Genomic DNA, 72,089 nt, shown 5'->3' on the forward strand with positions numbered 1-72,089 from the left:
TCAGGGCCTCTGTTGATCACTGACATCCTACACAATCAGGCTGTTATTATATGCGACTGTTCCTTTTCTGGGGACCATCTATTCTCTTGCGATATACTAAATCTATAAAGCTATTTTTTGCAATGGCATTCTGAATAATTAACTGAAGCTGGCCTTTTAATTAAATTCAACTACTGTGGTGAGCAGGACAAATAAAATGGTTTTGGTCTGGTCAAGATAGGATAGAGTATATAAAACAAAATGGCATCACTCATGTCAACTAAGGTGGCTGCCAGTCAGCCATGACACTTTGGTTCAGGATGGAAACTATTACCTAATTCATGTCTGGCAGAGTGGAGTGTTCAAGATTTCTGCATGTGTGACCTGAACAGACACATCTGTAGAGTTGGAGCACGGCAGGATAAGCCCAACAGGAATTCTCCAACAACTTATCAAGGGTCTCAAAATATTTATTGAGAGGCCCAGAGGGGTGGAGTACATGACCCTCAAGGGTATAACAGAGGCAAGCTTCAGACTGCTGCTAACGCAGCTGAGCTGCACACACCAAGGTGCTGCTCCATGCTGTGCTAATCTTCTGACTGCTGTGCTGTCGGAGGCTCTGCCACTGGACCAAGAACTTTGTTTGCCTCACTGTTGACATGGCTCCAGAGATTCTGTCTTGTAGGACGTTGACGGCTCCCCTGCCTACCATGCTGTGTCCTGGACCCACAGACTGAGACTCTGGGACTTGGGTTCGTTATCCCCCAATTTTCTTGTGTGATGTTATTACTGATTGCATCTAAATAATTATTACTGTTACTAGGTTAGTATGTGAATAGCATAGTCACCTGTGTTGGCTCCCTGTTATTTCTTGGTACTGGTGTCACCTGCAGGACTGGTGGTCATACAGGGGCCTCAGCACTTTTGTTTCTTAAGGCCCGGGTCAGACAACCCAAGCAGAGACCAAAGGCTGACTTACTGGAAAGACTGTATCACAAAACATAGGCTCGCAACAACTACATTTATACTTAAGTACTCACTATGTGTGCTCTGATTAGAGACCAGAGGAGCAGAACAGTTCTTGACCTCAAGGGGCTTGTCACAATTGCACTAGGAGATACCAAGCTCAACCAACAATCCCTCTCCCAATGCTACAGTTCTCCCCACACATGCCCATCTTTCCCCATGCCCACCTCATCCCAACTCCTGGTCTTGAGGCAGATCTGCTGAAGAAGCTTCAGGGGGCCTCAAGCTCATTCTGGTTGCTGGTCTCCTTCCTCTCTGAGCTCAGCTCTGGTAACCAGATGCTACCACTGTCTCCTCCACGCCTCGGTACTGCCTTGGATTCTGCTTACCATCTGCGTGACAAACCTCTGATTTTTCCTCATTAGGAGGAGTGCCATCATCTCTTTATAATGCTCTGGTGTGAACTGTGCCCAATACTCATTACATCCTATGGTGCCAATGTGGACCTGGCCCACCCTGTTTGTCACACCCTGCTCTGCCTGCAGACTGAACTTCTGGAATCTGTAGCTGGGTCTAGACCCCTAGTATATGTACCCACCCTCCTGTCCCGTCTTCTAGTGAACAGAACTAATTCTTGAATTTTCTTCCTTAGTAGTCAGTGCTACTCTATTTTATCTGTGGTAAAAAGGTGTGCAGTTGCTTCTTGACATATGTCAGGAGAAAGGGAGTAAGAAAAAAGAAAACAAATTCGAGACAATGTGCATACAGATGTGCAGTGGTGGACACATGGAAGTGAGTGATTCAAAATGAGAATACAACAGGTATTCCACTGGACCAGACCTTTGTATTCCAGCAGAAGAGTTCATCATTCAATCATGAGTGCATATTGTTTCTCAGGCTGCAGGAATAAGGTAAGAAAAAACAGAAGAGGAACAGCAAAAAGCTGAGGGATTCAGTGAAAGAACAAAAACACACAGTGTCTGGCAAGTTGTGTGCTAAATTCAAAACAAGTAAAAAGAATAATTTCACCCATATATTGAAAGAATTTCGGTCCCACAGACACTTGAAACACAGGTCAGAATTGGAATTTGTTAGCCTTTCTGCAAGTTTCCTTACATGGTGTCTATACCATCCAGCCACCTAGACTAGAAATCTGGAAAAGCAAAAATAAACACAAATCTGGAAAAGCAAAAACAAAAGCCCTAAAACAGTGTGGAGTGGAAGGCATTGCTGTCATTTACTTCATGCCATTCATCATTCATATATGTGAATAGATGGGGGGTGTGTTTTAAACTAAGATTTTCCCCAAACCGGTGATCTCGTATATATAACTCAGCCCATCAATGATCTTGGATGGTGATGGTGGGAATATTTTGTTATAGAGTGAATAAAGATTTTTTTCCTCCTTAGTCCTATTTCAGCTTGTTCTCTTTATCAAATACTGGGGAATTCAATTTTTGTAACTCATGAGTTCCTGTATATTCATCTTCTGAGAAAATTCACAGAAGATATTTGCAAATGGAAAATAATTTGCTGGTATTTTTCCCCTTTTCGGCACATAAACAACCCGAATGTTCTGACATATTCAGTATCTCTTGCTTTGCTGACTGTTTTGCCTAATATTTGTCTTCAGCAATTTCACTTCAGTTATTTTTTTTTCCTCAAACGTGAAGAAGTACGCTTCTCAAATTGTTGCTCCCATTTTTCAAAGGAGATGTGGTGTTTCCAGATTTAGAAAGACACGTCCAGCTGCCAAGCTCTGTCAGACCCGGCCTTGGCTTAACAAGGAATGTTTCTATTTTTCTTAAGCAAAGAAAAAAAAAAAGTAAAGCCTTCAAATTATTTAAGTATCGTTCAGTTTATTTTAGGGGACAAGAGAAGGAAGGCAGTTACATGAAAATCTGGAGTAAGGAGCTTATGTTGAGGACCTGGACTCAACTACCAAATGCTGTGCCTGGGCTTTGCACAGATTGGTTAAGCCTCTGAGCCTGTTGCCTTCATTGTGGTGTAATGGAAATGTTGAACTATATAGTCTTTGGAGTCTATTCTAGTTAGAAATTTCTGCAATTCAATGTATTATTCTCCTCTATTGTTACCTAGGTCTTTGTGTATGTATACCCTCTCCAAGGGAGGAAGACTATGTTTTATTATAATGAAGTGACCAGGGACAATGGGAAAATATTGTTAAACAATTTTCCTCTCTGTTGAAGCTATGGGGGATGAAAGTGGTTAATACCAGGACAGGAAATTAAGCAGTCTTGAGCAGAGGTGGGAGGGACTTCCTCTCCTCTCTGGGAATTTGATCTGACTGCTCATGGAAGAAGTTTGGTTTGGGGTATATCTGTTGGCTACTTTGAAACCTCTACTGACCTGGTCACCCAGGTTCCTCAGCATTTCTTAGGAGAGGATTTGGGATATGAGATGTTTCCCTAAAGATCTGTAACGCTGGTGTCTGAAGCATCTGAAGTTGATGAGGCATTGGGAAGAAGGAGTATTCTCATCCTACTGCATTCTCAGAAACCACTGCCAAATTGGCAGTGAACTTCCAATTAGATGGTGATTCCTCATGGAACAGGGCTAGTGCTGGGCTGCCGGCTTTGGTGGGGAGTTGGCCACACTAACCTTGATTCTTACTGCCATGGACCTTGGCCACCATAGCACTTCTTTTGGCTAAAGGCTTTGATGGATTCCTTGTTTTCAGCATTTCTACAGTGAAGCCACGACTGCAGCAACAATGGTGGAGGATGGTTTCTTTTGCCAGACAATGGATTTTCTTTGAAGTGATTTGAGTAAGCACCCATGGGCTCCTTGAATATGTCACAGGCAGGAAACCCCAGGAGAGGAGAATGGATTTCCTGCCCTTGGAATGGGAGTGCAGGATTTTATTGATTTGATTATAAAAAAAGATATTACCTTATTTTGAGTTACAATGGATGAAGTAAAGCATTTTAATTATACCCAATTTTTCGTTTTTCCCACAGATAACAATTATTCAATAAGTACTTATGGACTGAATGAACTGATGTCAAATAAAAACTGAGGATATAGGGATTCTGTTGGCCATTAGATGGTTGCCTTCATTCATCCTGTAAGGTGGGGTCGTATTGAACAACGCTTGGAGTTTCCAAAGGAAGGGTGAAACTGGCTCATTTCTCCCCTTGGGTGTTTTGATTTTAGTCTTTCATTTCTGAGCAGATGCTAACAATAGGAAACCTCCCCTTCTTTTCTTTCTACTTTCTCTTTTCTATACTCTATTCTTTCTCCATCTCTATAATCTTAGTCTTCCACATTTTAAAATAATGGTCAAGAGGACAGAAGGTTAGGGTTAAGGTTATCTTCCTGAAGATAGGAAGGATTTTAAAAGTGTATCCCTAGTATAAAGCTGTTGGATGATTTTCATTTTGATTTTGAACTGTTTTCTCATGTTGGCAGTGACAGAGAGAAATATTGGATCCTTAGACTGAATTATTCTTCAGCATGACCTTGACTCCTTCATTTCATTTTATACTGCTGAATTAAATCCCAATTTTTTGATAAAACTAAAAGACATAAGCACTCCCAATTATAGAGTGCCTGACACTCTATACTTTATCTCCAATCCCCCCCAGTGATTGTGCATGTTCTATGTGCTAGCCCATTCTGCAGACGAGGGAAGAGCAGCTTAAAAAATTTACAGAACCAGTTTAAGGTCATTCAGAAAGTGGCACACTTGCATCTAAACTAAGGTCTGCTTGGCTCCAAAGCCTCTTTCTACTACCCCATGTGATTTTTGAAAAATCAGAGAACCTTAGAAAATATCCATTGTGTACTACTTGAGAAAGCTCAGAGCCCACGAGGCTGCACTGAGCAATCAGCAGGAGGTATTGTGCTCAGCAGACACCAAAGTGTTTTCATTCCAGCCACACCCCTCTTTGAGTAATCTTGATATAGGCATAAAGGTGCAGGGTAATTTGTTCTTTTTCAGAAATGTTCAAATTCCTTTGAACAGATAGCCCTACTAGGGTATTTAAGGATAATTCAATATGTAAAGAACTGTAAAAAAGTATCACCTTGATATTATTCCCTCTTCATAATACTTCTCTAGGTTTTGATCTGTGTCCTTGGAAAAGCTGGTTTGAAAGAAACTGGGGAGGTTCCTGGTAAGGCTGGGAGAGGCATCAGGCTCCAATTACATTGGAGCCCAGTGAAGGGGAGTGAATGGAGGATGGGTAAGTGTCCTAGATAGCTGTGTAGTTTCAGGAAGATTCTTTGAACCAAAATTTGTCATCAAAGGAGTCCATATTTTCTAGAAATGGGCCTCTCTCAGAATCCCTGTATTGCTCAGTCATTGGCTGAGAGCAGCCTGTGGGTTTCAGAGAGTGTGGCAGCTGGGCCCTTGGTCAATCAAGTTGGGGTATGGTCTCATGGCTCCTACCCTGTGTTCTGAACATACATAAGTGCTCAATGATTGTGTGTAGAAATGTGCATTCCCTACTTCTGAGCTTTTGCTCAAACTTTCCTCTGCTTTGTTTGCTCTTCTCTTTTGTAACTGCATTCAGGAACCAGCTCATATCTCAAGAAGCCTTCTCCAATCCCCAGTGCCAGAATTAATCTTACAAATTCTTCTTTTCTATACTTAATCATTGGATCTAATATAGACTAATGTACACTAGAATTACTCATTAGTATATATGAGTTCCTGGGTATCAAAGGTCTTATTCACCCTCAACCCCCACAAATCAAGGATCTGCACATAGTAGCATAGTAGGTGCTTAATAATTAGTTGTTGAATTTGCTGAAATTCTCACAATAAGATGTACCAGAAAATATCTTTGGGAAGAAATGATAGTACAGTTCTGTCCAGAATCACTTAAAAGAATGTCAAATTATGTGTCCCAGAGTGAACCCTTTATCTGCTCCCTAAACCTACTTCATGTTTGCTATGTTAGTGCTTACCATCCATGCTTAGTCTTTAAGCCAGACAACCTCGTGTTCTGCTAGGCTCACACCCAGTCTTACAGGTGCTGCTCCAGCAGGGTCTCCCTAATCTTGTTTCCATCTTCTCTCCCCTGGATTGTTATATGGGCTTCCTTGTGGTCTGTTCTGATATATGCCGTCCCCATCTCCAAGCCTCTCCATTGTCCCCATATAAAAGCTGGGACTAGAATGCAATGAATGAGGTGCCAAAGGCATAAAATTTAAAGAGACACTACTCCCAGGACCATGCAAATGCTGAGAGTGAAGCCTTCCTTACATTTTGCTCCATAGGTACCTCATTCACTTCACTTTAGTTCTGGGCCTGCCCTGAGACCAATGGTGATAATGATTTTCCTTTACTGAAAGTCCTTCTAGCAATCTTCATTGCAGTGGTCCCAACCATGGCTGTGCATTGCCTGCAGTCCTTGGTGAAAACATAGACTTTGACCCCACCCAGACTGACTCAGGCTGGTAGTGTGCAGGGCTCAGAAATCTGCATGGCCAGGTTTGGGAATCACTGGCTCATAGGACCAAATTCAGACTCTGGAATAACATTCACTGTTTCTCCCAATCTGGCACCTGCCTGTGTCTGGCTTCATTTTTAGTGAGTTTCCTCTTGGCAGGCACCCCATGGGCCAATCACACCAAAGTACTCATTGGACCCTGCATTTTTGTGCCTGCCTTTCTGCCCTGAGTCTTTGTGTCTGTATCTTTGCTCGGGTTGCTCCCTCTGCCCAGAATGCTCCTCTTACCCTTGCCTGAGCCCCTAGGCAAAATTCTACTCATTCTTCAGGATCCATTTCAAATGCCATCTCATCTCTGAAACCTTTTTTGGATTTTTTTTCCCTGCCCTTTAATAGAATTATTTCTCCAACTCAGATCTTGTGTATTTTATTCATAACATCAGCAGCACCTTTCATACTGTGTCACATTTCTTCTGTAAGGGCTGCCCTCCCTGCCCAGGGCCTGGGGGGTCAGGTACTGCTTATTTTTTTATAAATTACATAGGTTTTATTTTTATTTATTTACTTTTAAATATAATCTTTATTATATTTTTTCCATTACCATTTAGTCCCCATATACCTCCCTCCCCCCACAATCACCACACTGTTGTCTATGTCCATGAGTCCTTTTTCCTTTTTGCTCAATCCCTCCACCCCCTAACCTCCCCCTACCCCACTAGCTGTCATCTGTTCTCCATCTATGAGTATGTCTCTGTTTTGTGTGTTAAGGAACTGCTAATTTATGATGGATCTCAGCACCTTGCACCTTGCCTGGAGTGGAGTGAGCATCTATTAGTTGTTTGTTGAATTGAATAGGAACATATACTAAGTAGTTAAATTTAACTTTTCATAGCACCTAACATAATGCCTTAAATACATATTTAAAAATATTTGTTGAACAAATAAAAGAACAAAGGAATGAATATGGACCACAGCTTATTATCACTATTTATCCACTTCCAGGGAACTTGTATTTTTTGATATCATGTAGGAGAGCTCAAATGTCAGTGTGCATAAATAAGAATCATCTGGGATGTTATCTAATATGCACACTCCTGGCCACGCTCCCACAGATGCTGATTCAGTAGGTCTGGGTGGAGCCTAAGAATTTATATTTGTTACAAGCATCTTGGGTAATTCAGAGACAGGTGATCCACAGACCACATTTTGAGAAACAGTGAAGGAGACAGTTGGTGTTTATCAGGTGGTGTTCATTCTATGGAGGGATTCTCAGATGAGCTATCCTGAAGTTCAACCCTTTACATCAAAGATATTGTGGATGTGGCTAAATCAGCAGGGCTGATGTGATATCTGATAAGCCTTTATACTGTGGGAAGGCCATTCTTGGGACAGCCATTGGATCCTGTAATAGCAGGAAGAATGGCAGGTCCTGCAAGCTTCCCCTTGGTTGCAGAGACCCTGGTTTCTGGCTCATGGCTGCCTGCTCTGACACATGGCTCTGTTTGGAAACCCTGATTCCCAGTACTGGCTGGGTCTGGGTGACTCCATGGCTTGCTCCTATTCTCTAGGCACAGCTTCTACAGTGGCTCCCACAGGGCTATTGCCTTCATCACTGTCATAATTACTTTTGCTTCACCTCCAAAGGGTGAATAAGGTGGGTTTGGTGGAAGGAGGCTGGGAAGACAGCCTACAGCTCTAAGTCCTGGTCTGAATTCTGCCATTATCCATCCACCAGACTTACCACAAGCCACTTAACCAAAGACAGCAGGCACTTACTGAGCACCTACTACCTGAAAGCATTCCTTAGGTATGAAGTCCCTTGAAGTTCTAACTGACCCAAATCAAAAACAAAGTTAACCAAATAAAACCTATTTCATTTTAACCTCCCCTTGAGGACCAGGGACCGAAATGTCCTCTTAAAATAAAGAAAGTAATTAGAATGTCATTGGAAATGGGAAGCCCATTTTTCCTCTGAAAGATCCCTTGAAAGAGTTAAGGGTTAGTCCTCATATTTCCATCTGTCCCCAGTGTTCTAGGTTTTATATAGAGATGGGAGAAGCAGCAGATTGGGCCAGAGAAAAACACTTCTGGGTATATGGAGCTTACGAGCAGAGCTTTCTGTGTTCTGGGAAAACCTCAGCCAAGGAAGCAGTCGTAAAGATGTAATGTACAGCATGACTGTACTTAATAATACTGTATTGTGTATTTACAAGTTGCTAAGAGCATAAATCTTCAAAATTCTCATCCCAAGAAAAAAAGATTTGTAACTGTGTGTGGTGATCAATATCAACTAAACTCATTGTGGTAATTACTTTGCAATATATACAGATATCAAATCATACATTGTACACCTAAAACTAATACAAATATTTATCAGTTATATCTCAATAAAAATAATAAATTGTGCAAAGACAAGCAAAGGACAAATTGGAGGGAAAGTACAAATATGTAATAAGCAAGGAGTTTATATATCCCTCTAATAAACAGAAGGCACATACAAATCAGTAAGAAAAAGATGAACAATGAAATAGAAAAATGAGCAAAGAATAAGAGGCAAATCACAAAAAAATGTGAGTAATCAGTAGAGGAAGTAAAAAATTGCTTAATTCACTATAATTAAAGAAATGAAAAATAAAATGAGTTAGAAATTTTTACTTAGATCACAAAATAATAAAAAATATCGAGTGTTGGTGAAAGGTGAGAAACTGACACTCATAAATTATTGGTGAGAATCTAAATTGGCGTAATATTTTTGGAAGAAAATTTGGCATCTATTAAAAATTTTAAAGACCTCAGGATGTTATGGGTTACATTGTGTCCCCCTCACACACAAAAATTGTTATTGTAAAGTCCTAACCCCCAGTCCTTTAGTTCCTCGGAATGTGATCTTATTTGGGAATGAGGTGGCTGCAGATGTAATTAGTTAAGATGAGGTCAATCTGGAGTGGAGTTGGTCCCTAATCCAGTATGATTGGTGTCCTTATAAGAAGATAGCCATGAGAAGACAGAGACACACAGGGAGAACACCATGTGATGTTAAAGGCAGACATTGGAGTAATGCAAGGCAAGAAAGTAACAAGGCAAGAAACACCAAAGATTGTCAGTGAACCACCAGAAGCTAGTAAAAGGCAAGGAAGGGCTCTTCTAGAGGGTTAGAGGTCCTGTAGACATCTTGATTTTGGATATCTAGCCTTCAAAACTGTGAGACAATAAATTTCTGTTGTTTTAAGTCACTCAGTTAATGGTACTTTGTTACAGCAGTCCTAGGAAACTAATAGGACAAATTCCACATCTAATAATTTATTTTACCCAAATACTCACTCAGTTGTACATGTTCAAAGATGTCCATTTTATTGTTGATTATAATGTTGAAAAACTGGATACTATCCAAATACCCATCAGTAGAGGATTGTTTAAATAAATTATGACTTCTTTAATAGAATACTAAGTTGTAGTTAAAAGCAATAAAGTAAATAAAAAGGTATGAAATCACAAGCTTTTTAAGATAAATTGGTAAGCTGAAAGATCAAGTGGTAAGGTACCAAGTACTGCATGATACTAAAACTACTTTTTTAAAAAGTCATAATAACATAGTATGTGGATATAAAAAACATTGGTGTGCTTTTCACAAGTATTTTTTTAGTAGTGGAGGTAAAGATAACATGAGGGGCTTTCTTTTTCCACACTGTATATATCTATGAGCTTTAAATATTTTTAAATTGGCACACATTGCTTTTGTCGTCAGAAAATTATTTTTATTATAAATTCTGTGAGAGAGATTCACATCTCCATCTGGGTTTTCAAATCAACTTCCCTGAAGCAGCTACACTAATTTCTCACCTTTTAGAATTCAGCTTTCTGACAATCTCCCCATATAGAAAATACCATACAGAAAGCTGGCACAAATGAGGAAATCCTGTAGGACACAAGGAAGTCCTATTTGCTGTCCTTACATCCTCTGTCAGAGCCTATTTACCTTCACTTTACGCCAAATATAGACACCCTAGTTATTCTAATTTGCAGAATGTAGCAGTTTGAAAGAGGGTAAGGAAACTGCTCGTACACGGACAATAGAGAGGTAGATGTTCAGAAAAACTATAAAAAGCCATTGCAGGGACTTATAAGTACATAAATCTGGGTCATTTAATATAGGAATAAACCATCTTACATGTCTCAGCAACCTCTGAGGTCATCTTTCTATTGTATTTCTATTACAAGTCAATGAAATAAATTGTAATTTTTGTGACTCGGTCAAGAAAATTAAGTCCATTGTTTAAGAATCCAAGGAAGACATTTGATGCAGATTACAATAAAAAGTTCAGGGCTTAAAGAAGCAAATGGTTATCTGGGAAATTTCTACCACCCAGAAAGACTTATTATTCAAGGGTTCTGGATAAGGAAGATTTTCCTCTTTCTTCTTTTCTCCCTAGAACATTTAATCAAGACCACCCACAGTCTAGATGTTTTAGAAGTGATTTACTCACCAGCAGAGAAAACAGGGAGGATACCAAGGACAGGATGAAGTGCTAGGTGTGGCTTAACTTTCCGCTCCTCCCCTGATACAGATGGGCAGTGAGGGGACTGCAGGGGAGAAGGCTCTGTACCGGGACCCCTCAGAGACTCCGCTGTAGCTAGCGCAGAAATGGTTGGTTTGGCTCTAAAATAATAATGTTTATTAAGCCAAATTAGGATGTAGCACAAAAATAATTATGCCGATCATTAAGAGTCAGATCAACTTTGTTGTGTTTCTTAACTTCAGGAATGGCTCCTAATTCAAGCATGCACAGCTTTCAGAATTTTTCTTTTCTGGCCATCTAGGCTGCTTTAACCACCTCCCTCCAGGAAGGGGAGTGAAGAAAAGAGAGAGAGAGAATATTGTCCCTAAAAAACATCTCCTTAGCAGAACAGATCTACGCAAAGGTAGGGCCATGGCAACATGGTGGCGAGCATTGTAATTAGGCCAAAATGTACATGCTACATTACCCCATTACCTCTGTGTTGTAGAACTAGAGCTAAGATTTCAGTCAGGCTGAAATTAAGTGTGCAATTCACTTTTGCTTCTCTCTGTGTCTCATCTTAAAAAAAAAAAAAAAAAAGCTAGTAACCAGCATTAAAGACAATGTGGTCGTATCCTTATAACTAAAATATAGCTTCATTTCTGCTCATGAAAATATGTAGCCAATTAGCCATAATGTGGTCCAGACTCCCTTTGAAATTCTGAAATAAAAACATTCCAAGTTATTTACTCGAGAAGAGTTGTTTCGAAGCACACCCAGTAGCTGCTGTTTTTAATAATGCTGCTTTTAATGGGTGTGGGGCCTTCTGGGTGGAGGGGGAATGTGTAGCTTAAAGTTCTGAACTACTATCACTAGTTCATTTTGGAGTAATAATATGACAGCTTACACTTAGAACTATTACTGAATAGTGTTCACTCACAGATATTTAGCAATTTTTGTGTTCCTTTTTGTCTTTCAGACGAGAGAAGAAAAACAGGTGGGGAGATCTCTTACAAGAACACTTTTCCCTGGAAGTTCCTCCCACAGGAGCAGAGACGGGAGCTGCCCTTTTTATAGCATTATCTGAGGAGTGGTTCTTAAATGCTTATTCTTGGAAATGGCAGGGCCATATGCCCAAGCATCTCCTGGAGAACATTAATTAGAAAAACCAAGCAAAACAAAAATCCCTGCCTCCACCCTGATTTGGAGGGAGTAGGGATAGGGTATGATGGAACTACAGGGGGTAACCATTGATTTGGAAAGCAAGGCTTCTCATTTATATTTAGATGTCTGGACTCTTCAGCATTTTCCTGCTGTGTGACTTCAAGCAAATCAATCAACTTCTCTGAACATCACATTAATCATGTATAATGTGATGATCATATCAGTAAGTTCTACCTCAAAGAGCTGTCTTCAGAATCAAATGAGATTGTATATGCAAAAGCACTTACTAATCTGCCAAGTACTTGCAATTTTGGCTAAACTTAGATATTTAAATCCTAGTAGAATTTGTGTTAAGTGATTTGGGAGATAAAAAAGAACAAACATATGGTTTGGGAGGAGTTTACAATCTATGTGGAGAGACAAGGTACAAATGAAATGGCATAAAAACTACATCTAACAGTATATTAAACCACCAAAAAGCATTTTTAGTGTGTATAGTGGGCTCCGTGCTAGGGTAAATCATTTTGAGTGACTGAGAAGCATAATATACAACACAGATAGTTTTCTGAAAGGGCTCCCAATTTTGGTGGAAGAAAGAGTTTCCTCTATAATAGCAAGTAATGCAAAGACAATATAATCAAAGTAATATCTAAATTTTATGGTCCTCCCATAAGGGGTTGCTGTAGGAAGCTCTGAAGAATGAGCATTAGGAACTGCTGTAGTCCAGGAGGAGATGGAACTGTAGCTGGGCTTGGCATAAGAAAAGCAAAGAGAAAACAGAGAAGCTCATTGGTCAGAGGAACCCCAAAGGCCAAGCTTGGAGGGAGGAATGAACTAGGGGTAATGCACACCAACGAGACCACCAGCCTAGCTGGAATGGTGAGACACATTACAGAAGGCCTTAAAAGCCCAGCTGAGAAGTTGTGCTTTGAAACATCTGTGTATTTTGTATACGTGAGAAGGGCCTGTCTACATACCCACCCTTGAAACTCTGGGACTATGCTGTATGATAGGCAGCAACTAGCCATGCATGGCTATGAAGCACTTGAAATGTAGCTAGTCTGAATTGAGATATGCTGTGAATATAAAGTGCACACTGAATTTCAAAGATTTTGTACCAAAAAAACCCTCATTAAATGTTTTATATTGATTATTTGTTGAAATGTAGTATTTGTAATATATTGGATTAAAAGTTATTAAAATTTACCTCTTTCTCTTTTTTTTAAGTTGTGTAATGTAGCTGTTAGAAAATTTAAAGTTATATATGGAAGTTGCATTACATTTCTACTAGATAGCATTGTTCTAGAATATCAGGATGAGCTTTAAAGAATCTTATCTGCATTAAGAGCCAACAGACACAGGAATTCTGGGAGCAATAGGGAGGCTTTGAGGTAAATGGTTGGGGAAATGCCCAGGAAGCCAGAATTAACAGAACTGCATTCCCCCACCGCCCCCTACACATCAATGAGAGCTATGGATGCACACTGAGGTAGGAGATAGTCAAGGCAGCTGGACTTGGCTCTGGGATAGTACATAAAGGATCATATTAAGGGATATTTTTGTGTGTAACACAGAAATATCCTTCAAAGAGAAGAACCATTAAGAAATTGAGAGAGCAAGTAATATACAAGAATTGTAATAGGAGGCCTAATGTGTAAGGACCAGAGCCGTGAAAGCCATAAACCTGATTGAGACACGAAGACCTCCCCGACCTCAGGAAAACATCACTGGCTATACTGGCCACTTGGGCATGGACCCAGGGAGCAAGACAGCCCTTCGATCAGAAGAAAGAAGGTAGGAGATGGCTCCATCTACCAAGGAGCAGAGTGGAGACCATCAGCTCTAACCAAAAGAAAGCAATATTCTCCAAGGAGAATAACTGAGCCTCAGAGACCCCACAGGAAAGAGAGAGGTTTCCAAGAGTTTTGGGGGGGGGGGCAGAGTCAAAAATAATTTCTACTGTTGCATACGTATATATATTTTCTGATATCAGGGGGAAAGATTTGCTATCTGTAATACGACTATGTTCTAAAGAGAGTGAGTTGTGTTAATGAAGAGGCCTTTGTTTTTCTGAGCATTTCAAAGAATATGTGTATGCAAGTTTAAGGAGCATTTAAGCCCAACTCCTTTCCTGCCTTCCCCCAGCCACCCTACCCTCATCCAGAGTCTGGCACTGAAACTTAGCACTACAGTTTCAGAATGAGAGGGAAACTATTATGTCTAATTGGGTGAGAAATAATTGGAGGAGTGATGGACAGAGAGGAGGGAAAGTAAAGGGGAGGAAGGGTTGAGAAGAAAGGAGAAAAAGCTGCCCATTTTGTGATGTGATCTTCTTCTTGTAACTTCACCAAAGCTTAAGTAAATTCTACTAAACTGACCAAAAGTTGGCATGAGTGGATTTCTTGGAAAAACCAGCAAAGAGACTGAGTTTTGCCTCTGGCGTAATCTGGAGAGAAACATACAGCATATTCAAAGGCACAGCCAGACCTCAAAATGTAAGTCCCTCTGTTTCATTTTATATTAGGGAGTGAGGCAGAGAAAATATTTTTTAAAAAATTGAAACTTTGGAGTTTTGAGATATAAAAATTGTGTCCAGGGATAGCCCGTGGGAGGAACTGGCCTTATCAGCCTACCCAGCCTACCCTGGCCACTAGGGCCAGTCAGAGGGCTCACAAGGAGACCCTATCTCTGTAGGCTGTGCTGTGTTAAGGCACTGCTATCTTTCTGGGGAGGAGAACTGAACTTTTCCAGAGCTCTTTAATCTTATCCTTAACTTTTTTTTTCTTTTGGTTATAGGATAGCCTTAGTTGTCTCAAAAATCGTAACACTGAAAGACTGAGAAATAAAAGATGCTGGGTCTCCAGACTCCAGTAATAGAGCTACTTCAGATGCAGGAATTGGGGGAAGTGGAGCAGGCAGGAATGATCAGAAGAGTGAGCCAGGGAACATGGGAGGGGTGGGATCACGACACTTGCTTTCCTGTTCTCCTACTCATCTGTTAGTATTGGAATGAGTAGGCTCTGGAATTCAGCTGAGCACTGAGATTTTTTTTTTTCCTGTTTCTTTTTGGACTCCATGTGTTAACTGAGGATTCCCACACAGGGATCCTCATACTTCGAGCCAGCTCTGCAGCTGGCAGTTGCATTTCTGTCCAGTGGTGGGGAGAAAGTGGGCAGGAAGAAGGACCTCAGGAAAGGGAAGGGCTCCTCACCAGAGGACCTGAAGTCCTAATGAAGCTCTCTCTGTCTGAGTCAACCAGCAAAACTGTGTTTACTCCAGCAGAAATCACCTTGGCAACCAGCAGAAGCAAAGGCATCTTAGTTTTTAGGAGTGTATTGTGGTGGGGCAGCTTAGAGATATGAATATAAATATGAATTCGGTATGGGCATGTGTATGTGTATAAACTATGTGAATTACATTTTTTTTCCATGTGCTTGGCTCCACTGATTTTCACACTAAAGAAGAAACCATCAATCTGACACAATGAGATTTTTTCAGGTTATTTCTTGATTGCCTGTAGCCATGCTGCCTAGCCTTTGGTGATGTGATATATTGGGTAACACTGAAAATATGATGAATACTGTTTCAGAATTTGGTACGGTAGTCAGTGTGCAAGAGGGAGAGAGAGAGAAAGACAGAGAGAGAGAGAGAGAAGTGCCTGCTGATAGTTGCATTTTCCTAGAGCATCAGAACTCCCTGAGGTCATAATGGACCTAAGACCTGAGCCTTAGCACATAAGGTCAACCAGATACAGTTTTCTCAAGAGTAATTAGGTCCCAAGGTTCCAAATCACCAGATTTATTGGTTATTTTTCAATAATAGTTGCTCATAGTACAACCCTTTCCAGAAGGAAGGAAAGGAAAAAAAATAACATTCTTTGAAGGAAATTCTTTGATAAGCACAGGGTAAAAGAAGGTGAGTTATCCCAAGAAATACTGATATTTTGTTAAACAACCATCTCCCTATTAGAGAGCAGCCAAATGGCCAGTAACTTCAGTTTGGGGCATTTTTGCTCCTCGTCAGTACTGGAACACAAAGGCAAATGCTCGCTTTGGGACTATTCCCCCTTAGATTACTTTTTCCTTTGTAGTGGTCCAAGCAGGGGGAGCAGATCTAAAGTAGCATTGATGGGTATGTATCCAGGAGATATTTAGAATATAAGAATTAATTAGATTAGGTGAACAATTGGATGAGGAAAAAGAATGACATACTGATTTCTGGCAGGTGAGAAGATGGGTAATTATGCCACTACCTGAGATGGAAATTATACAAGGACTGAAAGACAAAAAGGAGAGAAGGCATTAGCTCACAAGAGATTCCAACACTTTTTTGCAAGATAAAAAGCTAATGGAGGAGAGATAATCGACTACAGAGTACAGAAAGTTATGAACCTCAGAGTGGAACACTAAGGAGAAATGGATAAAAACTTGCAGAAAATCACAAGAACCGTGGAGGAAAGGGTGAGGTGTGATGATGAAAACAAAAGAATAGAGTAGTTGGATCTTCAGTTCCACTCCCTGTTTCCACTTTCCAAACTCTGACAGCTGGCATGATGCCATCTCAGTGGGAGATTAGATGACCCTTTTCTAGAGAAACAGCTGGCTCTCCATTTGATCAATGGACATGAAGCCTATGAAGCCTACCAGTTATTAAGTGTCATATATACAGGGATGGGCAAAAGTAGGTTTACAGTTGTTCCAATGGAAAAAGAAATGCAAATTATGATTATTTACATAATTACTCATTTGTGTAGTCTACTCTGTGTTTCACATACACAAAACTGTAAACCTAGTTTTGCCCACCCTGTACATTTAATGCACTTTATGTTTTACTTTTTAAATATATTTTGATTGTGCTATTACAGTTGTCTCATTTTCTTCCTCTTCCCTCCCCTCTGCCCTGCACCCTCCCTCCCACCAGCATCCCACTCCCCTTAGTTCATGTCCATAGGTCATACATATAAATTCTTTGGCTTCTCCATTTCCTATACTATTCTTAACCTTCCCCTGTCTCTTTTGTACCTACCAATTATGCTTCTTATTCTCTGTACCTTTTACCCCATTCTCCTCCCTCCGTGCTGGTAACTCTCCATGTGATCTCTATTTCTGTGATTCTGTTCCTGTTCTAGTTGTTAGCTTCATTCATTTTTGGTTTTGTTTTTTTAGGTTCAGTTGTTGATAGTTGTGACTTCGTTGTCGTTTTACTGTTCATCTTTTTGATCTTCTTCTTTTTCTTAGATAAGTCCTTTTAACATTTCTTATAATAAATACTTGGTGATGATGAACTCCTTTAGCTTTACCTTATCTGGGAAGCACTTTATCTGCCCTACCATTCTAAATGATAGCTTTGCTGGATAGAGTAATCTTGGATGTAGATCCTTGCCTTTTGTGACTTTGAATACTTCTTTCCAGCCCCTTCTTGCTTGCAAGGTTTCTTTTGAGAAATCAGCTGAGAGTTTTATGGGAACTCCTTTGTAGGTAACTGTCTCCTTTTCTCTTGCTGCTTTTAAGATTCTCTCCTTATCTTTCATCTTGGCTAATGTAATTATGATGTGCCTTGGTGTGTTCCTCCTTGGGTCCAACTTCTTTGGGACTCTCTGAGCTTCCTGGACTTCCTGGAAGTCTATTTCCTTTGCCAGATTAGGGAAGTTTTCCTTCATTATTTTTTCAAATGGGTTTTCAATTTCTTGCTCTTCCTCATCTCCTTCTGGCACCCCTATGATTCAGATGTTGGAATGTTTAAAGTCGTTCCAGAGGTTGTCCTGGCTGGTGTAGCTCAGTGGACTGAGTGCAGGCCTGTGAACCTAAGGGTTGCTGATTCTATTCCCAGTCGGAGCACATGCCCGGCTTGCTGGCCAGGTTGTCAGTGGGGGGTGCGCGAGAGGCAACAACACATTGATGTTTCTCTCCTTCTCTCTCTCCCTTCCCCTCTCTCTAAAATAAATCAATAAATAAATCTTTAAAGTTGTCCCAGAGATTCTTAAGTCTCTCCTCCTTTTTTTGAATTCTTGTTTCTTCATTCAGTTTTGGTTGAATGTTTATTTCTTGCTTCTCATCCAAATCATTGATTTGAGTCCCAGTTTCCTTCCCTTCACTGCTGGTTCCCTGTAAATTTCTCTTCATTTCACTTTGCATAGCCTTAACTTTTCCTCCATTTTTCAACCATACTCAACCATTTCTGTGAGCATCCTCATTACCAGTGTTTTGAACTCTGCATCTGATAGGTTGGCTATCTCTTCATTACTTAGTTCTATTTTTGGAGCTTTGATCTGTTCTTTCATTTGGGCCATATTTCTTTGTCTCTGTGCAGCTGTTACATTGTACAGGGCAGAGCCTTAGGCATTTGCCAGGGTGGGGCAACCCTCTTTACTGTGTTGCGGCACTCTATGTGGGGAAGGGGTCTGACAGGGAACAATGCTGTTTGCTTGGCTCTCAGATAGCCTTCAGTCACTTCCCCCACTACCCACAAGCAAATTGGGCCCTTCTAGTGCTGATTTCCAGGTGGGTGATTTTGTGTACATTCTAGGACCCTGTGGGTCTCTCCAACAAACTCTCTTGTGAGGCTGGGAGTTTCTGTGGCCACTGCAATACTCACAGGTTTTAACAGCCAGAGGTTTTGAGGATTTATTTCCCTGTGCTGGAACCCTGGGTTGTGTGGTCTGTCTTGCTCCCCAGTTGTTCCTCCTGGTTATCTACACGCAAATCTGGGACCCGGTCTGCCAGTCGCCACCTTGCCTGCCCTGTCCTCCAGCCGCTACCTTGCCATGTGTCCTCTCCACTCCAGCTGCCCAACTCTGCTGCTCCTATCAGTCTGAATGAATGTTTCTTCTTTAACTCCTTGATTGTCGGACTTCCATACAGTTCAATTTTCTGGCAGTTCTGGTTACTGTTTGTCTTTAAATTTGTTGTTGTCCTTCTTTTAGTTGTGGGAGGAGGCAAAATGTATCTACCTATGCCTCCATCTTGGCCAGAAGTCTTCCTATTTTTGTCTTATACTTTTTTCTACCTTAACTGAGTGTTTCATATGATTACATTTTCTCAGTTATACTTTGTGTTTAAAAATCCTTTTTTAACAGCTAAGGCAGAAAATACAAAGAAGCAGCCAAAATTGGAAGACAAACCAATAGATCCCAAATGAAAGAACAAGAGAATTTTCCTGAAGAACTAGATGAAATGGAGGTAAGCAATTTATCAGATAGAGAGTTTAGAGTAATGATTATAAGAATACTCAACAGCATCAAAAAAGACATAGAAACCATAAAAAAGGATCAGTCAGATATAAAGAATACAATATTTGAGATAAATAATACACCAGAAGGAATAAACGGTAGGTTAGATGAAGCAGAGGATTAAATCAGTGTTTTGGAAGACAACATAGGAAAAAACAATCAGGCAGAGCAGCAAAAAGAAAAAAGAATTTAAAAATGAGGAGAGCTTAAGAAACATCTTGGACAACATGAAGCATAACAACATCTGCATCATGGGAACACCAGAAGGAGAAGAGAGTGAGCAAGGGATCAAGGACCTATTTGAAGAAATAATGACTGAAAACTTCCCTAATGTGGCAAGGAAACAGTTGCACAAGTCCAGGAAACTCAGAGTCCCAAATGAATTGGACCCAAAAAGGCCTACACTGAGACACATCATAATTAAAATGACAAGGCTTCAAGATAAGGAGAGAATCCTAAAAGCAGCAAGAGAAAAGCAGGTAGTTACCTACAAGGGAGCATCCATTAGACTGTCATCTGATTACTCATCAGAAATATTTCAGGCCAGAGCAGAGTGGCATGAAATATTCAAGGTGATGAAAAGCAAGGAACTACAACCAAAGCTACTTTACCCAGCAAGGCTATCATTTAAAATCGAAGGAGAAATAAGGAGCTCCCCAGATAAGAAAAAGCTAAAAGAATTTGTTAACGCCAAACCAGTACTGCAACGAATGTTAAAGGGCTTGCTTTAAGAAGAAAAAGAGAAAGGGGAAAAAAAAAAACCCAGAGGAAAACAGTCTAACAATAAAATGATACTACATACATATCTATCAATAATTACCTTAAATGTAAATGGCTTAAATGCTCCAACAAAAAGACAGTGGGTAGCTTAATGGATAAGAAAACAAGACCAATATATACATATTGCCTCCAAGAGACCCTTCTCAGATCAAAAGATACACACAGACTAAAAGTAAAGGGTTGGAAAAAAGATATTTCATGCAAATGGAAAAGAAGAAAAGCCAGGGTAGCAGTACTTATGTCTGACAAAATAGACTTTCAAACCAAGGTTATTGTAAGAAACAAAGAAGGACATTGCATAAATGATAAAGGGAACAATCCAACAAGAGGATATAACCCTAGTAAATATTTACACACTCAACATAGGATCACCTAAATATGTAAAGCAAATTTTGATGGACATAAAAGGAGAGATCAACAGAAATACAGTCATAGTTGATTTTAACACCCCATTGACTTCAATGGATAAATCTTCCAGGCAGAAAATCAACAAGGAGAAAGCGGCCTTAAACAACATACTAGATCAAATGGATTTAATTGATACCTTCAAAGCATTTTACCCCAAAACAGCAGATTATGCATACTTTTCCAGTACACATGGAACGTGTTCTAGGGTAGACCACATGGTAGGACACAAAACAAGTTTCAATAAATTTAAGGAGATTGAAATCATATCAAGTATCTTCTGTGGCCACAATGCTATGAAACTAGAAATCAATCACAAGACACTGAAAAACACACAAAGACATAGAAGTTAAACAACATGTTATAAAACAACAAATGGGTCAACAATGAGAACAAGGAAGAAATCAAAAGATATACTGAAGCAAATGAAAATGAGGACAAAACAATCCAAAATCTGTGGGACACTAGGAAAACAGTCTTAAGAGGGAAATTCAGAGCATCATAGGTCTAACTCAAATAAACAAGAAAAAGCTCAAATAAACAACCTAACTTCATACTTAAAGGAACATGAAAAGGAACAACAAACAAAGCCCAAAGTGAGTAGAAAGAAGGAAATAATTAAGATCAGAGCAGAAATAAGTGAAACAGTCTAAAAAAAATGATACAAAAGATCAATGAATCTAAGAGCTGCTTCTTTGAATAGATAAACAAGATTGACAAACCTTTAACCAGACTCATCAAGAAAAAAAGAGAAAGGACCCAAATAAATAAAATCAGAAGTGAAAGTGGAGAAATAACAACTGACACCAAAGAAATAGAAAGGATTGTAAGAAAATATTATGAACAATTATATGGCAACAAACTGGACAACCTGGACAAAATAGAAAAATTCCTAGAAACATACAATCTTCCAAAATTAAATCAGGAAGAATCAGAGAATCTGAATAGACAGATTACACCTAATAAAATTGAAGCAGTAACCAAAAAATTCCCAACAAACAAAAGCCCTGGACTGGATGGCTTCACAGGTGAATTTTATCAAACATTCCAAGAAGAACTAACACCTCCCTTTCTCCAACTATTTCATAAAATTCAAGAGAAATGAAGGCTCTAAAACTCATTTTATGAAGCCAGCATTATCCTAATTCCAAAACCAGATGAAGACACTATGAAGAAAGAAAATTATAGGCCAATATCAATGATGAACATAGATGCTAAAATCCTCAACAAAATATTAGCAAAGTGAATACAACAATGCATCAAAAAGATCATACACCATGATCAAGTGGGATTTATTCCAGGAATGCATGGATGGTACAACATTTGCAAATCAATAAATGTGATTCACTCCATAAACAAAAGGAAAGACAAAAACCACATGATTATATCAATAGCTGCAGGAAGAGCTTTTGATAAAATCTGGCACCCATTTGTGATCAAAACTCTCAGCAAAGTGGAAATAGAGGGAACATACCTAAACCATACATAATAAAGGCCATATATGACAAACCCACTGTCAGCAGCATCACACTGCTGCAAAGACTACAAATGTTCCCCTTAAGATTGGGAACAAGACAGGATGTCCTCTTTCACAGTTCTTACTCAACATAGTACTGGAAATCCTACCCACAGCAATCAGACAAGAAGAAGAAATAAAAGCCATCCAAATTGGAAAGGAAGAAGTAAAATAGTCTTTATTTGAAGATGACATGATACTGTACATAGAGAACCCTAATGATTCCACCAAGAAATTACTAGAACTGATAAATAAATTCAGCAAAGTAGCAGGATACAAAATTAATATTCAGAAATCAGTTGCATTTTTATATGCCAATAAAGAAATAATAGAAGGGGAAATTAAGAAATCCCATTCACAATTGCTTCAAAAAAATAAAATAAAATACTTAGGTATAAACCTAACCAAGGATGTAAAAGACCCGTCCCTGGAAAATTGTAAGGCACTGAAGAAAGAAACTGAAGAAGATACAAATAAGTGGAAGTACATCCAGTGTTCATAGAATGGAAGAACTAACATCATTAAAATGTCCATACTATCCAAAGCAATATATAGATTCAATGCAATTCCTATCAAGATTCCAATGATGTATTTCACAGAACTAGAACAAATATTTCAAAAATTTATATGGAACCACAAAAGGCCCCACATAGCAACAGCAATCCTGCAAAAGAAGAACAAAGTTGGAGAAATCATGTTACCTAATATCAAACTATACTACAAGGCCATAGTAATCAAAACAGCCTGATACTGTCATAAAAACATACACATAGATCAATGAAACAGAATAGAGAGCCCAGAAATAAGCCCACACATTTATAGTCAATTAGTATTTGACAGAGGAAGCAAGCACACACTATAGGCTAAAGATAGTTTATTCAGTAAATGGTGTTGGGAAAATTGGACAGACACATGCAGAAAAATGAAACTAGACCACCTTCTTATACCACACACAAGAATAAATTCAAAATGGATCAAAGACTTAAATGTTAGACCCCAAACCATAAAAATCCTGGAAGAAAACATACGCGGCAAAATCTCAGACATTGCTTGTAGAAATTTTTTATTGTATGTATCTCCTCAGGCAAGGGACACAAAAGAAAAATAAACAAATGGGACTTCATGAAACCAAAAAGGTTTTGCACAGCAAAGGAAACTGTCAACAAAATAAAAAGACAACCCACAGAATGCAAGAACATATTTGCTGATACATCCGTTACTACCCAAAATTTATAAAGTACTTATAAAACTCAATACCAAAAAGACAAACAACCCAATTTAAAAAATGGGCAAAGGGCCTGAATAGACACTTCTCCAAAGAGGACATACAGATGGCCAATAGACATGTGAAAAGATTCTCAACATCACTAATCATCAGAGAAATGGAAATTAAAACCACAATGAGATAGCATCTCACACCTGTCCAAATGGCTCTTAATAAATCAAAAAGCAAGTGCTGGCGAGGACATAGAGAAAGGGGAAGCCTTTTGCACCATTGGTGGGAATGCAGACTGGTGCAGCCACTATGGAAAGTAGTTTGGAGATACATCAAAAAATTAAAAATGGATCTGCCTTTTGACCCAGCAATCCCACGTCTGGGAATATATCCAAAGGAACTCAAAACACTAATTCAAAAGAACAGAAGCACCCCTATGTTCACTGCAGTGTTATTTACAATCACCAATATATGAAAACAGCCCAATTGTCCATCAATAGGTGAGTGGATAAGACAGCTATGGGACATTTAAACAATGGAATTCTACTCAGCCATAAAAAAGAAAAAAAATTTACCCTCTGTAACAATATGGATGGAGCTGGAGAACATTATGGTAAGTGAAGTAAGCCAGTCAGAGAAAGACAAATACCATATGATCTCACTCATATGTGGAGCCCAATGAACAAACTGAACTAACAAGCAAAACAGAGACAGACTCATAGATGGAGAACAGATGAAACTAGTGGGAGGGGTTGGCAGGGGAAGACTGAGCAAAAAGGAAAAGGGACTCATGAATATGGACAACAGTGCGGTTATTGCTGGGATGAGGGGATATAAGGGGACTAAATGGTAATGGAAAAAAGATAAAAAATAAAAAAATAAATCTTTTTAGTGATTAAACCCATTTTGCTGAAGAAATATCTGGCTACTTGTTTAAGATCAGTAGCAACAACCATATAATAAAAGAGCAAATCATTTGCCTACATTGAAATTAGAAACTTTCTATTTACCAAAAAATATTAAAAGGAAAGTGAAACAATAGGCTATCAAGTAGGAGAAGATATTTCCAACACATTTGACTGACAAAGAACTTGGATCCAGAATATACAAGGAACATATTTAAAAAAGAAAGAAACAGACAATGAAAAGGGGAAAGTACTTTGGCATCTCTTAAAAGTGGAAGTACAAATGGTCAATAAATATATTAAAAAGCACTCATTGCATTAATAAACAAGGAGATTAAAATTAAAACCACAATGAAAAGCCACCATAGAGGCATTAGTTTGGTAAAAATTAAGAAGTCTAACAATAAAGTATTTGCAAAGATGTTAAGTAATGGGAACTTTTGTACACTACTTATGGTAGTGTAACTTGGTACAACTTTTAAAACAATTTTCTAGAATCTTGTGAGGTTGAAGATATGCACATACTATAAGCCAGCAATTTCATTTCTAAATGTATACTATAGAGAAATCTATACACACATAAATTAGGAAATGTGTATAGGAATGGCCCCACTAGCATCATTACTCATAATCAGCCCAAACTGGAATCAAGCCAACATATCCAACAACAATAGAATGAATAAATAAATTGTGGCATATTAATACATTGGAATACTATACAGGAATGAAGATGAATAAACTACAACTACATGAAACAGCATGGTTTCGACCATAAAACAATGTTGAGTGAAACAAACAAGACACAAAAGTCTACACATGATATTTACATAAGTTCTAAACAGGCAAAATTAAACTACATTTTTTAGGGATGCTTATTTGGCAGCACTGTAAAGACAAGGAAATGATTACTATAAAAGTCAGAATAATAATTATGGTATTTCTGTAGGGGAGGAGTGAGAAAGTTTTGATTGGGAGGAGACACATGATGGAAGGTTTGGGTAGCTAGCTAGTTATGTATTCTCTCTTCATCTGTGTAGTGATTATGTAGTTGTTCACTAATTATTCACTAAACTGCATTTATGTATTTTATGTGTTTTTCTGTATTTCATGATTTTAAAAGTTAGTAAAAAGTATATAGGCACACAGTTAAAAAAAATCAGGCAAATGTGCATTGCAGTATCTAGCTGGATTGACTTTGTTTTTTTCCAGGGTTGGGCATATGACCAAATCAGAGCCAATGAAACACATTTGCTGAGCCTTCCATGAAAGGGGACATTTACCATTTTTAACTGCCCTTTCCCACTCCAGAATGACCTGGAGTTCCTATGGTGACAATTTTTCTAGCATTGTCTAGTCTAGTCTAGTCTAGTGTGGTCCAGTCTAATGGATTTAATATGAAAGTAATCAATTGAACATTCATTCACCTTGTTCCCAACCTGTAGTCAACTCTGCAGAACATATAAGACAAGGAAAAAATTTGATCCTTTTTGTTCGATGATCTGACAACCTAATTTTGGAGACAGAACAAAAACACATGAAACAGGCTGTGATAGCTGTGCAGGACTGAAATGTAGCCACACACCTATTAAAGGAAGCACATTTAAGAGCCAGCAAAATTCTGCCAGCACCAATGTTCCCAGATCCCTTCACAGCCAGCCTACTGGGAAGGGGGTGTGCTTGTCAGAAAAATATAGATGCTTTAACATGTGAAAGCCCAAATTTACTTGAAAATGGCACAAAAAAGGAAAATATTAGAAATTAGAGTCTTGTGTCTAATCAAAATGAGTATAAATGTTCATCAAAAGAAATATACTAGACCACTTATATGAGGCACTTAAAGTAATCAAAATCACAGCGACAGAAAGAAGATTAGTGGTTGCCAGAGACCAGCGGGGAGGAAGGAACGGGGAGTTATTGTTGCATGAGTATAGAGTTTCAGTTGTACAAGATGAAAAGAGTTATGGGGATGGGTTGTAGTGATGGTTGCACAGAATTATGAATGTATTTAATAACATGGAATTGTATACTTAAAATGGTTAATACAGTAAATTTTATGTTACATCTATTTTACCACATTAAAAATATTTTAAAGAGATATATACTAGAATGGTGAGAGAAGCTCTATGTATAATCGCCCCCCAACAGACAATGACCCAAATACCCATAAACTCTAAAGAGGATAGATGTTTGTATATTCACACAATGAAATACTATATAGCAATAGAAAGAACTATTGCTACATGTGAAAACATGATGTTTAATGAAAGAAGCCAGAGATGATAGAGTATATATTGCATGATTCTACATATATTAAGTATAAAAATAGGCAAAGACTAATTTGTGCTTTTACAAGTAAAGCTAGTGTGTACTCTGGTGGGAGGGAGGGGAGGTTAGGGACTGGGAGAGGGCATGAGGGGCTCTGGGATACCGGCTGTGCTGTTCTTGGTCTAGGTGCTGTGATGTTTAGCCTGAAAAATCAGTGGGTTATATACAATGATGATAGGCTTATTTTAGTGTATGTAAACTATCTCGATAAAAAGTTAAAACAACAAGAAACTTAAAAATTAAAAAAACTAGTTTCTATATAACTTCTATTTTATTTTACAGATGTGAAAATTGGGGCTCAGAAAGGTTTGATGATGTTCATATTGTCACATGGTTTTCAAGAAACAGAACTGAAAATGACCAAGGTGTGGGGGCTGCAAATTCTGAGCACTTTCGACTATACCTTGGGGTAATTGCTGGTTATTTCCCTACAAGAGTTCACAGGTTTTCAGTTTGTTTAGGTTGTTTTTCAGGAGGAGAGTAGGAGGGGGTAGTGGGAACCAGTGCAGAGGGAGTGGACTCATGAGCAATATATGTAAAGCACCTAGCCCAGAGCTTGGCCCATAGCAGAACCTTAGTAAATGCTGTTTCCCTTACACACATCCCCCTTTCCAGGGAAATGACGTGGAGAGAATGTTGAAGAGTGCTAGTAACTATGGAGTGGACACTGTTCACCCCAGAACAGAGTGACCAGGCTGGAGCCTCAGGCTTGTGCTGAAATCTCTTGTGCCTACCACTAGGGCCAAGTGTCCTGGGTGGGTGTGGGTGGTCATGTGGAGGGAGGATTCTGAGGTAGACTTATATTCCTTGCTATTTGTAGGGCAAGTGAGAAGCTGAGCTGGTCAGTCAGAATGTGGGATAGACTAAGTGTAAGAAGATGGGTCCCCACACCTCAGTGAACAAAAGAGAGAGAGAGAGAGAGTGTGTGTGTGTGTGTGTGTGTGTGTGTGTGTGTGAGAGAGAGAGAGAGAGAGAGAGAGAGAGAGAGAAGGTGGGCTCCTTATGTACTTTCCATTGGCATTCTTGATGGTCACTTATTTCATGTCTTCTGAGCCAGGCTGGGTGGGGTGGATTGTATGCACTGATTCCTACTTAGACTCAAGATAACCCTGTCTTCCTCAGGAACTCTGAGTTCCTCAGCACTCTCGGAAACCTGTGTTTCTAGATCTTGAAGCCAGGGTTACCTCTTTACCCAGAGGGGCAGTTTTCCCTGGGAGTGTCCCTGCCAGCCATGGATTTCACATCATGACAGCGACACCTCGTGGCCACATATAAAAGTTCAGCCCACCCCACCCCTTCCTATTGGCTCTGGGAGGAATTTAGGGAGGTTCCAGACACTGCCTTTTACACACAGCTGCCAGAGGAGTCCTAGATCCCTCTGCTGCCAGTTCTGCACAACTCAGCCTTTAATCACATCCTGTCCTAGGTTGCCCTCCCTTTCATGTGTAATCATTTAAAATCATTTTGTCTACCCAATCAGACTAAGGTTTTGAGGTTAGGACTATTAGGGTCACATATTTTTAGAGTTGGATGGGAATTTTAGGGTCCTCTAATCTGACCCACATGTTTTTCTGATGGAGAAAGAAGATGCTGAGTAGTGAGGGGAAATATCTAGCTACTTAAAAGTGAGGTTTGGACCACAGCCCAGATCTCCTGAATATTCCCAGCCCAGTGCTGTCTGTGGCACTATGCTTTGTCTTTTTGTCAACCGCAGTGCTTGCACACAGCTGGCACCTGACACACAGTCGGTATTCCATATATACTGCTTGATTGACAGATGCTCATTTTCACCACTCTGCTTGCCACGCAAGTGAATTTTCCATTGTCACCTGGGCCATCTTCCACTTCTGCACCTCTTGAGAGTTCTAATCAATTAAAGGGGCCACTCTTGCCATAGTTTGCCATTGTCTTTTCCTTTTATAAGACATACAATGTGGATTCAAGGGAAGAAAAAATGAAAAGGAGATGCACAATTTAAAATAGAAGTCCCTGCCCTGGCTGGTGTGGCTCAGTGGATTGAGCACAGGCCTGCGAACCAAAGGGTTGCCAGTTTGATTCCCAGACAGGGCACATGCCTGGGTTGCGGGCCAGATCCCCAGTTGGGGCACATGAGAGGCAACCACACATTGATGCTTCTCTTCCTCTCTTTCTCCCTCCCTTCCACTCTGTCTAAAAATAAATAAATAAAATCTTAAAAAATAAAACATAAAATAAAAATAAAAAAGAAGTCCCAGTCCCAGCATCCCTTCAAACCAAGAGGCTACAGTAGGCTTCATAGGCTCCAGCATGCTTCTCTAACTTTCACGTGCATCTAAATCTCCTGGGAAATCTTGTTAAAACACACTTTCTAATTCTGTAGGTCTGGGGTGGAACCTGAGATTACACATTTCTACAAGCTCCTAGATGCTGCCAGTGTTGCCCTTTGAGGGGCAAGGATTCAGGTAACTACCCTGACCCCAGCCCAGGGCTTCTGAGAGGCTGTGCCAAGCTGAGCCTTTCCCTCCACCTCAGCTCTGCTGTTATCCCTCTGACCTTGCTTCAGGGGGAAAGGAAAGGAGCTGAACCAGCTGTGAGCACTGTGGGCACTCCAGTGAGTTATTCTAAGTCTCTTTCTTTACCTTAAGCCTCACTCCTCCCATAGATCCTGCCCTCAGACAGTCTGAAGAGAAAGAAGGCAAGGTTGAACACGCCCAAAACACTGCCCAGAAAAGGGACGTAGACTAGCCATTGTCCATTGGCATGCCTTCCAGTTTTCCTGAGGAATAGCCCTGCTTGGCACCCATTTTATGTCTGGGTGCTATGATACCCCTGTAAGCCTCAGGGTCTTCTTTTTAATTATAAAATATTTTAATTTATATAGTTTAATTATATATATTTATAGATTATGCACATTTTGATTTTTACTATTCTTTTCTTAGACACAGAAATATGAAGCCGCTTTTGCTCTCGAGTGCTTCAGGTACTAAAAAATACTCAGGAATATGATAGGTAAATAGGAAATGAATTTAAAAAATAACACAAAGTGACAAAACATTCCCAGTCAGTAGGAAAAGGGCCCTAGGTGCTCACCCAACATTTGTTGTGTGTATGGAGTGGACTCTGCATTGTGTTTACCATGGACCAGACACTGTTCTAAGCGTATTAGAGCAGTGTATGAGTTAGTGTATAAACATCATCATCACATCAACCTTGTAAGGTAGGTACGACAATCATTTCTGGTTTACAGATGAAGAAACTGAGGCAAAAAAAGGCCCAATTACTGGCCCAAGGCCACACCTCTAATAAGTGATGAAGCTGAGATTTCAATCAAGAAGTACTCTCAACTACCTTTCCGTATTGCCTGTCAATTTCCTACTAGTTTTTTTAATCTAACAATTGAAGGAAATCACTGCTCCTATTGTTTTATCACCCTTTTCTTATTCGGTGTACACTGTATCCCCTAGAAAATTCCCATTTACTGCAGTACTGAATACCTATTTATTTGTTTCAAACTGGGACTGCATAGGGCTTTGGATCCTTTTGTACCCTGTGAACCCCGGGATCTCCTTGGAGAACTCCTTCCCCATTGACTGGAAGTTAAAGGAGTCTGAAGGAGTTTGGGAGTCATGTCCTTCACCATCAACTCATCAGCCGGTCCCACTTGTCCAGCTGGTTGATTTAAGACAGAAAGCAAAAAGGTGAGGCTGGCTGGCATAGGGCTGGCCCTATCAGAGTCCACTCCATAGACACATAAACATTGGGTGAGCACCTAGGGCCCTTTCCCTACGGACTGGGAATGTTTTGTCGCTTTGTATTATTTTTTACTCATTTGCTATTTACCTGTCGTACTCCTGAGTATTTTTTTCCCACCTGAAGCACTGGCAAGTGAAGGCCGCTTCATATTTCTGTGTGCACAGAGGTTTCAGGCTTATGTACCTAGCCCAGCTCTTCCCCTTACTATGTGCCTAACAGCCACTTATCTGAGCTCATTTGGACTTTAGTGTCCTCACTTGTAACGTGGGGATAATAAGAATCTATTTCAAAGGATTGCTGCATAGGAATGATGAATTTAATGTGCCTTGCTTATTATAGGCCCATTAAGGAATAGCTATTGATTAATACAACTTACAAACACATTCCTTCTTAGTGAATGAATATGAGGGAAGGTTGAGATGGCTAACCTGATACCCCCAAACCATCAAACAACTTCCTTAACTTAAAAAGAAATGTACATTTAAAAATTTAGTATTTTAGGTGAGAACCGGGTAAAAAGAAGACCATTAAAGATTGTATGGAAAAGCTCCATTTTTAATGGGTTGTGTTTGACTTCCTCAACTTTATTGGTTTGCTGGCGGGTAGGCTAACTCAGCAAGTGATGGTGGGACAAGTCTCTCAAATCCTCCTTTGCCTTGACCCTGACCCAGCTCCAAATGCAAGCGCAGGCTTTCCATGGGAGACTTCCAGAATGACAGGATGTTTTTCTTTTTGCGGGGGGGGGGGGGGGGGGGGGGGGGGGGGGGGGCAGGGAAGAGAGAGCACATGATGTTACTGTATTCTATAAGGAAAGCAAAGTAACTTACTTTGTTGTTGCTTTTGGAGAGGAAACTAAATCATTGAAGGGACTTAAGGTACTATGGTAATACAAGTGTGCATACTATAGGACTGAAAACTTTTTTGAAAGGAACAAAGTCTGAAAGCAGAAAATAGTTCTTCTTGTCTCTGAAAGGAAAATAGACATTGAAATAAGATGGTTGTTTTTATGATTGTTGTGCCTAATGAATGGAATATTTGTCTTGAAAACCAATTTATTCTCCAAATCCAGATACAACTGGTTTACTGATTGTAACATCCCTGTTTTTTTTTTAATGAATTGTGTTTGACGTGTAAAAATAAAATTAACCTCATACATGTGCTCAATGCCATGAGCACATGACTCACCTTTTAAAACTTCTGGGACTGGGTTTTTGATATAATTACAATGGGTCATAAAAGTGGGTGATAGAAACTAGTTTCCCGAGTTAGGGTGTCTATTTACTGTCTACTGGCATCAATGACACTTTGGAGTAAGATAGTAATCATCTAGGAAGAAATGAGTACTGTTGACTCATCAATCCATGAACTTTGCACTAATTACAGTGCCTCAGTTTCCCTATTTTATAAAACAAAGTTGTCACCTGCCTGCCTCTCTGGAGTGTTTGGAAAACTCAAGGAGATAATAGTCTTTGAGTGCTTTGAAAACACAAAATACATTATAAATGCTAAATAATAATAATAATAATGAGTCTTTAATAACAGGGGTCCTTTAATAATACTCATCAAGTATAATAACATTACTAACCAGTAGGAACAAGACAAAGTGCGTCTCCATCTTCTTAATCATTAGTTTGTATCATGGGAAACTGGTGGGGGAATTGGCATGCCATTCGGGTTGGTTGTGCTGTCTCTGCAGGCAAAGCCCCTCGGTGAGGCAACCTGGTGTGTCCTGGACTCTCCAGCTAACACTCGGTTGCTTTTAGGAAGACATGCACATGCAATCGGGAGAGGAGGGTTCAGTGGCAGCATAGTTCCACTTCTATGCCCAGGGAAAATGATTTTAAATTTTCTATCGCTAGCTGGTCCGGGAAAGAAGAAAATGTACTTTGGGACTAAAGAAAAGTTGTAGACATGCTGGTGTGGCCCATGAGCCAGTGTGGCCACTCAATCCTGCCACAAGATGGCGACAATCCAGCTGGAAATGCCTGCCAGGGTGGCCCTGCAGGTTTGCAGGAGGGGAAGAGCTTCCTCGCTCAGACACAAAGAAGGGATCTTTAGAGCTAGGAGAGACGTTTGGGTTTTCTCCTAGAGGGGACTGGGAACCTTTGCTGGCACACAGTCTGCCCGGATAAGAAGTAAGAAGTGGATAAGAAGTAAGAAGGTGCCTTCTCAGCACTGTGGGCTTCAACCTCACGGGGCTGAAATGCTTAGGGGATTTTGTGCAAAAACACCAGAGAAATTCCAGGTTTGACTCCTCCCTTTGCCCAGAGGCAGTCCAGATGCTTTCCAAACCAGCGACATTCCCGGGATTCCGGCAGGGGGGGTGGGTGCTTCCTGGGGCGGGGCGCATTCTGCCCAGCAGTTCGCCAGCCATCCTGCGTTCTGGAACCTTGTGGGCAAGCGGTTTAGACCGGGGCTGGGCAGGGCGAATCCCTCCTGCCCAACCCCTGACGCCCCATTGGCTTTGGGGCTCAGGATCCCAGACCTGAGCACCCGAGAAGGCTGCGCTCGCCCGTAGGCTTTGAATCCAAGCAGCAGCCACAAAGATGCTCCCTCCCCTCCCGCTGCACATTTTGCCTGGGAAAAAGTCCGCGGGCCATTCCAGGCTAGGGCACAGGGAATGTCTTTGTTTTCTTTTGTTTCGTTTTGAATGTAAGGAACCGCCACACCCACATTTGTTGCTTTGAAACCGAGTGCTATTGGGAAACACAGAGATCCCAAGTGTGATGTATGAAAACTCCTGGGCTGCAGAACCTGGGCCTGGCCAGTCTGACCTCCATCTTACAACCCCAGGCCTGACTGTGGCATTTCTGGGCAGATCCCCATTCCTCCAGACCAGGCCTTAGCCAGCACTGGGCGCATGGGAGGGAAGCCCAGAACAATGGGGGTCGCTGGCTCCAGCCTGCCTCACAGCCTGCCACTTATGTGCCTCCCTTCTGGAGTGTGGGAAGGTAGTAACAGTGAGCTTCAACTGAACATGTGCCACATACAATTACCTTATTTAAGCCTCACACACCATTATTATCCTTATTTTACATATGAGAAAACCAAGGTTTAGAGATGTTGAGTAATTTGCCCAAGGCCCCACAACAGAAATAGTGGGGCTGTGATTTGAATCCAGATCTACATTTCTCCACAGCACCAGACGGCCTTCAGCCACACTGGGAGACAACTGGGTCAAGTATAAAGACATACTTGGTGCTGTGGTTGTGTTTACATCCCAGGGCAGGCAACCAAAGATATTTTAAACTCTTCTTTCCTTTAAATGTGCTTTGTAGAACTGGGCTAGTCTAGCCTGCCTTTTTTCCTTTCTTCACAAATGTTTACTGAATGCAAATTATACACCAGTAACTTTTCTAGGTACTGAGCCATCACAGGGAACGAGTCAGACCACACATACTATGTGAACTTGGGAAAGTCACTTCATGTACCAGTTATTGAGCTACTGACTCTCACCCCAACCCACCTTCTGTATGTGGCTCTGAAGTGCTGTCTCTGGGCCTCTGCAAACGGCCTTTCTCCTTTGCTGCTTCTCCTTGTTAAGCTCAGCCAATAGGGGCGCTAGAGGGAAACTCAAGGCGGAAGGAGGAAGGACACACACTTCAGGACACTTTTTTTCTTTTCGCCCTGGCAACAGCAGTAAGTTCTGGCCTCCGGTTTCCTTCAGCACCCCTCTGCAGTATCATCATTCCCCCTCAAGTGTATCAGCACCAGGGGGGCAGCCCCTCTCCTATGCCGTCTAAGCCCCTTCTGTGATCTCCTAGGTTTTCAAAACCCCACCAAAAAAATTTTCCCTTTGTCTCCCAGTCCTGGATTGATAGCTGCTTTCTCACATCTCAGCATCACCCGCACATATACTGCTGTATAAGTACCGCGCTAACCGATTGCGCCACTGGAGCATGATAGCTGCTTTCTCTAGTTTACTACCTCTATGTTACCTCAGTGTCTCCCTTTTTTTCCCCAGTTCTCCGGTACCTATAAAGAATGGTGTGCTGGTAAATATTTAGCGACCAGGAAAGCTCTCCAGGAAAGCAGTAACAAGAGGAACCCTGATTTGTAATGTGTGATTTTCATAATATAAATCATTTACCGTGGATAACTTTCGACTACCAACATGGCACCACTGAACTTCACAACCTGGTATGAGCAGTTCCCGTGCACAAATGCCTGTCACCAATCCCCTGTAACGAATTCCCTTTGTTGAAGTACCTAGTTTGCCTTCTGTTTTCATAACAGAGACCTGACTGATAACACTTAAACCTGTGGGCATTGACTTTTTTTTTTTTTTGCCATAAAATGAAACTATACCATTTCTTCCTTCGGAATTTGGCTAGGGTGACAAGAATAGGATCATCCATGTTACATTGTCAATATTAAAGGAGAAAGCCTTTAGAAAGAGCTAAAACAAGGAGGCTAACACATGCCATATATAACAAGAAAGGGCACAGACAGATGTGGTAAAGGCCAGAGGGGCACAAGCCCTGAGAAAAAAAATGAACTTCAAAATCTACACTTATGAAGTAATTCCTTGATATGAGAAAGTAGCAAGAATATTCACCTTGGGAAAGGATGATGTATTAGCCAGCTCTGGGATACTTTTCCAGGACTCACTCATATCCCTGTATTATTTTTAAACGACTTATGAGTGAACCATAATATTCAGTTGAGGTAAAATATAACCAGCAACAACAAAATGATTTGTAAACTTGATAATTAGATGAGGAAAATGATGAGAATAGAAGGAATGACTGAAAAATAATGTGACTAGTTTTTTCCACCATAAAGAAGCCAGAATATTATATATTCAAATGAAATTTGTTTTTTGTTGTTTATTTTGTTTTGTTTTTATTTTATTTTTAGAGAGAGTATAAGGGAGGGAGAAAGAGATGGAGAGAAACATCAATCAGTTGCCTCTCACACACCCACCCCCAACCAAGGACCTGGCCCACAACCCTGATTTCATAAAGATTATGATCTAATGGAAGAGGCAGATAAGTAAACCAGCGATTATAACGCACCAAGATAGTGTGATAGGGGCAAACAGGGGATGAGGGTCTAGGAAGACTTCCACAGAAGATACTTTAAAGCTGAGATCTGAATGAGGAGTTAGAATTAACCAAGTTAGAAGGGGATAGCGAGGACAGAAGAATTAGAGTGATGGGGCAGTGGGAGCAGCCTGTACACAGGCATGAAATATGAAAAAGCATATACTTTGGAGGAAGTGAAAGTAATTTCCCGTGGTTGGAGGCTGAGAATGTTGAAAGCTGAGTCTGGAGAGTGGTCAGAGGGTAGGTCACACAGAGTCTTGTAAACCATATTACAGAGTCTAGGCTACAGAAAGTGAGGACATGAGGAGCAAGGGAATGTGCATTCACTTTTTGTTTCAGTGAGATCACCCCAGCTGTAAAGTAGAGAGTGGGTTGAGGTTGTTATGGAGATTGAGGGCAACATTGGAAGTAGATGATTAAGCCGGAGAGAAAGAATATGATCTACACTAGCCTAGAAGCAATGGAAATGAAAGGAAGTAGCTGATTTGAAGAGACATTCAGGAAACTGAATAGACAGGACTGGGAGGTTTGCTCACTGGGGGATGGCAGATATAAGAGAGGAAGAGGGAGGAGTTGGGGACAGTGGACAAGTTTCTTGTTGAACAGTTGGGTTGTACCATTCCCTGAGATAGATAGTGCAGAAAGAGGCTTTGGGGGAGAGGGTTGGTAATGACTCTGGTTTTGGACTTGTGAGTCTGAGGCACCTGTGAAATGTATAAGCAGTAGGCAAAGAAATAAGTGGATCATCTGGAACTCAAGAGACTGCTGATGGCTGGATATGTCAACAAAGAGATGATAAATGGAATGACTGATATTAGAAGTGATAAAATGAGAAAGAGAAAGAAGCAGAGACAGAAACCATGGAACATATTTAGGGAAGAAACAGAAGAGGATCCAGCAAAGGAGACAATGAAGACCTGACTGGAACTGTAGAAAACCTAGGAAGGCGGAGTCATCCAAGTAAAAAGAAGAAAGGAGATGAGACGAAAGGAGTACTCAGTAGGAACCAACTCTTCCAAGAAGCTGAGAAAAACAAGGATTGTATTAATTAGAATCCTTTGGCTGCAGGTAACAGAAACCAACTTGACTTAGTATAAGAAAAAGGAGAAGATAGATTATAAGGGTACAGGAGTGTCACAAGGACCCAAGAGCAGGAAGGACTGCAGGCAAGAACTTAAAGCTCTTAGCATGCTTGCAGTTTTTCTCCGTACTTCTCTTTATGCAAATATCTTTCCTTGACTCATGAGGCTATTCAGGAACTGAAAGATGGTCACCCTAGGGTTTTGAGGGTACAGTTCGTTTTTGTTTTTCTTTTTGTTAAAAGACTTTCCCAGACTAAACTAGAATCCCAATTCTTGAGAGAGGGAAGGAAAGAGGGAGAGAGAGAATGGAAAAGAAGGAGAGAGGGAGGGAAGAAGAAAAAGGGAGAGATGGGGGAAGGAAAGGTAGAGATGGAGAGAAAGGGGAAGACAGAAGAAAAGAGGGAGAAAAGTTGATTGCCCTAAAATAGATATAGGTGATCACCACTCATCCAATCATCTACAGCCAAGAGGAAAAAATCTTAAAGTATAAACTGGGTTCTTAGGGGTCCACCCTGATTGGCAAAGAGGGCAGTTCAAGGAGATGTTATGAAATAAGTAAATACCCTAAATTAAGGTTTCTATTACGAGAACTGAAAACTAGTCCTTGGATTTTGAAGCTAAAATGTACTTGTTGACCTTGGCAAGAGCAGTTTCTGTGGAACGGTATCGACGGAATCTGGTTTGCAGTGGATAGAGAAGTGAGGGCAGTGCGTGGAGACAACTCTCAAGTCCACAGTAAAGGGCCTCAGAAAGAGATGGTGTTGGGGGTTTTGCTTGTCGGTTTGCCTGTCTGTTTACCCTTGCAAAAGTTGAACATATTTATGTGCTGATTGGAAAGAATCTGTAGAACAGCAATTATGTTGACATCTTAATGAATATGCAGAAGTCCTGACCTTACTCTGAGGATCTGAATTCAGCAGGCTAAGGGTATAGTCCAGGCACATAATTTTGGGGGCCCAGTGTAAAATGAAAACATGGGGCCTCCTGTTTAAAAAGCAGGAAATATGCTTTTCTTTTTTCTGTGTTCTCTCCTTCCACCTACATTGTGTTTTTCAGTTATTACTTAATGTTTCACTCCCTCAGGCATGGGGATACTTGTCGGGCAAGTGCAGACCTCAGAGTGACCAAATGCCCTGGACCCTGCAGTTGAAGAAGTGCTCAATATCCTTAGTCATCAGATAAAAGCCACAATTAGATATTATTACTCACCCACCAAAGTGGCTAAAATTAAAAAGACTAACCATACCAAGATTGCCAAGGATGTGTTGGGAGTGTAAATGTGTTCAACCACTTTGGGAACTTTGAAAGTTACTACTACACCTAAACCTACCTTATGACTCTATATAATTCAACTCTATATAATTACACATGTTCATCAATGAGATGTGTCAGAATATTCATAGACCTTTATTCACAGTAGCCCCAAACTGGAAACCCTCAGGTATGTATCAATCAGAAAAGTGAATAAATGTAATGTGGAATATTCATAGAGTACTACACAGCTAAAAAATAAATGAACTGCTCATATAATATCATTCATGATTGATACTCACAGCATAATGTTGAGCAAAAGAAGCCAGACACCAAAAAAAGTTTGTATCATCTAATTTCACTTATATAAAGTTCAAGAACAAGCAAAACTCATAGATGATGATAGAGATCAGAACTGTGTACTCTTTTGTAGAGGTATAGACTGAAAACAGGGATAAGGGAAGCTTCTGTATATTGGTCTAGAAGGTGGTTGTGGATATACACATAAGAAAAATTCTTTAAGCTGAACGCTTAAGTTTGTGTACTTTACTATATTTAAATTATACTTAAAAATCAATAAAAGAAGACATCCCGTTGTTCAGTATAGCTGGAAATGCTGCAACCTGTGAAGGAAATTGACTCAAGGAAGATTCCAGTTTGAGCTGAATTAGACCTTCCCTTTACTGGTAAAGGGTAGTGGACACAGATGGTGGGGCATCATGAGGTGATACGCAGGTCATCTGGACTCATGAGTCTGGGTGACAAAAAACTGCATAAACTCACTTGCTGTATGACATCCTGATTCACGTACCCTCCCTCCGGAAGAAGATGGCGTGGGGGGAAGGACCTTTCCCAGACACCAAAAGGGGCCCTGGAAGCAGTTATAATATTCTTCCATGGTTTCCCTTCTTTTCAGACCTGAGCTGTGGAGGAATGTCTGAAGAGGTGTGGGGATCCTGAAGGTAAGCAGGTTAGACTCTGAGGTCTGAGAGCCATTTTTATGAGAGGTGAGTGCTACTGGTCATTTCTGAACTTCTTTAGGTCAAGACCTGAGTCATGCTGTAGATGGTAACTATGAGGATCTGATCGGGAAGAATTGCTAAACATATGAAGTGATTTAAAGAGTCAAATAAAATAGCCAAGTAAATGAACATCAACTCACATTTAATGCAGAATAAAAATACCAAGAGTTGAATTTCTCCATTGTTTTATGTCTCCTGTCTTTACAGAGTGTGGGGACAATTATGATAGGAATTGGGAGTTGGAATGAGGAAAGCAAATGATGGAGAGACTCTATTACTTTTTCCTTCTCTGCTCAACTGAAGAAACCCTGAAGGTTTCTATGGCCTGGAGATGAGCAAGTCCATCTTTGATCTAAAACCTCTAAATTAACAACCTCAAGGGCAAGTGGAGAATAGGGAAAATTATGGAGATTCTTTGTGAAATACATCTACTCCATGCAGGGTACTTGAGGCAAGGGTGGGGCTGCTTGCTGGCTGGTAAGTTTCCTTAAGCACCTGTGTGTCCTCCACGAGCAGGCAAACCCACACATTTGGCCCTGGCTTCCTCCCTAGACTGGACTTTTCTTCCGAATTTTTGAGCTTGCCCAAAAGAAAAAATTGTCAGTGAGCAGGCTTAGTCTGCTCACTCCTTTAAGGAGTGGAGAGTTGGTTCTAGCAGTCATGAAGTCTGGAGAGTGAATATGAATGTTTCCTTTGAGAAGCAATATTAGCCTTAGGTTTGCTTCCAGCATGTGTTTTGGGTTTTCTCCCAGAGGTTTCAGTGAGGAATCTCGGGTCTCAGAGGTGAAAAAAACAACCCTGAATTCTGCAAAATCACAGCAGATTGGACATTGTGTAGTTAGCTTTGTTGCTATAAACATAATTTTTTTTTAACAATTCAAGTGTTTTTGTATTTCCTCTCATGAAAAGAATGTGGTTTTATATACACATACACATTGAGGGCGGGGGTAGTGTTCAGAACAAGCTGTTTCTCATTCCATTTGTTTCAGGCAATAACTCAGAGGCTCTGGAGAAAATAAACCATACATAAATAGTAGAAAACAGACTGCATCTTGTTGCTATAGCAACGCCCTACTTATATCACATTAAGCTGATTCATGTCTTTTCTCACCTCACTGTTAATAAATTATAGTGGCTGATGACAATTAAGCTGGCTGAAAGAGTTGGCTTGGACAAGTTGCATATTAATTTGTCATCCAACCTTGAATAGCCTATAATCTTTTTTTTGGGGGGGGAGCTACTTTTTATCTAAGAATGTATTTCTTAAATTATTTTATTGTCTTTTTTTCACTAAAACTATATAGTAAACAGGAGTTTCAGGTTTAGATAATGGTTGTTTCCTGGCTTCTGTGTAGGGCTTAGGACTTTTATGGAAGGAAAAAATGCACATGAGCAACAGAGTTTGTAAGGTTCCTTTATATCTTCTCCTGCTCCCTCATTCTCTTCACTCCTTTGTGCTTAGGAGCTTTAAACAATCCTCTATTCTTTTCAGAGGCTTTAATTCATAAATATCCTCACATTAACACACAGACAAAGTAAGAAAGTTAAAACAGACAAAAAACTTGGTTAAAGGATAGACGATAAACCCGGGAAACTATTGGCAACACATATAACAGGTAATGAATGAATCTTATTAATATACTAAAGAGCAAAATGACAAACAAAAAACCTCTTACAAATCAAACAAAAAGCCAAGCGAACCAACAAAGCAATGAACAACCCACTAGAGAATGGCCAGAGGATAGAGAATCAGTTCATTGCAAAAGAGAGACCAATACTCAACAAATATCTGAAAATATGGTCAATTTCAATCATGATTAGAGGATTTGAAATAGCAGAGATGCAAATCTTTTCCATGTTAGATGAGGACACATTAAAAAGCTACATGATTTGGAATTGGATATGATGGGGGAAACAGATCCTATTAAACACTGTTTATGGTAGCATACTTTGGCATAACTTTTGTGGAAATAAATGTGGCCGTACTTAATCACAATTTTAAATGCATGTACCCTTTGACCCAGAAGTTCCACTTCCATGAATTTATTTATAAATATAGTTGCATAAACGATTAAAGATGTTTTCTCAAGGATTTTCATTGCAACATTAGTTATAATACAAAACAAAAACAAACAACAAAAAGAAATTCAAGCTGGATGGGACTTAAATGCCCATTAATAGATGACTGGTTAATAAAGTGGATTAATTCATACTACACAGCTGTTTAAAAAGGTAAGAATTTGCACTTACAGAAAGTGAATTACAAAAAATAAGAATATAACAAGTGAAATTGCCAAGTTTCAGAACTGTATGTATTACATGATCCAAAATATATACATATTTTTATATAATAGAAAATGCTATTATATACATTGGGAGTTTCTGGAAAGAGCCACATAAGTAATCATTGTTGTTTCTGTGGAAAGCGAATAGACAGTGAGAAGGCAGGAGATGAAAGGAGTGGGTTGGGAGACACAAGAATTGAGATACTTTAGCTTTTCATCCTTCTGTACTGTATTAATTTTTTTAAAGATTTTATTTATTTATTTTTAGAGAGAATGGAAGGGAGGGAGTAAGAGAGGGAGAGAAACATCTATGTGTGGTTGCCTGTCACATGGCCCCCACTGGGGACCTGGCCCACAACCCAGGCATGTGACCTGACTGGGAATCAAACCGGCGGCCCTTTGGTTCGCAGCCCACACTCAACTCACTGAGCTACACCAGCCAGGACTATATTAATTTTTTTAACATGAAGGTATATGACCTTTATGGTAAAAAGCCTTTGAACAGCATGTGCACATATATATTTATATAGATATTTATACATATATTTAACTCTCATATTTATACATATACGTCTTCATATATATCTATAAGTGTGTGTGTGGGGGGCGGGGGGTGTGTTTCATCTCTTTGTCACCATGAAGAGTCAGAAGATACATAAGATAGTTCTGCCCACAGTCTAGCTGGGAAGACATAAACGTGTGAAAAGGTCATAAAAAAGACAAAGAATATCACAGAACAGAGATCAGTCACGTGCTAATGATTAGCATCCGTAGTGGTCACTCCTAGAAGAGGAAGGTCACTATGACTGCAGTAAATACAGAAGATAAGGGCGTGAACATTGAGCAGCATTTGGGTAGAAGACACCTCAAGACATCACAAAGAGGACTAGCTTGCTACTGACTAGAGTGCTGTTGGTTCAGCCTCTGCAGACAATGACTCACCCTCTGCAAATCTCCTCTTTGGCTGTAAATGGTATGAGACGTGCTGAAAAATCATACCTGTTCTGTGTTTGGAAATTCCCTGCCTGCTGGCTGTCAGGAAATGTTTAAGGCCTTGTAGTAAAGACAGAAACTGCTTCATAATTAGTGTTGACCTTTTGCATAGGTTAACAACCCAAATGTCAGGTGGTGTTAATTCCTACCACTTGGACCTAGTGCCAAAAAGTTTGCATTAGTGGAAAGTTCCTTTAGTTACTTTTACCCTTCTGAAGAATCAAGAATAGTGGTTAACAGCATGGACTGTAGAGTCCAACTGGATATGAATTCCTGGTGCATTAACTTATAGGTCTGTGTCCTTAGGAAAATAACCCAATTTTTGTATCATGGTTTCTATTTCTGTAAAATGTGAATAATTATAGTATCAACAACCTTATAGGGTTTTTTGAGGATCAAGTGGCTAAATAACATATAAAGTGGGAAGAATAGTCTCCATATACATATTAGTTATTCACAATATCATTTATTCTTACCAGGGACAAGAATATCCCAAAGGTTTCCAGACAGAAAAAACAATCACACAAAACACATTGGGAATAAGAAAATGATGGTGATGTATCAGGGGTAACATTGGAAGCCAGAAGAAAAAAGAATAATGCTACAAAATTAATTTCCACTTAGAATGTCATGTCCTGGCAAATTGAGCATGAGGACATAATAAAGGTATTTCCAGACATACAAAGTCCCAAAACTTTTCAGTCTCAAATTGCCTTTCTCAGGAAGCTGCTGGCATATATGTTCTATCAAAAAGAAGGGCTAATTGGAAATGCAAAGCAGGGCACCAGGGAAGGAATGTACTAAAGGGATTCCCAAGCCTAGAGCTGTGCCGCCCACAAGGAGAAGACTAGAGCAGATCTGCCGGAGGAATGTGGGGAGGCAGCTTACCCAACAGGACTGACTGTGTGGGAAACTGTATGGACAGGCACTCTACAGAGCTGCTGGGAAGTACTGGTGGACTTAGCAATAGGTTCAGGGAAAACTAAACACGAGGCAATGAATAACGACAAAAGCAAACTCTTGTAAGAAAGGAAATGTAATAAGCCTATATGACTCAGTTCAGCAGTGTGCAAGATGTATTTAACATAAAAATGACTATAGATTAAAAAGAAAATATATAACTATTTTTAGAGAATGGGGACAAGAGTAGAAAGTACTTGAAAGTTAAAATTTTCAGCTACCATAACAGGAAAATAATAGATTATACATAAATTGATGAGTCAGGTGAGAGCAGTATACATTTAATATTTGGAAATATGGTGACAAATAACAGAAGAAATATCATTTAGATGCCTTTGGGGGTTGGGGAAGCAGGGGCAACAACACCAGGGATTGGTGGGGTTTTTAATGTCTCTTTTAGTACTATTTGACTTTATAAGCTACATAACTTTTAAACACTTTGCAAATCTAAGTTTTTGACACTTCTGAAATGACATTACTTCATCCTTAGTTTGGTGTCTATGAGACCCTGAGCCACTGATATCTTAAATTCAGCTGACATGTTGGAAGATTCTGTTCTAATAAAGTGAGAAGAGTAAGAAAACATGTTTATTATCATTTAGTTTTATTTAACTTTCTAGATTTAGCCTCCAAGAGGTTGATTAAGCCCTCAAACTTAGTCATTGTAAATACCTATTTTATTTAAAATGTGCTTAAGGGCATAGTAAAAGATGTGAAATTTATATAACTGCAACACTAAAACCAGGATATGGGGAGAAAATATCAATATCACTGAAGATAAAAATATAGAAATCCTAATTAATTACAGAAAATTAAATGCAATAGTATGTTAAAAAGATGAATATACTTTGAGCAATTAGTATTATTATCAGAATGGAAAGATGGCTAAAAATTAGAAAAATTATTAATGTAGTTTGCTGTATTAATAGATTACATGAGAAAAACTATGTGTTCATTATGATAGGTACAAAAAGAGATTTGGTAAAATTTCAAATCTATTATTAATCAAAACTCTTAAACTGGAAGTACGTGGAACTTTGTTAACTTGAGATGGAACATTTTTCAAACACTAGTAGCAAGTACCACATTCTACAGTGAACTACAAGTGACATTCTCAATTACCTGGGAAAGAAATTGTTCCATTAAGATTTGGAACAAGACCAGGAAGATCATGGGTGTTATTCAATGTTATTCTGAAGGCCCTTGTCAAAATAATAACATCAAAAAAGGAAGTAGGAGATTCAATTATAGGAAAGAAAGGTACAAAGTTGTTCTTTTTTTGCAGTAGATATCATCAGCTGTTGAGAAAATACAAAAGATTAGCTGAAAAACCTAGGATTAATATGAAAAATTAATTAAAAAGTCAGATTACTAGATAACTATTCCCCTACCAATTTTTATACATGACCAATTACAAAATATAATGAAAAAATTTCCATTCATAACAGCAACAAATAGAATAAAGTACCTTTGATAAACAGAAAACATGATTCCTCACTTATAAATTTCACAGAAAATGGAGCAAAGTAAAAACAATTGGTAAAGGATTATTTTGTACTATTCTTACAACTTTAAAAATTATGTCAAGATAAAAAGTTACTAAACATTCAAGAAAGGTGAAAAAGAAAAAGAACAATGCAGAAAGGAAAATGAGTGATCTACATATAGATGGAAACACTATCTCACATCCCTAAGCAAGATTACAGAAAAAGCTAGGAGTGAAAGGCTGATCCATGGAAGGCATACCCAAAAGTCCTAAAATGGGAATCATAAGTTTCAGGGGGAAAAAAGGAATTGACAGAGAAGATATAATTATGTGATAAACAAAGAAAAAACTTTACTGAACAAAAAAAATGTTTTCATATTAAAAAGGCTCATGAGCCCTGACAGGTGTGGCTCAGTTGGTGACCCTCATACTGCAGGGTGAAAGGTCACTGGGTCAGGGCATATGCCTGAGTACAGGTTTGGTCCCAATTGGGGCATATATGAGAGTCAACTGACTGATGTTCCTCTCTCACATCAATGTTTCTCTCCCTCTCTTTCTCCCTCCCTTCCCCTTCTCTATTAATTAATTAATTAATTAATTAATTTTTCTTAAAGGCTTATGAAGTGGCAGGCAGACTTCAGGAAGAGAAACAAACCTGACTCCACCCTAATGAAGTTTCAAAACCCCAGGAATAAAGAAGAAATCTTATGAGCTTTCAGAAATGTGGTTGTCTAAATAAAAAGATAATCAGGCCAGGTTTAGAATTCTCATCTGCAATACTTTAGATATAGTGAAACAACATTTACAGACATTTGAAAGAAAAGGACCATAAATCAAGATTCCTATTCTGAGCCATGTTATCATTATATGTGAAAGCAAAAGACTGATTTTTTTCAGACATACAATGGCAGAGAAAAATACATGGACTATACTCTTACTGAAGAAATTGCTTGAGAAGTGTTTCAACTAAATAAAAATTAAATTTAGAACAAAGGTTTCAAAATAGAGTTAGAAAAAATATATAAGATCTAAATGGATGATGCCAATGTGTTTGCGGACTGCTGTGTAAGGATTAAGATTCTTGAAAACAGAAGGAATAAAGAAAGATGTAAAAATAATCATAAACTAAAATTCTATATTACTTTAAGGAAAAAAATAGAAATAGGGGTAGGAGAGAGAATGAAAGAAGTAAAAAAAGTAAAAGTGTTCAAAGAGTTGCATCTTACTTGTGGGAAGCGTAGTAACCAGTTGATCAACCCAGCAAAATTAAGGAAAGGGAAAAGAGGAACCACAGTAGATGCAACGTAAAATGAAAGCATTAAAACTCATATAAGTGAGTTGAAGTCCCTATAAAAAAATAAAGGCTCTTAAATATTTTGTCTAAAAGAAATGTACCAGGAACAAAATGATAAAGGTTGGAAATAAAGGAAAGAGCCAAATAGAACATGCAACCTCAAAGCGTTATGGCTCTAAACCTGTCCCCTCAAAAAACTATTTTGAAGTCCTAACCCTCAGTACACACCTTACTTGGTACCTCAGAATGTGATCTTATTTGGAGATAGGTTCTTTATAGAGGTAATCAAGTTAAAATCAAGTCATTAGGGTGGGTTCCAGTGGGATAGGATTGGTGTCCTTATGAAAAAGTAAAATTTAGACACAGACAGAAGACAATGTTAAGACAGCCAGGGAAAAAATGACCTTGTGATTAGACTGTCCCATCTACAAGCCAGGAAATGCCAAGGGTTGCTGACAAACACCAGAACTAGAAGAGCAAAGAAGGATTCTCCCCTAGGGCCATCAGATAAATCAAGGCCCTGTTGACACATTGATTTTGGACTTCTGGCCTCCAGAACTGTGAGACATTAAATTTCTGTGGTTTTCAGCCATCAAGTTTTTGGTATTTCATTATGGCAACCCCAGGAAACATACACACAGTAAGCAAGAGTGCCTAATTATCATCCAATAATATAGATTTCAAAGTCAAAAACATTAAATGTGATAGAAATGAGCATTTTATAATGATAAATAATAGTGCCCATAAAGAAAATACAATATTTTTTGTTATTAAACCTCAACACAGCAAAATATGTAAGGCAAAAATGCCCATAAAAAAGAGAACTTGATAAAACTACCATTAAATGGGGAGAGGAGATAGTATTCTTCTTTCAGAATTTAGCAGCTAAAATTGACAAAAAGTAGGTAAGGGATAAATAAAACTTGAATAATACAAGCAACAAATTTAATGTGAGACAGGCAAGTTGCTAATGAACCCACAACTACTTGGATATGTTAAAACAACAACAACACTGTAGCTTCTTTATATCTTATAATGATCTATAATCTTCCTCACAAGCTCTTCCTGACTAAAAGGGGCCTAAAAGGAGTAGTATTTCATTTGCTAATTAATGGTATCTGAGTCACTCTTGGATCTTTAGTTTTGGGGGGGTACGTACTCACCGTTTCAGATTTTTTTCTTCCAAGTCCTACGACTCCCAAGACGATGTCTGTTACACAGCAGCTGGAGGCTCGGATCTGTATGGGCAGGGCCTGGTACTGTCCTCAGAGTCACCACCAGGTCTCTGTAATGATGGTCAAATGAGTTAGGAGGGATCCACTGCCTAAGGCTGTGGCTGTTGGCCTCATTGTCCTTCTCTGGGCCCTAGTAGCCCTCCTTGAAATTTGGCAGTCACTGCTTGAGCACTGCTCCAAGTCAAACCAGCATCACAGCCCTAGCTTTGGTCCACCTGCACCTCTGTGGTAGGGTCAGTCCAACCCTCAGTCTAGAAGCCAGCCATCACCCTAGGGGTATATAGGAGCTTCTGATTCCCTCACATCACAAAGATGTTGAAAGAGATAAAGGGTCCAACTTGTCTAATTTACCACGGGACCATATTTATTTCGTAAAAGTCTGTCTCTTAAACACATGATGGTGAGGAGGTCCCTTTATGTGCTCCACCCTCAGGATAAGTATCACCCTCATAACCATTCCATCCTAGGTTTTAGCCAGGAGGAAGGTGGTCAGAACATGGATCTTTTCTCTCTTCTGATACAAAGAACAAGACCAGACAGAAAGACTGATCTCCTAGAAAGGGCTTCATGGAATGAGTTTGGTCTACCCATGGTTTACTTTAAATTCAGCATGCAAATCCCCAGGCTTGAATTTGGAAATGCTAATGAAGTATGAGGAATTTAAAAAATCTTTTTTTTCTTTGGTGAAAGCCTGATTTCTAAGAATGTTGTTTTATTTTAGATTTTAAAAAATCCTGTTTTGGCGATCAAAAGCTACACACAGACTACCACTTTCTCTTTTTATCTCTGCTGTAACTGTCCAAATTCCCACATAAAGCAAAAGATTACTCTGGGGAGTAGAAGAAAAACACACATATGGAAATGTAAAAGAGAAAAGCACATTCATTTAAAGTATAATGTTATCCCTGTTTACACAGGGTTTTCATAAAAAGAGAAAACACATTCTTTTCAATTGCTTATGGAATATCCATAAAAACTGATCATGTACTTGGCTCAAAGAAAATCTTAATAGATTCCAGAACATAAAGATTTTACAGGCCACATTCTTTGCCCACAATTCAATTAAGCTGGAAATCAACAGAATAATATAGAAACATAACAAAACAGAAACACTTAACCACTTCAAAATTAAAGAATGTTTTTCAAAATATCCTCTGAGTCAAAGAGGAAATAAAACCTGAGATCACGATTTATTTAGACATTAACAAAAGAATAGCAATGTATAATAAAAACTTATGGGGAATGGCTAAAGATGTATTCAAAGGAAAATTTATAACCTTAAATACCCTTTATAAAATAAAAGAAAATTAAATACAAATGAACTGGTTGTCTATTCCAGTAGTATAAATGTTTAGGTGTTTTATAGTCCCCAGAAAAAAAAAAAGAAAAAGAACCCTAAAATACAAAATTTAAAAAAAAATAGAGTTCCATCACATTGTGGAACTCTATTTAGATACATTTTAGACTCTTTCTTTTTCTCACTCCATGTCTCTTTCTTTTTTATTATTTTTAATTATCATTCTATACAGTTGTTCCAATCTCTTATTTTTTATATCTTTGTTTTATGACCTACCTACTGCTCCACTAATTCTCTACTTATATCTTAACTGCTGTTAAAAGAAAAAGAAAAAGAACCCTAAAATACAAAATTAAAAATATTTTAAACCTATTTTTAAAAGCATTCAATAGGACTGTAAAATAGCAAGGACTGACTAGGCCAAATGTCTAAGTGAAAGAAGGGACTCAAAGACTAATGAAGTCACATTTGCCTCAAGAACAGTGGACTATTATGGACTCCTTTATATTTATTATCCCATGTTCTTGGGTAATCACTAATACTCTTAAATCTGTACATTGGTGTCTATCATTAGTTCTGAAAAATTCTCAGAAATTCTCTCTTCAATATTGCTTCTCTCTTTCCTTTCCTTGCATTTATCAGTCAGGGTTTTCCAGAGAAACACAATCAATAGGATGTGTGTGTGCACGTAGGGGGAAAGGAAAGGGGGTAGAGAGAGAGACTGATTTATTTTAAGCAATTGGCTCAGCAGGCTGAAGGCCCAGGGAAGAGCTACAGTCTGTGTCCAAAGGCAGTCTGTTGGTAGAATTTCTTCTTGCTTGAAGAAATCAGTCTTTTCCTATTAGGGTTTTCAACTGATCTGATGAGGCCTATCCACATAATGGAGGGTACTTTGCTTTACTCAAAGTCTAGTGATTCAAATGTCTTTCTCTTATAAAAAAATACCTTCACAGAAATATCTGTAATAATGTTTGACCAAATATATGGGTACCTTAAGTACCCATATATGGGTACCTTAAGTAAGTTAGTCCAGTTGACACATAAAACTGACCATCCCATTGTGGAATTCTATTTAGATACATTTTAGACTTTCTTACTTTTTCTCACTCCATGTCTCTTTCTTTTTTATTATTTTTTAATTGTTATTCTATACAGTTGTTCCAATCTCTTATTTTTTATATCTTTGTTTTATGACCTACCTACTGCTCCACTAATTCTCTACTTATATCTTAACTGCTGTTAAACCTATTCATTTGATTTCTAATTTTAATTACCAAATTTTCTTTCTATAAGGTTTATTTGGTTCTTTTTCTAATATGCTTGGTAATTCCTGGTTCTGTTGTTCTTTATTAATTTTTTCCCATACCTTTCTTTTAGTTTACATTCATTTCTGATAATTCCTCTGAAATCTTTGATGATCTGATTGTGTTAACTCTAATTTCTCCCAGTTTTCAATCAAGGTATTTTTTTTTTGATTTTGTGATTTTGTAATGGGGTGCAGAGTGGGGATCCCCGGAAAAATAGCAGAGTATTTTCCCCACAAACCTGGATTTGGGGAAGGGGAAATGGACAATATGGCAGTTAAGATACTTTGCATAACAATGGCAAGTTAATGGTTGTGTTGTTCCCCTGAGCAAAAGGTGTATGTGACTTTCAGAGCTTTCAGGGACTCATGACATATCTGGGAGGAGCTTCTACAGCAACTGTGTGAGAGGCAGAAGCCAGATGCCTCTGTGTCACTGAGAACTCTTGCCCTGGCTAAAGATAGCAGCTGGAAAAAGGTAAAAGATATAGGGGAACTGGTAAAAGTAGCACATCTTTGGAGGGGTCGAATGTGAGGTCACATAGGAAGTTCAAGGCCAAGCATTTAAAATAAGGGCGGGCTGAAAAAGTAGTATTCTACCAGGAGGTCTAAAAGAGAGGAAGTAGAAGCCATGCAGGAGGAAAGGGTACAAGGAGAGAGCTGACAGAGCTGTGTGGGGACCTGCCTAACCAAGCATGGATTCATGGGAGATGCTTGGAGTGGAACTGGGGATGCTGAGCCACAGACTTCTGCTTCTGTGAAGGACGCATGGAGAAGACCATCTCTTGGGACATGTGCCTCCCTGGGCTCTACCATGATCCCGTTTAATGTGACACATGTTTTCCCAAACCATTACATGGAGGCTGAGGACAATGTACCCCAGATTCTGCAGGAGAGACCTGCTGCAAGATGGCAACTCTGAAACTGCAAGAACACTTTCCAGAATGGATGGAGACCTGTTTGCACAACTGGCTTAAGAACAGATAAGGATATGCGGGACTTCTGGGCAGGTTTTGGCTTATGGACCTGTGGGGAGCAGGGGAAGTGCTGGGTCTCATGGGACAACAGGGCTCCAAGCTGGAGTGCTCTCAGCCCCCTCGAGGTCAGAACCCTATAAATAAAAACTTGTTTCCTTCAACACTAATTGTTGTGTCATGCATCCAGGTGCCACATGGATGAGCCCCAGTTTGCTCAGTTATAGTTTTTGATTATATATTATATTTTATAGCATCTTATCTCTGGGAAGTTTTTGAGGACAGAAATGAAGGTAGGTTTCCTTTTGCCAGGTGCTCAAAGGTACATCAGGTTGACCATCTAGAAATTCAGGGATGTCCAACCTTTTGGCATCTCTGGGCCATACTGGTTGAAGAAGAGTTGTCTTGGGCCACACATTAAATGCACAAACACTAACAAAAACCAATAAGCAAAAAAAAAAATGTTTTAAGTAAATTTATGATTTTGTGTTGGGCCACAGGTTGGACACCCATAAAAAGTGAATTCAGGCTATAAGCCTATTCGTTTGCTTACAAATTCTCAAGTGAATTTTGTTTGTCTTTTTTATTTAGTAGTAAGGTTTGAGGCAGAGATGTCTCCCTATAGTCTTCTGGGGTAAGGGAAGGGGAGGATAAGTTTATTGCTTGCTCCTCATAACTAGAATAGGGGTGAGGTGTTTAAGTCCCAGTTTCATTAGGTCTCATAATAGATGCCCCCTCCCAACTCTTGGGATCCATGGACTTTGTCTCTTATCTCTAGTACTTATGATGCCCCGAAAACCAAAGTTCAAGTTTACCCAGTTCAGCAAATGCCCTGAAATTAAAAAATCAATTTTATTGCTCAGTTTATATCTCTGGGCCCTTTTACTTATCACTTAGTTTTTGGCCTGAGTAGTCCTTATTTTCTTGCTAGATCACTAATGCATTTAAAAAGATGGCAGTAAATTTTGTTTTGTTTTCACATGAAGGATTGACAGATTTACCTAGTTTGCCTTACTGCTGGAAATGAACATCTTTTCTGTAGGTATATTAACACTGGTGATTAAGCTACAGCTTTTTTGACTTTGGGGCAAATCTTTATTAGATTTCTAGGTATTTCTTGCTTTTTTAATCTAGCTCTTCAGAACTCCAATCTAATATGTGTTTTATTTATAAGATTAACTCAAACAGCAACTTAATTTTCAAGTCCCCTGTGTTCTGTTGGGCTTACAGGCACACAGCAGCAGAGCTGAGTTCTGGTGGACTTATATTGACCTTTTTCTCCTTGCATCTTTGTAAACCTTTTTTGTTACTTAAAAAATATTTAAATTGAGAGTGGTTTTAAAAATATACATAATGAAACAAAGTAACAATGTGTTGAAGAGGAAAAGGGGCCACATAGTAAACCTCACAAGCTCAGGGGAGGCCTGCATGGAGGCCTCACAAACTCAAGAGACCTAAAGTAACCATACAGGATGGTGTGAAATTTGAAACTTTCTAACTAAACGCAAGTCACAGCGAGTAGTGATGTCCTAGGCCAGTATTTTTCCCTAACAAAGGTCAACCTTTACCTTAACTGAGCCTGTTGTCTTTTTGCATCTAGATAACATCTCTTTGGAATGTCAATTTTCTTTTTCCAAAGTCCTGAAAGCATACACCAGGGGGAGACTACAAATCCCCTCATTGTGATTGTTATCATGTTAATTGTTAACTGTCAACTATCTTACACCCACCAAATGCAAAAGAGGTATGGATGTGTCTTTTTTTTTTTTTTTTTTTTTTGCTTTTTATCCAATCCCAGACATTCCCTTGTTTTGCTTTCCCCTGCCTCCCTAATCTATCACCAATAGAGTTCATGTAACCCACTTACGCCTCTTTTTTTTTTATTGAAATGTAAAAAATAATGTGCAAAACTGCCATTCTCTGGAGCATTTTCTCAACTTCTTGAGGTTTTGCCTCCCAGCAATTGTCATCAGTTTGGCTCAAATAAACTCATAAAAATTCTTACAGGTTTGGATGTTTCTTACGTTGACAGCGTAAATGGTTAATTGTATAAACAGAAAACATAGGCCTTTGGTATCTGTTAGGACACCTAAAGTCATGAATTTGTTGTGAATAACCAAATTTCTAAATACTACCACCAGATATAATTTCCCCCATGAATTACAGAAAATTAGTACTTAAATTTTAAATTTCTTCAAACTTGGAAAGAGTTTCTAAGTACAGGATTAGAGTCTTATATAAAACTATTAAGATAAATAAACTAAAGTAAGCCAATCCTACTTGCATGATTACCGAAGTAACTCTAACTGTAAACATGGTCTGAAACTGCAGTCTATGCTGATGATGGTGTAATTGTGGTGTTCAGAAGTGTTGTGAACAGAGGAGAATGAAAAGTCACCCTTCTGAGTGATTTTCCAGCATCAGATTTGGAAGAAATGTGGGAAGGGCATTGTAGAGGATTATGAAAGCAGAAAGCCAAGGATCCATCTGGGAAGGCATCCTTAATGTTGTTAAGTGCTTCCTTAAAGAACGGGATTGACAGTAGCCTTTGTCTCCTTTGCAACTCCATCCATTTCCTGGCATAAAGATAACATTGCCTTCGAATATAGGCAGACAACCTGTCTATACACTTCTATGCTGGGGCATGTTTCCTGTACAAATTTCTTTAGTTTGAATGGAGAGTCAGCTGAAGCCTCCTCCCCTTTTATCAGCATCACATTATGCATATTATTGAACCATCTTTTACTTTAGGTGTTTGATTGCGGCAATAGAAGCTACATCACCTATTGCTTCATAGACATACCTCTACAGACCTTCTCCTGAGTCCTATTTCTGTCAAAGGAAATTATTTCTGGTGCATTTCCTCAACTACTAGTCAAAGGCATTTCACACTTCGCTGAAGTTTTGTTTCTCACTTGAAAAGTAGTTGTGCTCTGGCTGGGAAGTTGCTAAAACAGTCTCATAAACCGATCTCTCTGTTACTCTCTGTCTCTCTCTGTCTCTTGCTCTTTGTCTCTCTCTCGTACATGGAAGACTCATCATATAGTCAACTTCAAATGACAGAGGTTTTGACAATAGGCTATATTTAGCCCCAAAATTATTTTCTGGCTAAGAAAAATTACTTTCTTCGATTTTTACATAAAAAACTTATTTTGTTAACCTTTCTTCAACAACATTAGGACTAGAAACTATGTTTCTTTGCAGGGCTCTTTACACACACACACATACACACTCTCTCTCTCTCTCTCTCTCTTTTATACCTCTTGTATTTACTGGACATGCAAACAGCAAGGGGTCGTTGAGGTGGAGCTGTTGGGCAGCAGGCGAGGCACACCTCCTTCATAGTAACTTGGATATCCCAAATTTGTGGCAATTTATTCACGTATGTGCTCGCACAAATTTGCAAGGTTCTAACTATAATGAAACTTCAGGGTCACCCAAAGATAGTCAAGTCAGAAAACATTAAATCTACAAATGCATTTCCAGATGTGGAGTTTACTAGGAATTATATTAGCCTTCAGATAACTGGATCTCAGACTTAACATTTTACATAATTCAGTATATTTCCTTTCCATCTGTTAAAGTCTATAGGGAGCAGATTCTATATTTGATCTAAGAAAGAAATTGGAGACTTAGTTCATTGAAATTTATCTGACATTAATTATCAAGAACAACCATGTGAATTGTTAATTTGCTCCTCGGATCTCTATATTCATTGGCTTTTCTTCTCCTCGGAGCATTAATTCTGAATACAAAGAATCCATCAAATATCTCTGATGCCAGTTTTTATCGTTGCTTTTAAGACAAGTTTTCCATGTTCTTTCCTTCTTATAAATAGCTCTCCCCAGTTGAGTCTTTCTTTCCAGAGGTCAAAGAAAGAAGAATTTAATACAAATTGTCAATTTACCATATATGTGATATCTTGTCAAGAATTTCAGGTATATAGAGTTATTCAGGCTCTGGTTGTTCAGGTCTTTGGTTTTTCTTTGTATCCTTTTTTGGGGGAAACATCTTTCCTGATCACTCCACTACTGGAGGTAAGGCAAGAGAAATGTTCAGAAGAGTTATTATCTTCTCTATTTGTCAAAGTGGGCTAAAAGGAAAAGGCTTTGCCCGTTAGCATAAATATGGATTCTAGGATATTAGAGTGACTCTGGGATATCAGTGGAGATCCCTGGATACAAATGAAAATTAGGTTCAACTTTTAAAACTTTAACCTTGTGTTTTGCCCCTCAAATAACACACAAAAATTAACAATGGTTAAATACTCAACTAATACCCATAAAATTTACCAAAGGTAATTTCTATTTCAAGAAAAAAATTGAGTCACCTTTAGAAAAAAAGCTATAGATTATGGTTTTAAAATACACATTTGATGGTTATTCCAAAGATAATTTTAAGCCATGGTGTAGTTATGAATGTTACATTTTGGGGGAGTGGGGGTGACACAGTAATAACACTGTATTAGTTTGGGTAATAGCAAACAACCCCAAAGTCTTTATGACAAAGGTTTTTTTTCTTGGTACATGCCCACTCTGGGTCGGAAAAGGAGGGTGGTGGGAGAGTTGGGGCTCTGCTTCCCCTTATCCTCATTCGGGGACTTGGACTGTTGGAGATCCCATCTGGATATTGTTGGTCATTTTGGTGGGGAGAAGAGAGATAAAGATCACACACTAACTCTTAAATACTGCCCAAAAGACACATGTCATTTTATGAACATTTTACTACCAAAGTCACATGGACATTCTTTGAGATGGGTTTAGCCTAGAAGGAGAAGAGAACTGGATATTGGCGAACAGTAGTAAATGCCTAGTAACTGTTTCTATTTCAACTTTTTGAAACATTGACACATCCAAAGAAGAAAGTACTTGCTTACCAAAATGTTCATGCTCCATACCCACCCATACTACCAGCTTTAGAGCATGCAACCTATACAGGGCCCCTGCTCAGTAGGGCCCCACAGTTTGACTTGAGTGTTTTGCTGGTTGCTGTTTTGAAATTCTTGATAAGTTTGTCTTTGAATTTGTATTCTTAAATGAAGTCCAGTGGGACAATGGAGCATGTGTGTGAACAGAGGAGATATACATACAATATGTATGCTCACTGCCACTGCTTATTACCTACTCTGCATATAGCATTGACAATGCCCCCTGAGGACAGAAGTTCATTGGACCCACAATGAGTGGGAGGTTAGTGTATTAGCTAACAGGAGATTTCTGCATTATCTAACTAACCATTATTGCTGAAAAAAAAAATGACATAGAAGGAAAGAGAAAGTTAGGGCAACCCACAGCTCCTCTTCTTTTCAGTCCTTTCTTATTTGTCAATAGAGAATAGAGTGTTGGTAGAATGTGTGCACATGAAGATGTGGAATAGAAACAGTTAAGTTAGTTTTGTGCTGTGTTTCCACTGTTTTGGTAAGAAGAAAATACATGTACATGTTTGGTAAGAAGAAATACAGATTATATAATTTTAGTGACTCTGCATATGAGTTAAATGCTTTTTTAAAAAAATACTTTATTGTTGTTCAATTATGAGTTAAATACAACTTGTAATAAATGCTTTTATATTTGCATTTGAAAGAGCATTGCCTAATATAAAGATGAATGGTAAATTTTATGTTAATAATTTAAAATTTTACTTTATCTTTACTTGGAATGGCTTAAAATAGCAAATAAAAATAAAAACACATGACAAATCAAGAGAAAGACCACAGAGGTAAGAATGTTTTATGTTTTAGTGCCTTTAATGATACTTTTTTTTTTTTTTTACTGGTTTATGAACAAGGGACCCTACATTTTCATTTTGTTCTGGACCCTGCAAATTTGTGGCTGATCCTTCCCACCCACAGGTCCCAGAGATGCAATACAAGATTCATTTGAGGTATAAAGTGTGAGCTCAGAGGGATCTTAGAAATAATCTAATCCAGTGATTTTCAAATTTCTTTTAGGAGCAGAACCCATTCTTCAATGTGAAAATCCAAAATGCAAAAGAAAAATACAAACTGCTTTGGTACAGAGGCTGGGGATGGCGGGCTTTGAGCCATGTCCACCCGACCTCTCTATCCCCACACCTAGGAGACTTTTGGGGTGGCATTGAGTGGTCTCTGTGAAACTGCTAGAGTTCCTCAGGACACAGGGGAAAATCTTTGATCCAGAGGGGCTCACTGAAGTTAAGCAACCTGCCTAAACTCCTAATTGCTAATCTGGTCCTTTTCTGCTCCCTATTGCCACCCAAATTAGTTAGCAATCTGAAAGTGTGAGGAGACCATTGGATGGCCCTGGTATTTTTGTGAATACTCTTATCTTGAAATGGCAGTGGTAATCCCTACCTTAGGAAATTATATTAAGGGTTATCACCAAGTAAATGCTCAATAATTAATAGCTGCAATTTATCATAATTGTTATAATTATTATTCAAGTCCAGAGGTCTAACTTCCATAGAAATTAGTGAAGGCTAGTAAAACTTCTGTTTTGTTAACCTTCCCTAGAAGTTTATTTTAAATTATTATAAATTATGTTGGAGAGGAATTTCTTTTTCTCTACCCCTCTAGGTTCTTTTGGCAAGTTGAATAATTAAATTGACATAAGGCAAATTAATAGGAGAAAAACAAATTTAATTATGTATGTATGGGAGCCCCCTAAGACTATGACACCCCAGGGTAAGTCAGGCAGTTGAGGTTTATATGCCGTCCTGAGCTAAGGAATGGGATAAGGACCTGGGGCTTCCAAGGGGAGGAGGGTAATTCACAGGAAGATAAGAAGAACAGATGTTTGGTAATGAGATATTTGCTCTGCCATATAGATAAGTTATTCAGATTAAAAAGTCATCTCTTATAATAGTTCCCTTTCTGGGCCGGGCCCCCATCTAAATGCTTTTAGGTAGCTATGGGAGAAGTAAATGTTTTTCTTGAATTTGCTGGGTCTTGATTGTCTTTAGCTCAAAACAGTCTACGTGCCAAAGAAGTACATTTGGGGAAGGCTTGTTCTGAACCCCTTCAATTACACATAACAAAAATTTCCATTATAACCATTTTAAGTGTACATTCAAGTAGTGTTAAGTATATTCACATTGTTGTGCAAGCCTGAAACTCTATATCCATTAAATAACAACTCTCCTTTTCCGCTTCTCCCCTACTCCCACCCCAAACCCTTGGCAGCCAACTATTCTCTGTCTTTATGAATTTGACTACTTTAGATACCTCATATAAGTGAAATTATCTACTCTAAGCTATGGATAAAAGGAGTAAGAAATTGCAAAATGTTGGCTATTTGGTGAAGAAGGCATGTGTTCAGAAACTCCGGGGGGGGGGGGGGGGAAGCAGCAATTAAAATAAAACAAAAAACAGTAGCAAAAAAAAAAAAAGTCATGGTCTAAATATGAAAGTGATGGGATAGGTATAAATGAAAGATTTTTTACTATATAACATGTCACTTTGGGTTTTGAATCATATGAATATGTTATCTATTTAAAAAATAATCTGAAACAAACTAAAAGGTAGAAGGAGTTTAAGAAAGAATCCATATGGATGGACTTCTTCCTAGAAATCTCCTCCTTTCAGTAACCCAAATGACCAGGACATTGGAACCATAGTGTGGAATAATAATAATTTAAAAAATATATATATTTGGTCTTTGTTACTAGTTTCTGGCACAGAGCTCCTAAAACCCTTGGAATTTCCCGAGTTATGGGAGTAATTTTTGTTATTCATAATGAGCGCCTTTCAACCATACTTGAATTTATGTTAATGACTAAGGGGGCTGGGGGGGCTGCTTTAGATAGTTTCAGGATGGAGGTGGGCCACCAGAAAGACCCAGCCGTGATTAGAGGGTTGGAATTTTCAACCCCACTGTCTCATCCTGCCACCTTACCCTACTTTAAGCTCTACTGCACAACCTACTTCTGGGGAGGGGTAAGAAGTTGAAGATTGAGTTTAATCACTATGGCTAATGATTTAATCAATCCAAGGTATGTAATGGATCCTTTGTAAAAACCTCTAAATGATGGGTTTTGGGGGAGCTTCTGGGTCGGTTAACATGTTAAGGAGCTAGAAGAGTGGCACTCCCAGAGAGTGCATGACAGCTCTGCGCCCCTTTTCCCCCCCATACCTTGTCCTATGCATCTCTACCATTCGGTTGTTCCTGAGTTGCATCCTTTGTAGTACATTGGTGATAGTAAGTAAAGAGATTTTCTAAGTTTTATAAGTTGTTTTAGGCAATTATCAAACCTAAATTGAAGAAGTTATGGTAGCCTGCCTACTCCATTTGTGGCTGGCATCCAAAGTGGGGGCAGTCTTGTGGGACTGAACCCTTAACCTGTAGCCTGGGCTAAGTCCAGGTACTTAGTGTCAGAATTAAGTTGAATTGTTAGACACCCTGTTGGTGTCAGAATTGGGGGAATTGGTTGGTGGAATTCACTGGTCTCTCTGCCTCCACCCATGGTCTTCTACAGTCTCTCCTCAGCCCAGCAGCCTGAGTGACCCTGGTAAAATGCGGTTATATCGTGTCACTCAGAATCAAAGCCAAAGCCCTCAAAAGGACTACAAGGATCTAGTCAAGCTGCATGTGTGTGGTACACACACACACATCTTTCACACACTCCTGATCACTCCTCTGACTTTATCATTTTATCTCCTGTTAATCTCCCTCATGAGCTTCCTTTCAGTTTCTTCAACTAACTATGCATGTTCCCATCTCAGGACCATTGCACTTCTACCCCTTCTGCCCCAGATACCCAAATGGCTTATTCCCTCACTTCCTTCAGGCCACTGTGAGTGTGTGTGTGTGTATCTGTGTGCTCATGTAACTGCTTTCCCCTTCCCTGCTTACTGTTCTCTTTAGGACTTATCCTCAAATAACATAATAATATATTTTTCTTTTTTTCTCCCATTACTGGAAGACTCCATGAAGGATGTTGCTTATTGTATTTACTTCTATATCCCCCATGCCTAAAACAGTGCTTGACACATAGTAGGTAATCAATAAATATTTGTTGAATGAATGAGTGAATGAATGAATTGGCAAATCATTGAAGACAATCTGGTGCAGAACAGAATGTAAATGTTCCCCAAACTTGAGAATGTTAATCTGATCAATCTTGGCAGAGGTAGGAGAATGGAAAAGGGTAAGGAGTAAAGAAGAGAGGGAAAGACAAACAAGTAACCTCCAGTCAAAACAAGGAAGTCTAGAGATACTGTCTAAGTAGAACAATAAATGGAGGTCTATGTACATTGTTTGAAGTCAAAGATGAAACCAGTGGGGAAATGGAACATTGGGAGGAAGGGTATAGAGGTATAAGTAGAGTATATAAACAAGCTGAGTCACCATCTGACATAGCAATAAGTCAACAGACATCACCAATGATTCATGAATTAAGAACAGTAGTATAAGCATAATTGAAGATGTAGAGATCATCACCAGAAGAAATAAAAACTCTGGTGAGTGGGATTGTTTTTCAGCTATATTCAAATGTTACTTTTATAAAATCAAATTTCTTGGAGTGTTTTCCTTGAACACCTTATTTCAGGCCAGTCTTATACTGGGAGTGAGAGGAGACACCAGCTCTGCTTTCCAGGACCTTAAAGTCCAAAGGCAGAGGCTGGAAAATGACACCTCGGAGAAAGAACAGTATGGGACAAAACATGAGAGGCAGCACGCAGAATAGGCTGAGTGAAAGGTTAGGGTATTTGGGAGGAAGTTTGAGTTAATCCAGACCTTACAGGTTGACTGCAAAGTGTCAAGCTGAACTTCCTGGTCTCCCACCTGCCTCTTAAGGCCAGCTGCTACCCTATACCCTTTTGTATCCCCATTCCATTCCCAGTGAGGGTACAAAAGATGACCCGTACCCAGTAACATGATGGAATGTATTTGACTCATAGTGGGGAAACTCAGAGAGAACCCATTCATACCTAGCAGTGACAGGTGGTGCTTACAGGGAGAGAGAAAGCTGAAAGACCAGCTGGTTCTAAGGATAACAGACACTTAGTTCTTTAAATTTTAGGTGTCAAAAGGCCAAAAACATCTCTCTTGTGGGTTTACAGGATACTCAAAATTACTGTTATTCAAGGTACAACTACAACTCCTCCTGCTTATCTTAATGTGGAGGTTGTGGCTCTTAAAAGAAGGCTCCTTTGTTAAAGAAATATCTATTTATTTTCTTCCAGTACAATTAAATCAGATTCTGAACATGCCTCACAGTGGGTTTACATTGCAATTGCCATCAACATTGGATTCCTCTATTCTTGTTGGAAAATGTGGTTCTATGAGGCTCGGTGGCTTTCTGCTTCTTTGCCAGGAGTATAGGATCCATTGCCTAGAGTGGGGACCCTGGTGCTGGAGCCCAGACAACCTCAGGGAACCAAACAGTAACCCTCTCTACCTTTCTGGTCTTGCTCCCTTTTCAAGGTCAGAGGGATTCTTTGTTCTTCCATCCTTGCATTTATTCTGGAAGAAATCACTCTCTACCCCTCTTGTCTAATTGCCATTAAAGACGCTTTGCAAAGTCTATTCAATTCATTTATGATTTTACAAAGGACAGGAGACACTCTTATCTTGGAGCAGCTCCTGCTCCACTCTCCTTTCCCTACAGGTTTCCTTTTTCAGTTCCCTTTTGCAGAAATTTCTTGAAAACTCTCATTAGTGGGCAACCTGCCGCTCCCAGGAGGGACAAGAAGAAAACTTGGTACTTATTCCACCAACAAGAATTTTCATTGTTAAAACGATTCCTTTTCTCTAGAAAAGATTTACAGGCAGGATTCTTGGCACATAGATACAGCATACCTGACATGTACACACACAGTCGAATATTAGAAAGTTGTATCATCTTTCATGGTATAAGGAAAGGTCTGTCTGCAGAAAGCTAAAAAAAAAAATTTCAATATACCTTTTCTTCAGATAAAATCTTCAAATTTTGACTCTTGTTCAGTTTTGTTCTCTCCTTTCAAACACACATAATATTGGCTTAAGTTCAATGAACATTAGATTACAGCTAAAACTGCTTTGCTCTTAGCATTCCTAATAATTTCCTTTTTTTTCATTATGTTGATTTTGAGATCTATTTCTTTTTCATTTTTTTTTCCCCACTTAGGACTTAATTTATAAAATTAGAGCAAAATGCAAGAGAGGTATTCAAATAATTGCAAAATAGTGACGGACAAACAAAGACAGAGACTCAGCCAAAATGAAGGCATTAGTGGACTAGCAGTGTGCGCAGAAACTTTAATTGCTCATTCATCAGCTAATAAAAGAAAGTTTGAATTCAATGTACTATCGATGTAAGAAAGGTCCAAACCTGTAAGAATTTTTATGCACTTATTTGAGCCAAACTGACCATTGCTGGGAAGTAACACCTCAATGGATTGAGAAAATGCTCTGGAAAATGGCAGTTTTGCACCTTATTTTACACATTGCAATCAAAAGAGGAGGCATACGGGGGTTACATGAAATCCACTGTTGATAGATTAGGGAGGCAGGAGAAGGCAAATCGGGGAAACTTTTGGGATTGGATGAAAAGGTAAAATGATAGACACATACTTCTTTTATGTAGGTGGGGACGGGATAGTTAAGAGTCAACAATTAAAATGATAACAGCAACAATGAAGGGATTTTGTGTCCCTGCTCTGGTGTGGTGGTTGTGCCCCAGGGGCTTGGAACAAAGAAAGTTACCTGACATTCCAAAGGTGTGTTATCATAGATGCAGTAAGACAATAGACTGACTCAGTTAAAGTAAAGATTGACTTTTTGTCACAGAAGATTCTTGCCTTGGGCAATTACTGCCCACCACGACCTGCTTTTAGTTAATAAGTTTTAATTTCAGACCATTCTTTGTAGTTACTTTAGGTCTCTGAGTTTGTAAGGCTGTCACACAAGGCCCTGAACTTGTCAGGTTTCAAGAGGGGCCCCTTTTCATACACAGTACAATACAGGAGATGTAGGGGTATCAATGTAAAAGGTACAAAAGGGCAGGATGTATAAAAGTTAATGTCCCTAGATCAAGGAGAGCCTAAATATACCAAGTCATTGAAGTATTTAAGAATAACCACTTGACATAAATGACAGGGTTTTAAGGAAGTATACATAAGTGGAGTAATTTTAAAGTATTAAGATATGGAAAAGAAAATAATAATTTTCCTTCTACCCTTCTAAATCCATCTGGCTGGTCAAATAATTAAAATAATATGAGACTAATTAACTGGAGAAAATGACCAAATTATTTATGTGTGTACACATGGGGGGCCCACAGGAACCTGAGGACAAATTGGGCAGTGGAGGCTGATATGTCATCTTCATAAGGAAAAAGGGCGGGGAGAGGCTTGGGACTTCAAAGGAGAGAAAGGCAATTCACATGGAGATGAAAAAAGCAAATGTTTGAAAAACAGACGTCCGCTGGGCCTCTTTAACAATGGGACACACAGAGAGAACCTTGTTAGGATCATTCCTGTTTATCACATACTATTCAAAACTATAGTTATCTGTGATAACATAGCTGCCTTCTTGCATCAGATACTCTATCTAAATTCTTTTAGGCAGTCAGGGAGAAGGTCTAAAGTTTTTCTGGAGGCTTTCCTTTCCTGAAAATAACCCACTTAAAATAATCAATATCCTAAAAGGCATCTTTATGGGTGGCAAACTCTGCTTCCCAGCAAAGATATACCTTCCATTAACTGTTTATTGAGAATGAGAAAAATACCTCTCTGAAATTACAACATAATTTGTTATGCACAGGACTTTGCACTTAGTAGGTGCTCAATAAATATTTGCTTTAACGGATGTGCACCAAAGAACAATTATTTAGTCTACCTGGAACTTCTGAGGAGCTTACCATAGCGTTCAGCCCACTGACAAAACACCTCTACTGGAGTGGATCTGATAAGACAGAGAGGCTTCTTACTCATGCAGGCTTTCTGTCCCTCCCTTCTAACCCAGGAGAAAACAGATGTCAAGCCCTTATTGTTCCTATTTTATGTTGGCTTTTTCAAAACACTAACTTGAAAGATTTTTGTCTTAGTAAAGGAATGCTCCTTCAGCACAAGGAGCCTCTGCAAGATTAATCCCTTTGCAAAGAAGCTTTTTAGTGACAAGAATGTCAGCTTCAGGCACTCTGCCTGCAGGAACTCTGCCTTGTAAGTCCCAACATTTTTGGTGTAGCAGTTCATGCTCTTAGAGTGTATAAGCACTCCACTCCCCTTTTATTCAGAATGAAATATGCTGAAGTTATAGAACCTAAGTTCCAGAGGGGGAAATTGTGGGGGAAAGGGAAGAGTGATAGAGGCCTTTACCGGCTACACTATCTATTATTGTTTGCGGTGGTTTTGGTGGGGTGGGTTTTTGCAAGAGTATTATCTTTTAACCAAAAGAATGAAAAAAAAGGACCCACCCTTACCTATCAGCAAAGCCTAAAACTTAACTTAAGGCTCTAGGAAAACTGTGGAAAAGGCAAACTCTGGCACCTGATTAGTCTCATTATCCTAAGGAATATGGAAAAAGAGTACACATTTCATATGGAGTTAACTATTTACTGACCAGGAAAGTCATACTATTCGCTTTAGAAAAAAAATATGATAATGAAAACCAGGGATGTAACTGTTCACTTTACAAAAGGATTTACCATTGAATTTTATGTAATGGGGGAGGTTTCTGTACAATAAGGGAGTTGAATGTGATGATTCCAGAAATCTAAGTAGATATACTAGGCATTCAGCATTGAGTTGGATTTTTAAGTTTTTAACTTTTCAGGAACCCATCCATTATATAAAGTTAGATTCTTTTGACTTTCATTTTGTGAGTTTGTTGAGATAACGGAAGAGACAAAATACGAAGTACACACCAAACACTGTCCTTAGTCTTCCTGGAATTACCATGAGGGCACAACTTGCCAAATTCCCCTGGGCAGTACTCTGGGATAGTCTTGTGGCTGCACAGTTGTCAGATAATTTGACTCGCAGGTGTCTTCAACTTTCTAAATGAAGTTTCAACGTGATATCATCAGTCTCTCCAGGCCCACTAGGATATAACAGTTATGGCTTATAACTAGGATACAATCCTAGGATGTTATCTTCCAAGGATATAATCACTAGGATGATAACAGTTATGGCTTATTGAAGGTTTACTCTGTGTCAGGCACTATTCTAAGTACTTTACAAGCCTTTTCTCCTTAGTCCTTGCAACAACCCTAAGAGGCAAGTATTTTTTTAAATCTCATTTTACTGATGAGGAAATTGAGGCTTGGATATGCAAATAACTTACATGTGGCTACATAGCTAATAAGAGATGAAGCACAGTTCAAAGCCAGAGCTTGCACTTTGGATTCAATCTCTGCAGTTTGGCACAAAAAATCATCTGCCTGTCCATCTTCCTTGAGCTCATACTCCCTCTTCCTCTTTAAAAAGTAAAAGATATCAACAAGACAAACAATTGAGCAAAAGAGAACCAGAGACATGGAAATAAAGAACAAACTGGCAGTAAACAGAGTGGAGGTGAGGACGATAATGGGGAAAAGAAGGGGAAGGGCCAAGTCAAGGAACATGTATAAAGTACACATGGACAAGGTTGATGGGTTGGGGAGCAAGGGTCGGGGAGAAGAAGGATTGAATGTGGGGGGAGGTGGGCAGGGCAAGGGAGAGTAATGGGGGGAAATGGGGACAACTGTAATTGAACAACAACAACAAAATTCTTTTAAATAAAAATAGATAAGATGAAATAAAATTAATCATTTTCAGGGAAGGAGGATCCTATCTCTCTATATTTATGAGTATTCTCCTGTTTGCTTTGTTCTCTTACTGGTACCCAAAGGACAGTTTTCTTTCCTCAAGTCATACAGAATCATAAACAAAGACTCAAAGTGCAGAAATGAAGATTTGGATGCATTTTTAATTTGGAGGTGTGTTGTGCTCCCACAGAATGAGGAGGGAGATAGTGCTGGCAGTTGGAAGACAGGAGGTAGAGGGGATACTCAGGAAATGTGAAGAAGGACCCCAAGAGCCAGTGTGTGGAGGAGTCTTAGACCAGGCTCTTCTCTCAGTACCAAGTTCACCAACTGGTCACCTGTGTCTAAGTTACCCACATCCAATAGCCAGACCCAGAGTAAGGGACTTGGACATCTTGTGTGAGAGAGGGGTATTGAGAGAATATCAAGGTGAGAGTAAAAAACACCAGGTGGAAATTTTCCTAAGATAGGGCAGTAGTAAATCACTTTATGGAGATAAAGCTAAAACAATAAAGCTGTGTCTGAAAAAAAAAATACCATGGAAGACCAGTTAGCTTTATCTCAATCTGGTCTCATTTCACCTTATCTCAATAAGAAATAACTAAAATCATAAAACATGCCCAATTCAGCAAGAGGGAAGGCATTTAAGGGCAGGTGGAGGTAAAAATATTTCTGAAGGCTGGATTCCCCTAATAATGAAGGCCCTAGTTGGCCATGATCTCAATGCTGAAACCAAAGGCTTTTCACAAGTTTGGCTCTTCTGTGGGTGAGAAGAAAGCAGTGTCTGCCACTGCTGGGCAACAAAGAGCATGTAGGCAGGGACGGCCAGCCATTGCTTTGACTTCCTGCTGGCAATAGCATCACTGGGGAGGAAGGAGACCATCTCTGTAAATGTGAGGTTTCAGGGCCTCTTGAAGATGGCTTTTGAGCATCAAAAAGATTACACAAAACTTACTTTATTTTTAGAAATAAATATTCAATTTATTAAGGTTATAAAATAAAAAACCTAGTTATTAAACTTGAAGTTCAGGTTACAGTTATGGATTGTAATCTGTATATTACTCTAGCAAATTTTAATAATCACCATGAAGGGTTCTTTAATTATAATGTTTTATATTATTTACAAACTTAGTAAATTAAGTTCCTTTAAATATTTCAAATGCATGTATACATTTAATATATTCTATTCTCTTTGAAGAGCTACAATTCTGACTAATAAGACTTTCCCAAGACCTTAAGTTTTATAAATCTAATAATAAATTAAACTTATAAATATGGTGAATCTAATGTTCTTTTGACTATTCTTGTTAATAATTCAAAAAATTTCAACCTAAAATTACAAGTCTAAATTTATTTTATATTAGACCTGTAATATGTATTTTATATATAATATATTTTATATTAGGCCCACTAGATTAATCTGTGAGGTAGTCTAAAGCCCCAAATTCTTTTAAATATCACTTGAACTAAAAAGACCAAAATGTATAGATTATTTCTAATATTTTCATATCTATACATAATTACAAATCTCTATTTCTAACCTGTCAGAAACCTCAGGAAACAAACATGTCATCCTAAACAATTTTGTCCTTCCCTTCCCTGCAAACATTGGTGGAGTTACATCCTGGATGAGAGAAAACGCTGAGGTTTGAGGGCTGGAGCTGCAGGCTCCAGGGCCGTTTCCTCATGGCCCCAACTGCCCATCTGAGCTTGTCTGCACAGCCCTGTCTCCAGAATCTAAACAAGGGTGTGGTCAAGTTACATTTTACATATCTCCAATTTGCCCGGGGAAAATATGTTGCATTATGCATTTCTTCAATTCTTTAGATATTTAAATATCTTCCTGGCAAGTCTAAGGACCTTTGGACTCCATGGAATTCTTTTCATGTGTTTCTTATCTCCTGAAGCCACACCTTATATAGATATTAAAATAATATCTGATTGAATTCTGGCTCTATCTCTATAACCATCTCCATAAAAGGAGAACAAATGGCCACAGTACAGTATTATAAGAGCACCAGGAGGAAAGAGTCCAATGGCTGAGGGAAACAGTGTACGATATGAAAGTTTTGCTTCATTTTCGTCAGACATGACAACTAAATATCATGTGGATCCTGAATTGGATACTGGATGGAATACCAGATGGGCGTCGCAGAGAAGTGACGGGGGGCTCAAGATTGGCATAAAGAACACTATTGGGATACTGAGCAAAATGTTAATCTAAACTATATATTAGATAATAGTATCATATCAATGTTAAATTTCTTTAATTAGATACTTTTACTGGGCTTACGTAATAGAATATATTTGTTCTTAGGAAATATACACTGAAGTATTAATTATATCCGTAACTCTCAAATAATTCCGGAAAATAAGTATATACATATGAAAAGTGATGAAGCAAATATGGCAAAATGTTAATAGCTGCTCAATTTCCATAATCTGTAGAACTGACCTCAAGCATAAGAGCTAATTTTTATTTGATTCTCCATCATCTTAAAGATAACTATCTTTAGCAGAGTAAGCCACACAGAAATATTGGATGAAGTATTAATAATTCTGTCACTGGAACAATAGCCATCAGCTAGACTCATTATCTAGAGATTTTCAACTTTTTAAAAAATTGTCTTTTTATTTATTTTTAGAGACAGGGAAGGGAGGGAGAAAGAGAGGGAGAGAAACATTGATGTGAGAGGGAAACATTGATGGTTGCCTGCTGTACATGCCCTGACAAGGGACCAAACCTGCAACTCAGACATGTGCCCTCACTGGGAATCGAACCAGCAACCTTTCACTTTGCAGGACGAAACCCAACCAAGTGAGCCACATGGGACAGGACCAGTTTTTTTTTTAAACATAACCCACAATATCGGGACTCAGCACTTGTGGGACAGTTATAAAATGAGGTTTATTGAAGGAGAACTTACACAAAGAGAAGGAGCAAAACACTCATGATCCCCAGGCCCTTATCCATCCACAGAGAGGCTTGTTTACATGGCATAGCTGGACCACGCACCCAGGACAGTTTCTGATACAGAATTTCCCCAATACAGAATTCCCTCTGCCCGCTGCCTCCCTGCCACCCCATGCCCTATATATTTATAGGGACAAGGGGCAGAGAATATTTATGTGTGTGACAGTGGAACTTCCCTGTGAGAGAAGTAGCCTTGTGAAAATGATTTCTGGAGCTCAGTTGTTAATAGCAGTCTGTTCTTCCATTGAGTTAATTCAGACCTGCTAAGCCTGCAGTCCCTGTAGTTACACAAACAGGGAAGACGTCAGCCTTCAGGGCTATCTGGATTTGTCTTCATGCTCATATTGCCCAGCTAAAGACAATGTTTCCTAACACCTTTACATTTTGGTGGAGCCAGACAACTAAGGTGAAGTCACTGAATTTTGAGCAGAAGTAATATTTGCCCCATGGTGTCTTTCAAGGGAACCTGCTCTCACCTTGCTTTTTATCCCTTCATACAGACTAGAATAAAGATGTGGTGGCCAAGAGCCAGCTTCGACTAAGTGGATGAGGACATCACCTAGGAGGCAGAGGAGTAACCAGACAGAAGGGACCTGGGTGCCTATGTGGCTGGTGGACCAACGCTGCCTACTGCTCTGGACACCTATTTTGTTTAAGCCTCCACTGTTTGGTCTCTGTTAAAGCATCCAAATCAATAGTATAACTGATACCATACATGCACACATTACTGAAATAAAAGGTTCATAAAACAATATCTATTCTTACACCATGAAACGCCCTTTGATATTTTCTACTCTAGTCTCTTTTAGTCTCTTTCATTTTTTAAAATGCTGGTTCCAATCTATTAAATTTCATAACGTATTAATGGATAGCAATTTGCAGTTTAAAAACCACAAAATTGAACTCCATGAAATTGCTAGTTTTATAAAGATCAGAAATGCTCAAATATTGGCAATTTCATATAATTGAATCAAATAATATCCTATGCATCAAACAGTTATTGCCTGTTCAAATTTATAGCCTCAAGTGTACAATACCAACTAGCTAGTGAATGTGTACACTCGAGTGATTCTGCAACTCCCAGGCATAAACTAGTATATGCTATGCATGTGCACACAGGGAATAAGGGTCCTCGGTATAAGGGTGTTCATTATCCTGGTTCCTCTCTTTACAAGGTTGCTTTACAAAGTAAAAGTGATCAAAACATAAAAATATTCCCTTTATTAGTCTCTACTACAAATATCCTACCTTTTACACTGGTAATGTCTAACTACATACTCTTTTTTGGCCAACTTTTTTTTTTTGTCAGTTTCTCATGCATTGTTAGACATATACTTGATAGTACATTGCAAATATAATTGAAACTAATTGCAAAGGAAAGTGGCAAGTCTTACAAAAGATACAGAACTTCAAATGAAAGAAAGTAAAAAAAAAACTACTACTTGAACCACAGGCAAAGTCATTGTCAGAGTTAGAGCAACACTTGATAAAATCTACAAAGGTGATAACAGAATGAGCCTTTTGAAATAAAAGAGAAGTCCCTGGAACACTACTAAGGAGTAAAAAGAAATGATCTACAGATACACACAACAGCATTGGTGGATCTCAAAATACATTATGTTTAGTGAAAGAAGCCTGTTACAAAAAAACCCTATATACTATATGAATCCGTTCATTTGCAATTCTAGAATAGGACAAACTAATCTAAGGTGATAGAAGTCAGATACATGATTATTGCTTGGGGAAGGATTGCTGACTAGGAAGGTGCATAAAGGAGTTCTCTGGGATGATGAAAATATTCTGGCTTGTATGAATTCCTAAAACTAATTGAATGGTACATTTAAGATTTGAGCATTTCATTATACATTATTATATCTCAATTAAAATTTCATTTATTTATTTATTTATTTGCAGAGAGAGAGAGAGAAGTACTTGGGGGAAAGTTGATGAAGCCTCAAGTATTTTTGTAAAAGATAACCCTTTTTTATAGTCATACTGTAAAAGTTAAATGGGAATTGGTCTAAGTTATATCATGCTATCAAACAATTTTGTCAGAAAAATTATACAACCTCCCAAATAAAAAACACTTGCTTTATTCTTTACTCTAAGAATTATGAGTTGTAATTATAAACCACACCTTATGAAATATAAATCAAAATACTCATATAATTTTTACTTCTCTTTTTAAAGGTAAATTTGCAATCAAATTTTGGTCCTTATTTAAGTGGACTCACTTTAAAATTAACTTATTCAATAAATATTTATTGAGAGCTTATCATGTGCCCAACATCATTCTAAGTGCTTGAGCTATATCAATGAACAAAATGAACAAGTGTCTCTGCCCCTGTGAGTATATGTTATCATAGGGAAACAAGCAACACACAATCAATGCATAGAGTAAGAAAATATAAAATGAGGGGGAACAGCTAGAGCTAAAGCCCTGAGATGGGAGTGTGTTTGATCTGTTCAAGAGACAGCAAAGGAGGCCAGTGTGGCTGGAGCAGAGAGAGCTGCAAAGGGAGAACAAGAGAGAGACCTGAGAAGGACCATTGGCTGAATCATATGAGGGTTTGCTGATGTTTTCCAGGTATGGGTTCATCATACTTCCTATCCAGTTACTCTTAGTAGGGGGTCCTGCGTGTGTAAAGTACTTTCCCTCCACTCTAGAAAGTATTTACCTGGTTGTCCTGCAGTCACCTCAAAACATGTCCAAAAAGACTCTCTACCACTCAGAACCACCACTCCTGTATTTTCTGTCTCCATTAAAAGCATAAACTTCTACTCAATTAATCAAGCTAGAAACCCTGGTCATCTTTCTTTCTTCCTTCTCTCTCATGCTCTGAAGTCCTACCAATTCTATGACCACAGGATCTTGAATTCACTTCATCCCATTTTCTCCATCTCCACTACCTCAACCACCATCATCTCCTGCTTGGCCTCTTGCAAAACTTCCTTCCTGCCCTCTACTCCAGTCTGTCCTCTCTCAGCTGTCAGACTAAAATCTCTCAAACTTTTAAGGCTGATTTCATAATTCCCCAGGTTAAAATCTTTTGGTGGTACCTCACTGGCCACAGGATAAAACCCTTGCTCATTAGGGGGCTCAAAGGTCCTCCTCCATCAGACTCCCACTCTACTTTCTGGGTTTCATTTTCACCGCCCTTGGCTCTGGCCACCCCAGGCATTTCACCATCACCAGCACATACCTTGCATTTTCATGCCTTTGAACTTGCTATTTCTAAATCTTGAAATGCTTTCCTTCACCCCGTGATCACTTGTGCATTCTTTAAGATCAGGTTCAAGGAAGCTCCACCACGACTCCTGTCCTTGACCTTCCTAATCAGTTAGACCCTTCTCCCTCTGTGCCCCCAGCACACTCACACACACCTCTGGCCTTTCCCTTATAATTATGAATATAACCACATTTCACTCCTGTATGTCCCCATTTTCTAGCACAGGTCTCCAGGCTCCTACTACCTCCCTGCATGTTTCTATTCCATCACACCGAACTCATACTTCTAGTTCTCCCCAAGAGCTCTAACAGAGCTATAGGCAATTCCAGCCAATGCCACCAAGGGTCTGTTGTTTGTTTTATTCCACTTTTCTTGCTACAAAGAATACAGTCCTCCCATACGTATGAACATGTATGTGTGGAATGGCAGAATTGAGGTTTGAACCAATCCCCAAGTCCTGAGTTCTATGTGTTATTCTCCTCCCCTCACAGATGTAGCTTAATGCTTACATATACATTTATGCATAAAGTTAAAACTCCTTAACCTATATAGACTGTGTAAACATGCATAAATATATACTTATGTGTCCTAAAGTTATTTTATAGTTTATGTATGTACACACCCACATATAGAAAATAAAAATTTCATCCTTAGAAGGCTGTTTATGCATGGCAAGATTTCTGCCAACAGCTATTTATAGATCTGGGTAACATTGCATACATATGTAATTATATCTATAGCTATACATATATACTATAAATAATTTTAGAATCTCAGTAGTTACTACTAATTAAGACTAATCTACCTACATATATAAGTA

Source organism: Desmodus rotundus, chromosome 5 (genome assembly GCF_022682495.2).
Source record: "Desmodus rotundus isolate HL8 chromosome 5, HLdesRot8A.1, whole genome shotgun sequence".
Taxonomy (NCBI): Eukaryota; Metazoa; Chordata; class Mammalia; order Chiroptera; family Phyllostomidae; genus Desmodus; species Desmodus rotundus.